Source organism: Mesoplodon bidens, assembly GCF_964165515.1.
Source record: "Mesoplodon bidens genome assembly, chromosome: 14".
In the NCBI taxonomy this organism is placed as follows: domain Eukaryota; kingdom Metazoa; phylum Chordata; class Mammalia; order Artiodactyla; family Ziphiidae; genus Mesoplodon; species Mesoplodon bidens.
In genome coordinates this window covers 57,293,883-57,365,971 of record NC_138170.1, presented here as the reverse complement: position 1 = coordinate 57,365,971, position 72,089 = coordinate 57,293,883, and the positions used below count along the sequence as shown (strand labels likewise).

General features: G+C 40.2%; 1 protein-coding gene across 4 annotated transcripts; it reads right to left on the bottom strand.

The window, feature by feature from the left end:
- Positions 1 to 14,239: 14,239 nt before the first annotated feature.
- THUMPD2 (THUMP domain 2 tRNA and snRNA guanosine methyltransferase) lies at positions 14,240 to 60,504 on the bottom strand. Of its 4 annotated transcripts, none has more exons than XM_081253512.1 (10): positions 60,264 to 60,504; positions 55,043 to 55,178; positions 53,266 to 53,672; positions 52,280 to 52,390; positions 49,489 to 49,541; positions 42,321 to 42,408; positions 35,356 to 35,427; positions 34,750 to 34,864; positions 22,341 to 22,449; positions 14,240 to 14,787 (listed from the first exon to the last, which is right to left on the bottom strand). In XM_081253512.1, the coding sequence occupies exons 1-10, from the start codon at positions 60,387 to 60,389 to the stop codon at positions 14,463 to 14,465; spliced, it is 1,542 nt and encodes a 513-aa protein (XP_081109638.1). In that variant the 5' UTR covers positions 60,390 to 60,504; the 3' UTR covers positions 14,240 to 14,462. The 4 variants fall into 4 exon arrangements, with proteins under 4 accessions (XP_081109638.1, XP_081109639.1, XP_081109640.1 ...); XM_081253513.1 differs by having other exon boundaries at positions 52,280 to 52,357; XM_081253514.1 differs by lacking the exon at positions 60,264 to 60,504 and having other exon boundaries at positions 55,053 to 55,136.
- Between the last annotated feature and the right edge of the window lie 11,585 nt (positions 60,505 to 72,089).

The following is a 72,089-nucleotide window of genomic DNA, read 5'->3' as shown; positions in this document are numbered from 1 at the left end:
TAAAAAGTACATTATTAACTTTTTTTGTGGTGGTGGGGGATGAGTTTGCCTCTTGAAGATTTCCCAGTTGAAACTGAAATCTGAGAACACAAAGGTGTACTGCACAAGTACGCCTCAGTCACCCGAGCTAAGGAACCTGGTTCCTAAGGTTACCTGAGCTAAGAATGAAGAGGGACCTGGGATCCTGGAGACTCAGGCCACAAGGTCAAGGTAACCTACCCACTGGAGGCCAGTGCGTGTGGGATGCTAATGCCGCCAGGTCTTTCTCAGGCTGTTTCCTCTGAGCTGGGACACCTGCTCTTACTCTTCCTGGCTCCTGCTGACTTTTCCTTGTGTCTCAGCTTCAACACAACACTCTTAGAAGCCAGGCTTGAGCATACTACCCTGCTCTAACCCCTTTCCTGCCCAGTTACACTCTGCATGCTAATCACCTGCTCACCCCTAACTGGATCATAGACTCTGGCAAGGTGTAAACTGTGTCTTGGTTGAGTTTTGTCTCCAGGGTTTAGTTCTGGAACCCAACAGGTGCTCATAAACTTTTGTGGAAGAAATGTGTGAATTCAGAGTCACAGAGACAAACTATCCGCTGCCCTGGACAGAACTGACTCCCTTACCACCAATTTTAGGGAACCCATGAAAAAATAAATGGTAGCATAACAGGCTAAATGGAATGAGAATCTAGCTTGGCAAGCAAGGAAGTCTCATTAGAATCATTAAAAGGACTATTAGCACACACTAACACAGATATAACTTGAAATGTGTTATGAACTAAATACTGTGGAACATTTATTTGATGGCTCAAACAGTATTGTGTTAGTAACCTCAATATTGTTCTACAATTTAAAGCTCTTCCATTTATGCGCCGATATGTCTCAAGTCTCTAATTGGAATTCTGAAAGGAGTGCTTCAAAAAGGATTTCCTTTGAAAGCAAATAGCTTTACTGACCAAGAACCCTTTTATTTTATTATTTTTAAAAATTAATTTATGTTTTAATTTTTGGCTGCATTGGGTCTTTGTTGCTACGCGTGGGCTTTAGTTGCAGTGAGCAGGGGCTGCTCTTCGTTTAGGTGTGTGTGCTTCTCTTGTTGCGGAGCACCTGCTCTAGGCATGCGGGCTTCAGTAGCTGTGGTGCACGGGCTCAGCAGTTGTGGCTCACGGGCTCTAGAGTGCAGACTCAGTAGTTGTAGCTCACGGTCTTAGTTGCTCCGTGGCATGTGGGGTCTTCCCGGACCAGGGCTCGAACCTGTGTCCCCTGCATTGGCAGGCGGATTCTTAACCACTGTGCCACCAGGGAAGTCCTAACCCTTTGAAATTGCATTATTTGAATTTCCCCAGGGCCCTGTCCTTTGACCGGAAGTTCTCCTTGCTGTAGGACAACCACAAATGCTTGAAGACAGGGCACCCCACTGCATACTGGGAACATGGCTATGCAACATATTTCCTCTTTGTATACAACCTATATTTTGCCATGCTTCAAAGCAAGATTCCTAATTGTTCTAAAACCTCATAGAACATGTCTTATAGCAACCTTAAGAGGAAAACAAATTGGTTGGCTAAAAAGTAAGATACTTTTCTGTCTTTATTTCCTATTTTATTCTCTTGTCAGCATGTACTGTAACATATTGCCTGCTATGTGTAAGACCTTGGGCTACACATGGACTTTTGTCAGGGCCTCTCTGCAGACAGGAAATGAGAGAAGCCATGGGCTGGAGTGGCAAAAGCCAAGGCGGGCAGTGGTGTAGGCAAGATTTCCAAGATAGCCAGAGCCTTGCTGGCCTCCATAAGGAGACTGGGTTTTATTCTGGCAATGGAAAGCAATGAGAGTCTTTAAAGAAGGACAACAGTGGGATCTGATTTCTACTTTAACGATGTCAGTGATGTCAGATTAGAAGAAGGCAAGACCGGAGGTGGAGAAGCCCGTTGAGGAGGGGGTTGTTGCTGGAGTTCAGGAGACGTGATGGTGGCCATGACTGTGGCGAGGAAGATAGAAGTGGGCGGATATATTTGAGAGATGGAATTGATGAGGTGTGCTGGTAAAGTGGACGGAGCGGGGAAAGAGGGGATATTATCAAGGATGACAACTAAATAATTTTGAGAGTTAGGTTATTTACTAAGGAAATTATGTCTCTTGTATCAAAAAGGGGATACCATAATTTGAAAAAAGAAAAAAACAAAGTTTTATGGCAAACCCAGTGTCACCTAGGATGGCACCTAGGTTAGGATAAATCCTTAACTGAGTGGAACCCAGGATTGAAAAGCCATAGTTGAGAATATGGTCCAGTGACCCCAATGTGCCTTTTCTCTAACTGATCCAATGGCCAGCCTCTTCCTCTTTGGTTTCTAGTTGTTCTCCAGAAGCTGCCTATACCAGGGTTGGCAAATAGGATTCCGTCTGAGTGTGAACTTGATCCATTAGTGGTGATTGGGAAGATTTCAGTCCAGCCACATAGGAAAGGATATAGTGATTGTGAGTGAACGGTAAGGCAGATGTCACGCCCTGGCCACCCCCAGGTTAAATCCTACCTCAGAGACTATTGGCCTGCTTTCGTTAAGTTTCCATCATGTCTTAGGGCTGGCATTACTGACATTCACCACAATCACAGACGGATGTCACGCTCAGGATGTTTAGTTCTTGAATTATAAAACACCATTTATTTATTTATTTACTTACTTACTTATTTTGGTACGCGGGCCTCTCACTGTTGTGGCCTCTCCCGTTGCGGAGCACAGGCTCCGGATGCCAGGCTCAGTGGCCATGGCCCACGGGCCCAGCCGCTCCGCGGCATGTGGGATCTTCCTGGACCGGGACACGAACCCATGTCCCCTGCACCGGCAGGCGGACTCTCAACCACTGTGCCAGCAGGGAAGCCCAACACCATTTATTTTTATCCTCCTGGCTTTGCCTGTCAATCAAGTTGACTGTGATGAGCACGTCAATACTTGCTTTAGGGATTTGGCCACACCAGAACTGAAATTCACCCAGCTGTGGCATCAGTGGGCTTCAAGCTCTTTCCCCACACGTGAAACACGTCACAGCTCATCACACTGATTGCAGCTGTTAAGCATAGGAGGACAAAAGGGACCCAGACACCTGCATAGATTGTTGAGGTTTCCTCCTCTCTCCCTAAGCCCTGGTTTCCATTTGTTAGTTCTGGACTCTCTCAGGTGCTCAAAAAACCACTTCCTACTTTCAAAGCACTTGATTCTAAGAGGCTGGTGCTGGAGTCCCGTTCCTATCAATTCCTAGGTCTCCTTCAGTCTTGTAAATGTTAGATATAAATGAGAAGTGGAAAAGAAAGCTCCGATTCTCAAGTCCTCTCCAGTCCTTTCTCTCAACATTGATGAGATGCTGAAGGGACGGACTGAGTTTCCTCAGGGACTGTTCCAGGCCATGTTCCTTACAAACCTTATCTTGGTTTTATAGCCTCTACTTTATAGATGGAGAAACTAAGGCTCCTAGAGGTTAAATCACCTTCCCTAAGTTACCAGGTAGCCGAGCCAAGGTTTGGATTCTGGCCTGTTCACTCCAAAGTCATTTCTCTTTCCACTTTTCCACATGACATCCACATCACCTACCCGAAACCCAGCACAAACACCTATAGTGCACTTTTAACCACATCTGAGCTTATTTTTCAAAATTTTATATGTCTAGATAAGTTCACCGGCCCCCACATTTTTCATGGTGCCCTTGGAAATTATTGCTCTGCAGTTTTTAATCAAGCTGCTGCATTTCTTTTTTTCTTTTTTTTTGGCGGTACGCAGGCCTCTCACTGTTGTGGCCTCTCCCGTTGTGGAGCACAGGCTCTGGATGCTCAGGCCCAGCGGCCATGGCTCACGGGACCAGCCGCTCCGCGGCATGTGGGATCTTCCCAGACCAGGGCACGAACCCATGTCCCCTGCATTGGCAGGCGGACTCTCAACCAGTACGCCACCAGGGAAGCCCTCAAGCTGCTGCATTTCTAAACCGGAGCACACACTGCCCTTTGTAATTCTGTAAAGAATGTCAGACTTCTATAAGCATGGAACCTCTCCTTACATGAGTGACCTTCAGCAGACCCTGTCCCCTGCAGTAGCCTAAAGGTATGACAGCAATTTTAATTACCTTCTTGGCACTCCCCCGACAGAACATTTTGAGAAATTCCCATATCAGGGTGGCTCAAGGATTAATATTTAAGTGGGCAGGTCCTCCTTCCTTTGTCCTGTGAAAGCATTCCTGATGGCTTTTTAAAAATTATTAAATAGGGCTTCCCTGGTGGTGCAGTGGTTGAGAGTCCTCATGCCAATGCAGGGGACACGGGTTCGTGCACCGGTCCGGGAAGATCCCACATGCCGCGGAGCGGCTGGGCCTGTGAGCCATGGCCGCTGAGCCTGCATGTCTGGAGCCTGTGCTCTGCAACGGGAGAGGCCACAACAGTGAGAGGCCCCCATACTGCAAAATAAATAAATAAATAAATAAATAAAAGCAACTACTCAAAAAGGAGGCTATATGGTTAGAGATAGTATAGGAACTCAGAGACTCTTGAACCTTAGTCCTTGTTTTGTGACTGTCTTCATGTGTGGTCCTGAAAGCCAGTCATCTCTACTGAACTTCTGGACACTTCCATGAGCTGATGTGATTTCCAGGGATGTTTTCAATAACCACGCTTTTGAGAAGCCCACGAAATACTTTGACTACCTCTATAAACTTTTACTTATCCAAGTTGAATGCGAACTGATGTTGAAAATAGGGCATGGAAATTACACAGACAATAAAGTGAAGCCATCTGATGTTGAGTCAAATGAGGATATCCTCCAAGTTTTTTATTATGAATCAAGGAGAGTACTTCATTTTATATTTTCTCTTGGAGAGGTTGGTCGCTGTATGGTGACTTCAAAACCAAACCAAACCAAACCTCAAGACAGCCTTGGGAGGTATATGGAGGCTCTGATTGTCATCCTGTTGACAGTAGAGGAAACTGAGACTCTGAGTATTAACCCTAGATCTCTCAGCCAGTCTCTGGTGAGGTGTCTAATCTTCCCCAGCAGATGAGCTAATGAGGTTTTGAGGTCGCCAAAGTAAGTATTTGTATTCCTGCAAACATGTCGATGGAGCATCAGCCTCTGCTTTATGTCTCTGCTGTGAATACAGTAAATCGCTATCATGCCAACATGTTTCTCAGATAAAGTGGACTCAGGAATGGAAACTAACCCAAGTGTGAAAGGTAATCTGGGGGAGATAACACAAGTGATTAATGCAGTATTGATTTGAAGGATGAGCCAGTTCTTAAACAAAGAATTTTCCAAACCAAGTAACAGCTTAAAGTATGTTCACAGGAGTGGGAAGTGGTTTTCAAGAGAACTGACGTGAAGGAGAGGGAAGAATGTGGGATGGGCTAAGGGGCTGAGAGTGTGCAGGGCGGGACAAGCGGACGCCCTCTGCTCACAACCTTGTCAAAACAAACAAACAAAACAACACATCAGATACTGCGGGGAGCCAGAGGAGTGAAAAATGTCATGGGTTAAGGTGAAATATAGTACAATTTCATTATTTTTAAAAGCAATCCGCCTGTGGGGCTGTGATACGCCTACATAATCAAGAAGGGTATCACAGAAAATGTCAGGCTTTTACCTAGTAACGATTGAGGAGCTTGTTCTGTGCTGCATGATTCCAGACATTCGAATGTCACAAAGGAAAAATGGGGAAAAAAATTTCCCCACAGGGAATAACAGTTGAACATTTCTTTCTTTTTTGGAGGGCATGGATTTGGTTAGAGTGAGGGGGAACTTGCTCTAGCATCCGGGGCCTTTCTGGCTCTGTTCGTCTGGTTGGCAGATGACTATGGAAGGGAATCTTCACGTGGGCCTTCATTTACCAAATCTATACTGAGTGCCTAGTACGTGTCAGAGACTGACTTCAGTACAGGGGATAAACTGTGAGCAAATCAAAGAGGCCACTGCCTTTATGGAGTGGCCATTGTAATGGCTGAGAGACAGCCAACAGGTAAGCATGTCAGCCACATGAAGAGAACTGGAGGAGTGGCTACGAGACTAGGCGTGAAGGGTGCCGTGGTGGCTGGCTTAGGTTGGGAGGCCAGCGGTGGCCATGCTCATAAGCGGGCATTTGAGCAGAGAGCCTGAGCAGTGTAGGCGTACGGGGAAATCTCCAGGGAGAGGGCCAGCAAGTCCAAAGGCCTGAAATGGGACAGAGCTTTGCAACATTCCAGCGTCAGCAAGGGGCCAGAATGAAAGGGGGTGTGTTAGAGATGAAGTTAGAGGGGTGCCAGGGGCCAGGTCAAGACTTTGGGTTTTATTCTGAGGAAAATGGAAAATCACTGGAGGGTTTTGAGCAAGAGAGTGATATCATCTGACTTACATAAAAACAAAACCAAAAAACCTCTGGCCCAGTGAATCATGTTAGTACCCAGAGGCCAGGACTGGGCATTTGGGGACCCCTGGCAGAATACGTGGTTAATATGTGCACTCTTCCAAGGTGTCCAACCTCAAATAGTGTAGACATATCAAGGGCAGGAGCCACAGAGGGCAGCTAGAAGGATGGCCACTCAATGGCAGGAAAAAATGTGTAAGAGGAGGAGGGTGGGCAGGGGTGGACCCGTTGTAATTGCTCTCATTTGTTACACAGTTGAGAAGGCAGTTACTTGCTGAAGGAACTTGATGAAAACTGACAATATGAAATGATTGTGGCATTCAGGTGGCAAAATGACACTTCAAATTCTTGATTTTCTTGAACAGGTTAAATTCATAGGATGTAACTAAAAGACAAAGCTAACCACACCTAGGCATGTTTTCAGTTTTTTTGTTTGTTTGTTTGTTTTTTTGCGATACGCGGGCCTCTCACTGTCGTGGCCTCTCCTGTTGCGGAGCACAGGCTCCGGACGCGCAGGCTCAGCGGCCATGGCTCACGGGCCCAGCTGCTCCGCGGCATGTGGGATCTTCCCGGACCGGGGCACGAACCCGCGTCCCCTGCATCGGCAGGCGGACTCTCAGCCACTGCGCCACCAGGGAAGCCCTTCATTTTTTTTTTTTTAACTCTCTACAAATCCATTCTTCTTCACTCTCAAATACTTTCCTGGACTCTGTTCATCTTTTTCTCCTTGTCGAGCTTTTTCAGAGAGTGCTTTCCTCCCTCTATTTCCAGAGGTCGGGGATAACCCTATCTGTCATACACTGGGACCTCTGGCAATCACTCTTCTGCTCGCTGCCTGCCTCTCTACCTAGAGGCACAGCAGCATTTCAGACAAGGCCACTGTACCATCGAGCATCCCCAGAGCCTGACATGCAGCAAGTTCCCAGAGATGCTTGGCAGTCGAATGAATGAAGGAGCAAATGAATGAGTGAAAGAATAAGAGAATTGAAAAGGCTATAAACACTCTGAAAATACGTAGTGTTTGTATAACATGCATGAAAATACTCAAGATTTATTACCAAGATTTTTCTGTGAAGACCTTGCATCTCACCTAATTTTTGCCCAAAAGCTTTCTTGCATAGCTCCTTGCAAATCATATTTACCTAATATCCAAGTGAGTGTTTCCTCTTGAAAAATCAATATATTTTGAATCTCTGATGAGGCTTCGTTTTCCAGGTTATGTAGAGAGTAGGTGTCTCCCCTGACAGCTGTCTGTCTCTCACATGGATTTCTGGGCGTCCCTTTGGTTCACTGTCCTCAGATCCACAGGCATCTATTTGTTATCTTCTAATAGGAGCCAGTTTAATTTAGTCCAAGAAATACTAACTGTTCTTGGTGGCCACACCCTGTGCCAAAGGGGAAAAAGTCCTGTAGAATACTCCAACTAGAAGATATCCTCAAACTTTGGAAAATTCTCAAAAAGCTTTATCGTCTTGTGCATTTGATATTAAAGCTATTTTAGCAGACACTGAAACCATGATTTAATTCTGCCAAGTACGCAAAGGTAATTAGAACCACCGCCTTTAATATGTCTACCAGTGTCATTCAAGTCCATGAAGAAACACATTTTCTACCTGCCATTTGCTGCATCTTGGTTACACACACAAAGATGTCCACCTTCACACGTTTTTTTCTCCTAAAGATTCAAGTAAGGCTTAGGCACAGAATGAAAAAGACTGTATTGTTCAACATCTTTGAGAGGCCAAAACATTAAAAGCAATTTTGGGTGGGAGGTGGCAAAGAATATAAAACAGACCTGGAAAATTCGGCAAAAGGATAAATGCAAAACAGATGTGAACATCCTACTGAGAATGAGATGGGCAGTGCCTGGAGGACAGGAGTGGGCTTTAGTAACCCAGGTGTGTGGGGCAGGGTCTCCAGCTGCGATCGACAGAATATACTCTAGGTAGTTTAGCAGAAAAGGAGTTCACTGAAAAAATATATTAAGGTGTTCAAGAGGGCAGGGAATTAGTCTAGGTGGCTACTCAACCAGGAACACCATCCAACTGACATGACAGGCCTGTTGTCGCAATGACCCACTGCAGCCTCTGCTGGGTACCCATAGCACAGCTTGTACCATTGCTTTTGGGCCCTGGATGCTGTGCTCTGTCCCTGCTGACTCCTGAGGCATCATGCTTCTGACACCCTTCCAGAAAGTAGATTCCATCATGGTGCCTGCTTCTTTAGAAGGGACATGGTAACAGGCGTCCCTCCCCCTTTCACCCCTTGGTCCCTTTTTTTCTGACTTTTGGAGAAAGATCGCCATCTACTGGTCGCTGGGTCATAGCACACACAGCATCCTGCAGGGAGGCGTCTCAGCCTCTCGAGGACATCTCTGCTGGCACAGTTAATTGAGTGTTGAGTAGCCCATTCCACCCTGCCCTCAGGCCTTACGTTTCAGGTGATGGGTAGATGTTATAAGACTAGAAATTCTGTGAGCCTAGGTCTATTGCCTCACACACACCACTGTAACTGAACTCTGGTGAAAAGCATTGTTGCCGGGAAACAAATGATAGTGAATTAAGGCAATTTGGGAAGTTCATGAAAGGTGTGTCTCGTCTGGAGAATCCAAGTCCAGAGTGAGCAGTTAGTCCAGTGAGGACAAATCACTGTCCTCTCTGCAAGGGAAGGGTCTCCACTCTAACCCCCCTCCTCGATGGGGTATTATAACAAGTCTCGGGGTTGGTCACTGCTGCTGAAAATTCATCAGCAGGGGCAGTAGGCAGTTAGCCTTGATGAGAAGCCCTTGTTGGGCCAACGCATTATCTCTGTCCCTGAAACCATGGCCACTTTGTCCGTGAGGCCTTTGAGCGAGGGTGGCTGAGGAAAGGGGCACAAGGCGCAGGGCAGGCCATCTGCTGCTTGAACACTTAGCACCTCATGCATGGTGGGAATTCTTGACTTTTCCAGTGGTTAAGACCCAAAGACTCTCCCACACTGGGGCCCGTTCTGAGATGTCCAGCCACATTCCTCTTCCCCAGACCTCCTTTCATGTCGCCGACCATCCTTTCGAAGCGGTAGCCACTGCCCATGACATGGTGGGTTATCTTCCTCCCAGGTCACCTCTCCTTCTAGGTAAAGTGTACAATGCAGACCACTCCAGGTTCTGGTCCCTGAGACCATCTCCTTTCCCCATTGTCCCTCGGCCCCAAGTGGGGCTGAAATGCCTCAGCAGGTGCCAGCAAAACTGGCAGAGCCATCTCCAAACCAGATTTGACTTTTTTCTCCTCTGGCAAACTGCTCATTGGGAATTCCCCACGGGACCATGGTTGTGAGGAAGGGGAGAGGCAGGCAGGAGGCGCCTCGCAGGATAAGGTCCCTGCAGCTCCCGGGCACCATCCGCCACATGGCCCCCAGTGCTGATATATACCACTCCCACCTGATGAGGGCGTGCTGCCGGGCTGGGCCCACTGAACTCTTGGCTTGGTGGATCAAATTGCAAGATGGGCAGTGTAGGTCACGTGGTCACCTAGTCTCCTGTGGTGAAGCCCTCCATAGCAAGAGTTATTTCTAAGAGGAAAATAATTACTGGCATAAGAAAGCCTGGCTTTGCTCCAAAAGCTAAGAGGCTGCAGCTGCCCTTTCCCTATTGGGATCTGCTGCTGGCTCCACGCAGCATCCAGGCCGGTCACAGACACTCTGAGCGTAATTAGATCTCCTGGGTCCTCCTGGCAAAATGCAGAGCTGCTTACAGTGTGCCTGGACCAGCTAGAGAGCCCTCCCCTGCTCAGGCCTCCATTAAAAGTAAATGAGTCAAAGCAGCAGACCCCAGGCTGACATAGCTTGCCTTCAGATGCCAAAGGACTCCACTGAGCATCTGTGCCTCTTTCTTCTTGGTGGCACTAAGAGCTGTGGTTCATACAAAGAGACAGTATTGCTTTTGTCTGTCCATTTTGGTAGGAAGGAGGAGCCTAGGGAGTATGTGACCTTGGTCCTCCAATAATAGACACCCTTGGCCCATGGTTCGGAAGCCATTGCGCGGATTCTTTCATTGCCGAGGGGAACCGTTCCAACTACAGGCTCAGGAACTGGGGAAATTACCACATACTTTTTCACTGACAAAATTAAAACAGTCAGAAGTGAACTTCCACAGTCTTCCACCACCACATCCGCCCACCTTCCAGCATCTGCTCCCACTTACAGTCTGTTCTACACTGCGTGTTTCTGTAATGGACATTAAATATTATTGCTAAGTAGGGGGATGATGTCACTGTAATGTGGAAATTGGGTTGGATCACAAGTGATTTTTTCCCCCACCACATTATTTTGTTCCACCAGATAAAAGCAGCCGAACGTGAAGGACACCAGTAGGATGAGCTGAATGGAGGAGCTGCAGAAGAATAAGGTACTTTACATAACGCGTGCTCACTGCTCCTTCCAGGTCTTGGTGGTTTGGCCACAGATTCTGTCTTGGAAGTGCTTGTTGTGTAACTCAGCAGCTTCTACCCTCCTACCAAATTCTAGCAAGCTGTCTTTGCCCTTTCCTTGGAAAGGTGGAATCCTTTATTTTCTGATGCATTTATTTGTTAGGTGTATAAAGTTTTTAAAAACTGTGTTGGTTGGTGCTTTTGCTAGTGTGCAGTTTGCAAAGTTGGATAGGTTTGGAATGGTCTGCCCCAATCCTATTTTTTCCATAAATTGTTATTTTTAGTGCATGAGTTTGGGAATGAAAAAATGTTCAGGGGCACATTTATCCTGTTATGGCAGAAATGCCTGCATGCTTCTTCCCACTTGTAACCATGGAGAAATTATTCACGTTGTTATCAAAAGCTAATTCCTCTTTCTGTGGACTCATCCCCTTTTTCAAGGACATGGCTCTGGCGTTTATCTCCCTTTTCCTAGCTCATCAGCTTTTTGCTTTTTCTGCAACATTCTCTTCAACATAAAAAAAACATGCTGCTACTTCTCCCATCTTAAAAAAAAGTCATTCCCTCGACTCCACGTCCCCTGCCACAATCTACTACCTCCCTTTTCAGCAAAACTAGTTGAAAGAGTTGCCTATACTCACTAGCTCTGGCTCTTTTCCCGTTTTCTCTGAAGCCCAACCCAGTGTGGTTTTGCTTCTTCTCTGCGCCATCAAAATTCCCTTTGTCAAGGTCACTCATGATCTCCTCATTGCTAAATCCAATGGTCAATTTCCAGTCCTTCTCTTACTAGGCTGGTTAGCAGCATTTAATAGTTGGTCACTCCCTCCACCATATTCTTTGTTCATTTGCCTCCCAGGCCACCGCTCTTGTTCTCTTCCTGCCTCACTGGTTGTTTCTTCTCAGTCTCCCTTGCAGATCCCTCTTCTGTTGGAGGAGCCTAGGGCTTGGCCCGGCTCCTCTTCCTTTCTTTCCTCCACTCCATCCTTTGGTGATCCCATCCAGTTTCATGGCACCTTTATGCTGCAAATTCCCAAATTCCTGTCTCCAGAACAGACGTCTGGCTTAAACTGCAGACTATATATTCAACTGCCTACTCAGCACCTCCACTTGGATGTTTAATGCCCATCTCAAAGCGAGCAAGTCTGAAGCTAAACTTCTGGTATTTCCCACCAAGCCTGGCCCTCCGGTAGTCTTTCCTTGATCAGTTGACTAGGAAACTCCACTGTTTCAGGTGCTCAGCCAAAAATCTTATAGTCATTCCCGCCTCTTCTCCACTGATCACGCCACACATGGAACACATCAGCAGATCCTGCTGGTTCTACTTGCAAAATATACCCAGAATCCAGCTGCCTCTTACCACCTCTACTGCTACTGCCCTGGGGCAAGATTATTGCAAAAAACTGGATTATTGCAAAACACTCCCAACTGGCCTCTCTGCTTCCCACCTTGCCTCCCTCCAATTGATTCACATCACAGTGGTCACAGTGATCCTGTAAAATGTATGTTAGATTGTGACTTGTTCAAAACTCTACAGTGGTTTTGAGTCAAAGCCTTCTAACAGTCTTCAAGGCCCTATGCGATCTAACCTGCCTCCCTTCCCCCCACCACTCACTTCCTCTTTAACCCCCTCTTTCTCCCCTCCACTCACTCTACTCCAGCCACTGGTGCTTCTCTGCTGTTCCTCGAACACATCAGCCACGCTCTTGCCACAGGGCCTTTGCAATGGCTGTTCCATATGCCTGGACACTCTTCCATGCCCTTCACATATTTCCTCAAATCTCACATTCTCTATTAAGAATGCAAGGGAGCTTCCCTGGTGGCGCAGTGGTTGAGAGTCTGCCTGCCGATGCAGGGGATGCGAGTTCGTGCCCTGGTCCGGGAGGATCCCACATGCGGAGTGGCTGGGCCCGTGAGCCATGGCTGCTGAGCCTGCGTGTCTGGAGCCTGTGCTCCGCAACGGAAGAGGCCACAACAGGGAGAGGCCCGCGTACCGCAAAAAAAAAAAAAAAAAAGAATGCAAAACACTTGTCCCCATCCTCCTGTGCAATCCTAATCACTGCACTGCGCCCCTAATCACTGCTCCCCCTGCAAGGCCCCTCATCTTTTTTTTTTTTTTTGCGGTACACAGCCCTCTCACTGTTGTGGCCTCTCCCATTGCGGAGCACAGGCTCCAGACAGGCAGGCTCAGCGGCCATGGCTCACAGGCCCAGCCGCTCCGTGGCATGTGGGATCTTCCTGGACCGGGGCACGAACCCGTGTCCCCTGCATCGGCAGGCGGACTCTCAACCACTGCACCACCAGGGAAGCCCAGGCCCCTCATCTTTTAACCTATCAAATAAATTACCTGTTATGTCTATCATTTCTTATCTGTCTCCCCCACTAGATTTAAGTCCTATGAGGGCAGGTATCTGTCTGGTTCACTGATATGCTCCAAGGGCCTAGAACAGTGCCTTGGCAGATAGTAGGTTTGCAATAAATATTTACTGTACAAATATGTGATAGGCTACAGTCCCACTGGGCCCACTGTGAGGTGCTCCCAGGTAAAAATTCCACGTATCACCTGTGCTGCACTCGCCCCACACTGACCAGTGGACCTTGACACTGGGCCTAGGTTACATGCCACACCCTAGCTGGAAAACAAGTGTTTGCTTCTATTTTGGGGAGGTGGGATTCACAAGGTGAGAATTTTCTCCAGTGTGGAAAGGTTGTTCAGATGGTACTAAAGCAGCCACAAACTAAGTCACTACATTGGGCTACTGAAAAAACCGAAATCATATTTTTCCTCAATTTCCTGTTTAAGTACTGAACACAAGGAATGCATTCACTTTAAATGAGAGGTGACAATTTATTAATACTTTCACCAAAAAAACAAAGTTTATCTTCCGTCATGTTGGAGGATATTGGCTTAATTCATATTATTATTCCCACTGATGTTTTACATAATATGGGACATATAAAATGTACTGCAAATAAAAGTTATTTTCATTCCAACAGAGAAGAAAATGACAGGTTCAAAAAATCAAGTTTAATATCAAAAGAAGTTGATATCAAAACATGAAAGTTTCTACATTTCAAAAAATGTGACAGTGAAAATATTACTAAACTTGTGATGAGATATATATGCTGAGCCTCTGAAACTTTTGCTTTGAAGTTGAATCTACTGCTCATAAACATGCAAGCAGAGCAGACCTTTTCATATTCTGACAGGAGGCGAAGTTTAAGAGTCCTTTAGGGCCTCCCTGGTGGCGCAGTGGTTGAGAGTCCGCCTGCCGATGCAGGGGATACGGGTTCGTGCCCCGGTCTGGGAGGATCCCATATGCCGCGGAGCGGCTGGGCCCGTGAGCCATGGCCGCTGGGCCTGCGCATCCGGAGCCTGTGCTCCGCAACGGGAGAGGCCACAACAGTGAGAGGCCCGCGTACCGCAAAAAAAAAAAAAAAAAAAGAAAGAAAAAAAAAAAAAAAAAGAGTCCTTTAGTTCAAATATCCATTAATTGTTATTTGTCAGAAACACTCTTTAGAGTGTAAAACAGAAGCTCTTATTAAGAACAGGTGTCCAGCAGCCACGGCCCTGTCTTAGGGGAGTCTGTTTACTTGGAAGCCTCTGGCACTGTCAAGATTCCAGAGACAACCATCTTCTACTCTGTACAGCTGACGTATAAGGACTTGAACCTGGCTTACAGTAGCAAGCCTGCTATTGCCCAGGGGAGTGCGACTTCTTATATTTGTATATGAGCGCATCTGTTTTTCCAAGGCTAACTCTGTAGCATTCCACTGGCACCAAAGAGCCGAACGGTGGCATTCCGTCCAAGCACTCCTGGTTACTGGCTGCAAATGAGGATGACGCTGGCTCTGATATGGCAGCTTTTTCTTCAGGATTCAAGCACTCCATGCTTCCAGGTTTATCTGTGCGGCTGCCCATGGAATTCAAAGGGACGCTGCTCTCTTCACAACCTTTAAGGCGCCTGTGGTGATCTTCGCTAAGCAACAACACAATGGTCCCGCCAGCACGAAGCACTCTGTGACAAAAAAAAATGGTAATTGGTAGGAGTATTTCCCCCTTTGTAGACAGCACACAATCCCACTTTGTTTAAAATACTTGGTGTTTTTGATCTGAAATTTAATTTTATCTATTTAAATGCGAGGATTTTGATAATTAGGTGGTATCTTCCATAATGCATATTCATTATAGTAATTATGAAATCACCAGTACAAATCTGCTTTAATTATCTATTTTTACTCTATTTAAAAGGCAAGCCTCAAAGTAATGTGTAGTCACAGTTTAACAAATGATGGTACAAAGGAAAAGGCAAATGAAAGAATCCCGAGGAATCGGCGTATGTGAAAGGCAGCAGGCTGATGGCAGGAGAGAGTCACCAGGAAGGAGTGAGGACATGAACAAAGAAAGGGCAAAAGGGAAGATCAGAAAAAGAAGGGAAGACCTTGAGATGTCAGCTTGTGGAGGAGAATTCATTTTCTCAATCATCTGACCGAAGTCTGCATGGCACTTCTGTGGAAAAAGTGATGAAGGACATACTATCCCCCGAGTTGCTGAAGAGAGGACTGAACAGTGGGAGAGAGAGGCAGGGGAAGAGTTGAAGAGTGAGGCGCTGTGGGAGCACCTTAGGTGGGGCCCACACCCAGCACTGAGAGTGGGGAAGAGCCCCAGGGGATGAGAATACCTGCAGCGGGTGTGAAGGACACCCAGGCGTGGGCCGGGCTGAGGGACAGGGCGGGACTAGAGCAAGGCAGGTGCTGGAGGCCGAGAAGGGAGCCAAGACGGGGAGCAGCGGAGAGCAGGAGGCCCTGGAAGTGCTTCAGCTCAAGGGCAGGTCAGAGGGGGGCGGGAGGAGGGGCAGGGCAAGAGCTCCGTTTGTGACGTGCCGAGCTTGGGGGCCGACGGACAGCTGGACGTCCAGCCTGCAGGGGATGAGAAAGACCAGCGCTCGAGGTGGAGATTTCACAGTTTCCAGTAGTAAATGGCAGATGGAGCCATAATGGGGCACGAGATCACCTGGGGTGCAGAACAGAGAGAGGAGAGACAAGGGGCCAAGGAACAGACTTAACATTCAAGGAAGGAGGAAGAGCCCATGAAACAGCCTCGGAGAAAGTCTGGACCACGGTGATGTCATGGAAGCCAGAAGAGTAGAGTTTCAGGAAAGGAATGAATAGTCTCAACAGCGTCAAATGCTACAGGACTAACAAGCGACACAGCAATCTTAGTCGAGGGCAGGAGCCAGTGCTGGTCTGCCGGAGTCAATGGGGGGCGGGAAGGTGAGGAAGCAGGGATGGCGAGTGTAGGCTTCTCTTTGAGGAAGCTTGGCTGCAGAGGTAAGGAAACCGGGCAGCAGCTAGAGGACCAAGACTTAAAGGGAACCCCCTGCCACGCCCAGCAAAGACGTCAGGACCTTAAGCAGCTTTCCCTTATCTAAACAGTCAGACCCTCTAGATGAGTCCGCCTCCAAACGACATCACAGATTCATCCACTTCAGCCTATGCTCGTGCTTCTCCGGCACTAGCGCCACCTGACAGGCCTGGTTCCCATTCCTGTCACCATCTCCCCACCTCCCCTTCCCGGTTTCCACACAGGACACAACTGCAAATCCCTGAGACCTCTCTCTCTTCCATTATACTTCCAAGAAACTCTCAACTCCCACTTGCTTGCTTTCCTTTGCCCACTCTGCTTTACACACACCACCCTCCCTTCTTGCCTCAGGACGTGCATCCCTGTTGTTCATGTGGCAATGACACCCACTCCTTTGTCCCAGAGGTCAAACACCATCTCCTTGGAGAGGCCTTTCCTGAGCATCTATCTAAGGTAGCCACTGCTTCTCTCTTAGTCACTCTCTGGCGAAAATGTCCTTTTTAGTTTCCTTCATGGTATCAATCATGATCTGAAATTATCCTGCTGATTTACTCATGATCTGTCTTCCCACGCTGGAGTGCCAGCCCCACGTGGGCAGAGGCTCTGTCCTGTTCACAGCCAAAGCCCCAGTCAGTGCCTAGTACAGCGGGTGGATATGCAAGGCCACAGAAGTGTCCTGGGAAGGGATGGCTGGATCTGGGAAGAACGAGATGAACAGGCTGAAGATAAGGATGAGAAGTGGGCAGAGAACGGTCCTTGAGGAGGTAGGAACTAAGGGGATAAACCCAGGCTACTGGGAGAGGAGGGGGCGAGATGAGGACAGATGTGGCCGTCCCAGGGTACAGACACAAAAACCATACAAGTATCTCTAAACACAGGAGAAAACATCATTAAGATAATAAATGAGATACAACTTTTTACCTACCACATTAACAAAAATAAAAAGACGACCATACGTAGGATGGCCAGATTTAGGAGAAAATGAGTACTTCCAAAGACAAAAACTCGTATAACTTTTTTGACAGTAGTTTAGCAATAATGTATCAAAAATATGGAATGTACATAACCTTTGACCCAGCAACCTCACTTCTAGGAAATTATTCTAAGATATTAGAAGCAGAAGCAGTAGTATAATAACAGTGACAATAATGGCAGCGACAGCTAATATTTATTGAGTACTTATTATGTGCCAGCCACTGTGTTAAATATTTTGTATTATATATCATTTAATCCTCAGAATTCAAGTATATTCTGTTAGCACAGCCATTTTGCAGATGAAGAAACTGAGGCACCGTGGTTTTAAGTAACTTCGTTATTACAGTAAGTTTGAAAAACTGTTTGGTGCAAAGATGTTCAGAGCGTTGTTCTTTATTAAAATGAAAAAGTGGGAGTCACCTAAATGCTCCTCCCTATTATGTATATAGGCTACATAATGGTGTATCAGGTACATTATAACAACTGATCAGAAAGGAGACTCATGACATATTTTTTGAGTGGAAAAAAAAAGGTTATATAGTGCAGTAAATTAAGGATGGTCCTATTTATGTATGGCTAGAATTGAAGACATGTTATCTATTTGTGTGTATGTCCATGGAACAGTGTCTCGCAGGACATTCACCAATTAATTTATTGTAAATTTTTTCACATAATGGAGAAAATAAGAAAGTAAAAATCACCTGAAATCCTGCCACTCAGAGATGAACATTTTTTTTTTTTGGTGGTATGCGGGCCTCTCACTCTTGTGGCCTCTCCCGTTGCGGAGCACAGGCTCCGGACGCTCAGGCTCAGTGGCCATGGCTCACGGGCCCAGCCGCTCTACGGCATGTGGGATCTTCCCGGACCGGGGCACGAACCCGTGTCCCCTGCATCGGCAGGCGGACTCTCAACCACTGCGTCACCAGGGAAGCCCAGAGATGAACATTTTTGATAAATGTTCTTCTAGGCAACTTTCCATGATCATATACACATAATTTCTTACTAAGAAAGCTATTCAGAAATTATAAAGCAACATTTCCCCAACTGTATTCCTCTGAACACTAGTATAGTATGAGAGATTATTTCTTGCTAAAAAAACCCAACAAGAGAGATTATTTCTTGCTAAAAAAACCCAACAAGAATTATGTGGTCAATAAGTTGGGGGAAACTCTGTATCAAACAACACAAAAGAGATTTCTCTTTTGCATGTGAACCTGCAAAACTAGGGGTAGGTGATACAAACACCCAAATTATTTGAACTTGGAAGGCATTAGGCTTTAACCTTCTACCACTAATCTCTGCTCCAAGCAGTCTGGTATATTCATTTTCTTTTTAAATGAGGTGTTTTTTTATAATCTTAATTTATTTATTTTTTGGCTGTGTTGGGTCTTCGTTGCTGCGCGCAGGCTTTCTCTAATTGCGGTGAGCAGGGGCTACTCTTCGTTGCGGTGTGCGGGCTTCTCATTGCGGTGGCTTCTCTTGTCGCGGAGCACGGGCTCTAGGTGCGCGGACTTCAGTAGTTGTGGCGGGCTCTAGAGCGCAGGCTCAGTAGTTGTGGCGCACAGGCTTAGTTGCTCCGTGGCATGTGGGATCTTCCCGGACCAGGGCTCAAACCTGTGTCCCCTGCATTGGCAGGGGGATTCTCAACCGGTGCGCCGCCAGGGAAGTCCTACTCACGGGTTTTTTTTTTTTTTTTGGCGGTACGCGGGCCGCTCACTGCTGTGGCCTCTCCCATTGTGGAGCACAGGCTCCGGACGCGCAGGCTCAGTGGCCATGGCTCACGGGCCCAGCCGCTCCGCGGCATGTAAGATTTTTCCCGGACTGGGGCACGAACCTGTGTCCCCTGCATCGGCAGGCGGACTCTCAACCACTGCGTCACCAGGGAAGCCCAGAGATGAACATTTTTGATAAATGTTCTTCTAGGCAACTTTCCATGATCATATACACATAATTTCTTACTAAGAAAGCTATTCAGAAATTATAAAGCAACATTTCCCCAACTGTATTCCTCTGAACACTAGTATAGTATGAGAGATTATTTCTTGCTAAAAAAACCCAACAAGAGAGATTATTTCTTGCTAAAAAAACCCAACAAGAATTATGTGGTCAATAAGTTGGGGGAAACTCTGTATCAAACAACACAAAAGAGATTTCTCTTTTGCATGTGAACCTGCAAAACTAGGGGTAGGTGATACAAACACCCAAATTATTTGAACTTGGAAGGCATTAGGCCTTAACCTTCTACCACTAATCTCTGCTCCAAGCAGTCTGGTATATTCATTTTCTTTTTAAATGAGGTGTTTTTTTATAATCTTAATTTATTTATTTTTTGGCTGTGTTGGGTCTTCGTTGCTGCGCGCAGGCTTTCTCTAATTGCGGTGAGCAGGGGCTACTCTTCGTTGCGGTGTGCGGGCTTCTCATTGCGGTGGCTTCTCTTGTCGCGGAGCACGGGCTCTAGGTGCGCGGACTTCAGTAGTTGTGGTGGGCTCTAGAGCGCAGGCTCAGTAGTTGTGGCGCACAGGCTTAGTTGCTCCGTGGCATGTGGGATCTTCCCGGACCAGGGCTCAAACCTGTGTCCCCTGCATTGGCAGGGGGATTCTCAACCGGTGCGCCGCCAGGGAAGTCCTACTCACGTTTTTTTTTTTTTTTTTTTTGGCGGTACGCGGGCCGCTCACTGCTGTGGCCTCTCCCATTGTGGAGCACAGGCTCCGGACGCGCAGGCTCAGTGGCCATGGCTCACGGGCCCAGCCGCTCCGCGGCATGTAAGATTTTTCCCGGACTGGGGCACGAACCTGTGTCCCCTGCATCGGCAGGCGGACTCTCAACCACTGCGCCACCAGGGAAGCCCATACTCACTGTTTTTTGAACACGCTTTTTGCTTCACTATTTACTCGAGAAATACTTGTTGAATATCTGTATGTATAAAACATGGTGTGGTCTCCGTTTTTATTCTTTGCAAATTTCTAAATTTCATTGAAATCATGTTTCTTCCATGAATCCACCTCAAGTCTTTTGGGGATGTAGTGACTTCTTCCTTCAAGCTTAGCAAGTTTAATTTCTAATTTTGCTCGTGTGTTTTACATGGTTGTATTTGAGAGGAAAGCGCAAATATTATACTTCTCTGAAGCACTTTACATACATGAAATTGTTATTGCTGAAGTAAATTGAAGGAGGAAATAATTGACCAGAGCAATTATCTGTCTGGAATTTAAAATTCTGATTGCATGTTCTTTCTTGAAGAATCCAGTGCTGTTTGACATTCAGGGCCAACTATTTCCATTGCCTATTGTAAACAGGTTTACTGACCTCTTGTATTTTTTCTTATTTTTTACTAACACAATTCCCCCTCCATTCCCTTCCATTTTTTATCTAGAGTCTTAAACTATTGGTAAACCAATGGGAAAAAAAGGTATGTGTACTTATATATATTTACATATATCCCCATCTACTTTCCCAAAGTATTGGAAGTGGTTTACACTAAAAAAGAGCTCACAGCACTTCTAGGTGCCTAGCACTGTTCTAAGAGCTTTAAATCCACTGACTCCTCAGGACAATGCTATGAAGTAGGTACTGTTATTTAAAGATGAGGCACAGGGTGGTTAAGCAACGTGCCTGTGACAGAAGAACTACTGAGTAATAGAGCCAAGATTACAGCCCAAGTGTTCTGGCTCCAAAGCCGGTGATCTTCACCACTACATTACACTACACGGCCTGTATAAAACCTCAAACCAGAAAAGTCAAAGGCCAAACGATAAAGGCTGAGGGCAGGTGGCAAGGAAGCTTGGTCACAGGAGCAGGGAAAGTTCCTTATGTACAAATACATAAACTTTGATTCTATGGAGGCACCTGAATTATGTGGGAAATCTTGAACGTCTTCCTGATTCTCAGGTAAAAATTTAAATTTCCTGAAACAATGTGAGGGCAGTCATATCTATTACTGCCTCATTTTCAGTTACCTAGAACAAAAACCAAAACTGGTCTAGAGAAAGTGAGGCTGGTCTAATTTTACTAAAGCTGAAGAGACTGTCTACTCCTAACACTGCCCTCCACTGACTTGTGGAAATGTTTAAAATACACAGCACTAGATCGTCAGGTAGGCTAAGCCACCATCTCTGGTGGAAAGTTCAGGTTAACTGCAAATTTCCGTATTAAGTGTAACATGCTCCCAGAGTAGTATCTCACAACGAGCTGGCTTCGTAGTATACCTGGTGAGTTACCTCGCCAGCAAAGGCTGTGGTTATTAACCCTGGTGGCACAACAGAATCACCTCGGGGGCCATTAAGAAATACCAACGCCCAGATTCTACCCCGGACCAGTTAAGTTAGCCTTGGTGGGGAGGAGTGGAGGATGGGCATCAGTATTTTTCAGAAGCTCCTGAAGTGATGTTAAAATGAAGTCAGAGTTACAAAATCTCGAGGGGAATGTGCTGTCAGGCACATATAAGGGGATATAGGAGCTCAGGAAATGTCTGAATTACAGGTGCTGAGATCCCAGGTGATGTCATGAGTTAGGTAACTGCGTAACAGGATTACATACAGGCTCTTGACCGTGTATGTTATCCTGCACCATCAAATGCTCAGTTGAGACAATTTAATATGAACTGACTCCTTATCCATGTCCTTTCTTTCCTCTGTGAAAGGTTCTCCCCTTTATCAACTGAAATGATCAGGAAAATACATATTCAGGCCTCACTGTTTGAACCTCTCCAAGAAATACTTTCCCTGAGGTTGACCTTAGAATCACTACATGAAGAGCACCTTTGCATTTTCATTTAACAATCAACAATGAAGGTGTCCATTCTATGTGACTGAATGTTCTGTATGTAAATTCTGTTCTGCTGCTTAGTAGTTCTGTGATCTTGAGAAAGATAATCTTTCTGGGTCCCAGCTTCTCTCCAGTAAAGTGTGGGGGATTAACACAAAGGAGGCAGGGTTTTGGGGAGAATTAGAAGTAAGTATGTAAATTAACTAGCTCAGAAACTGAAATATGTCATTGTTTTACATATTCAAATTTCAGGCAGTAATGAAAAATTAATATCTTTTCCTGAATAAACTTACAGTATGATGATATAGAATAACTATTTCAAATATAAAGTTCTGATTTGAAACCTTAGAAAATTAAGCTATAAAAATTGGGAAATTACTAAAATGCAATCAAATCTTAAGAGCTACGATACATTTTGGTTAAATGCCCAATAGCTCAAAAATTATGGAAATAAATTCAACAACTTACCTTTCCATTTCTTGTATAATGTGTTTGATGTCTTTTTCTAATTTAAACTTTTTCCCAAACGGAATATCGGAAATAATAATATCGACACTTTCTGAAGGCAATGGTAATTCTGAAACACAAAAATGAGAGAATCTTGTTACAGTAAGTTCAAACATTTGCAACCTAAATATGAGAAAACTGAAGTACACTGGATTATTTTTGCATATTAAATAAAATTTAGGGTTGCTAATATTGTTTCTAAGGAATTACAAGATCCTGAAAGGCTGTCATAATCACTAAAGATAGATGGCATAGTTGTTGTATTCTGTTCTTTGAAAAGTGTTTTTTTAGGTATTGTTGTAATAAAATATGACATAAGCAGAATTTTAAATTAACCAGAAAATTCAACTCTTTAAACATATTACATGAATAGATACTAGATCCAAGAAGAAATATATTAGGATGTCTAGAAAGACCTTTTACAAAATTACGTCCTATAACTTTCATTTTTCTTTTCATGATCATATATAAAATTTTGCATGATCTATTTGTTTTTAAGAGAGGTGGCCCATAGCTTTCATTGTGTTTTTAAAGGAGACTCAAAGGGTTAAGAACATCTACTTAAGTCCTAAGACTAGAGAAAAGGCTAAATAATCAATAATCAACAAAATGAATATCATCTCTAAAACAAAATACAGTGTTTGATTATCAAATCTAAATTTCCTTCTCAACTTTACATCTTATTCTCAGAAATTAGATTACCATAAGGTAATCTTACCTACACCCAATCTTAACTTCCACATTTTCTGAGTATACTTTTCACTTTCCAATTATTTTACTTCCACCACCATCTAAACTAAGTTAGATAATCATTTTTATTTTGGAAAGCATCTAATTCTATAGAAGCGCAATAGAATTTAAATAGTCTTTACTATCTGAATACAATACAAATTTTTGTTGGCAGGAAATTTAAAAACAAAATAAAAAATCCTGTTATCTGGGAAAATCTAATGAACACTTGCTAATCTTTCCTAGTTCTGACCTTACCTGAGATTAGAAGAGCAGGCTGTTAGAAAACAAGTAACGGGCTAATATTCTGTTCGGACTAGGCAGGAAATCTTTTCTCCAGGTCACGTTTTGACTTCATGCCTTTGGTTTTAGGTTACTGATATAGGACACATCCATTTGAACACTGTTAACTATACTTTTTGTGAAACTACTGAAGACAATGAACAGACATGGTTATCAAACGTTTCTACATGAGGAACCAGGCAGTAACTTACTCCTGAGATTAAGCCCAAGTCTTTTGTCTACTTAAACATACACTCATACATGAGTTGCCCATCTTCAGATTTGGTAACATTTTTTCCCCTTCTGGTTGGTGTCTATTTTTATTTGTAACTTTTCTACTCTGTATCATATAATTTGCTGAACTGCTTTAAATCATTTTAGAAGCTGAAGGAATAAACTTCACTGATATAGAAGAGAGTAACTTTTTTACAAAGTTCTAGAACTGAGTGGTGTCATCTTCCAATAGAACATAAAATAATCTGAACTTCTGTTGATGTGGCTTTTGTTGTGTAGTCTCTGGCATCAGACAGCTTGCATTTGGCCCTGCCACTTACTAGCTATGCGACTTTGGGAAATTATTGTTTCGGTTTTCTCATCTGTAAAATGGGATAAGACTACCCATCTCAGAAGTTAACAAGCGAGGAACTCACGGAAAGTATTTAAACCGGGCATGTAATGAGCACTCAGTAACTGTCAGCTATTGTCATTATTTACAATGTCCTCTCTGAGGTGTATAAGGAGATGACAGCCAGGTGGAGACCAGTGGGTCATCATCCTTCAGGGAAGCTCTGCAGAACTTCGCAATTCCTTGTCACAGCGCCTCAAAGGCCTAAGTGGGGCAACTACTTCCAGATGGGCCTCTTTCCAACTCACCTTCCCTTTAGCAGTGGTTCTTAAAGTGTGTCCCCAGAGAAGCAGCATCAGTATCACCTGGGAACTACAAATGCAAACTCTCGGGGCCCCCAGCCAAACCTATTTAGTGCATATCAGAATCGACTGAAGGGCTTTGGTGGAACACAGACTGTGGGCCCCGCCTCCAGAGTTTCTGATGCAGAAACTCCGAAAATCACGAGCACTTGACCCGTAAGATTAAACATGCAGTAAAATCTTTTAAATTATTAAATGTTTAAACTGCCTGTGAACAAAGAGTTCGTAATTAAGGAGATAAAATTCTGAAATAGAAACAACTCAAAACAAACAAGTAAAAAAATCATCTCTTTTTTACATCTCTGTAGGATGATTCAAGAACATGAAAAAAATTTTAAAAGGCTGGTATGTCTTGAACAAAAACTGTCCTATTTACTCCCTCCTTCTGGGAGAAAAATGAGTAAGAACTGCTTAAAACCAGGATTATGGCCCTAAGACGTTTTCTTCCAAAAGGTTTTAAGAGCCTTTAAGATATCTTTCCATGTGTCTACTTAGACAAGAGACAAGGTAAATTGAGCACTTTTATAAAATTGGGCACACCCTTCTTCTATTTTCTTTCATTGTACTTTCTGTTTGTTGTTCTTTGCATCGTCCAGGTTTGTAACAATCGCATTCTGTCTTGTAATTCTCAGTTGTTCAAAATTGGTTGTATATTTGATTCAATCCTCATGACCATTTTACTTTGGCTTTCTCTATTCCTCAGCTGGTTCATCTCTTAATATCTGGATTTTTTTAATATTTTCCCCCCTCAAAAGTGCTTATTAGTGAAATGTTGCCTGAACTTTTTTATATTTGAAAATATCTCTATACTAAAATGACATCTTGGTTGGGCGTGATATTTCTGGGTCCCACGTTGCCTCAGTAACCTTGTAAGTAGCCACTCCACTGGCTGTTGCTCTACCACTTTCTGTTTCTTTCCATCATGGCCAGATTTTGAAGTTTATTGCATTAGATTATGCGCTTTACTTATCTGGTTGCTGCTGGTGAAATTTTTCCCTTTTATTTATACTATTCTTTTTCTGATTTCATTAAATACAAGAGAATACAAATACTTCAATGAAGTTGAAGTTTCAGTCTGTCTTCTTAATCCATAATGAGTCCTGAATATGCAAAATGTAGTTTGGCATCTGGATCTGGTCACCATTTAATTTATAGTCCAAACAGAAATCTTTATTTATTTATTTATTTATTGAAGTATAGTTGATTTACAGTGATTCAGGTATACAGCACAGTGATTCAGTTTATATATATATAAAAGAATATATATATATATATATTCGTTTCCAGATTCTTTTCCATTATAGCAAACAGAAACATTTTTGAGAACAAAGAGGTTAGAAATAAAATTATATACTTTTTGAGATATTTATTGTCTAACAAATTGGTTTATTATTATGGTGAACCTAAAAAAATAACATATCTGGCATAGTGAAGTTTTTTTAAATTAATTTTTTTATTGGAGTATAGTTGATTTACAATGTTGTGTTAGTGAAGTTTTTTTTTTTTTTCTTTGCGGTACGCGGGCCTCTCACTGTTGTGGCCTCTCCCATTGCGGAGCACAGGCTCCAGACGCGCAGGCTCAGCGGCCATGGCTCATGGGCCCAGCTGCTCCGCGGCATGTGGGATCTTCCCGGACCGGGGCACAAACCCGCGTCCCCTGCATCGGCAGGCAGACTCTCAACCACTGCGCCACCAGGAAAGCCCTGAAGTTTTTTCTTTTAAATAAAACTTAAAATATTATTTAACATTAAAAATAAGTGAAATACTTATTTATGGTCTGTACTCAAATGCTGAGCAGTTTCTTAGATGCATCAGCTCTAATACCATGTCATCACTGGCATTTTTCAGAAGAAGGTAGTATTTTTTTTTAAATATGGACTTCTAATATTTTTTGTACAGTTGCTTGCAACATTCTTCAAAGTTTCATTTTTGTGGTTGATAGTATGGTAGAGCTCAGAGTAAATTTCACTAAATGGAGGAGACTCTCAATTCTATTTTTTTTCATAGGGAAAGTTTAAATATATCGGCCCTCTGGTTCACAGTCTCTCCATTCAGAGTGCCTTTGACAAATATTTTCACAACACAAAAAGCAAATAAGTTGTCTCTATTATTCTTTTAATTGTTATGCCAAATTTAGAGGCTATAAAATCTAAGCCTTCTCAATTTCATTCCATTCCATTCTAGAATATACATTTATCCAATTAAAATTAAGGAAGCCATTAGAAGATTCTTCCTATAATATACCCAAGGTGTATTTACAAATTTCAGAATAAATACTGTGCATAATTGAGCTCTCACTGTTTTAATTTGTTTATTTCTTCCTTGGTGTTTGTAGGGATAGATTTTAATGTCCAGTTGCCAGTTTTGTTTTTAATAACTGCGATTCATCAAAACTTTCAAAAACTTAAGGTTTTTGGCACTCCATTTGTTGAATCCTTTGATTACAGATTTCCAATGAATTTTGAAAAAAATGCAACTGCAATTAGGCAACTTGTTTATTTTATAAAGTTTATAGCACAATTATAAGATACCCTGGCTGATTTACAAAGTAATTCTTCAAAGGCTTCAACATTTTAAAAAACATTTAAGTATAGTTGATTTACAATATTGTGCCAATCTCACTGTACAGCAAAGTAACTCAGTTATACACATATATACATTCTTTTTTATGTTCTTTTCCATTATGGTTTATCCCAGGAGATTGGATATAGTTCCTCGTGCTATACAGTAGGACCTTGTTGTTTATCCATTCTAAATGTAATAGTTTGCATCTACCAACCCCAAACTCCCAGTCCATCCCGCTCCCTCTCCCCTCCCCCTTGGCAACTACAAGTCTGATCTCTATGTCTGTGAGTCTGTTTTGTAGATAGGTTCATTTGTGCCATATTTTAGAGTCCACATATAAGTGATATCATATGGTATTTGTCTTTTTTAAAAAATAAATTTATTTTACTTTTGGCTGCATTGGGTCTTTGTTGCTGAGCGTGGGCTTTCTCTAATTGCAGCAAGTGAGGGCTACTCTTCGTTGTGGTGCATGGGCTTCTCATTGTGGTGGCTTCTCTTGTTGTGGAGCACAGGCTCTAGGTGCGTGGGCTTCAGTAGTTGTGGCCTGTGGGCTCTAGAGCGCAGGCTCAGTAGTTGTGGTGCACAGGCTTAGTTGCTCCATGGCATGTGGGATCTTCCTGGACCAGGGCTTGAACCCATGTCCCCTGCATTGGCAGGCAGATTCTTAACCACTGCACCACCAGGGAAGTCCCTGTCTTTCTCTTTCTGACTTACTTTACTTAGTATGGTAATCTCTAGTTGCATCCATGTTGCTGCAAATGGCATTATTTCATTCTTTTACGGCTGAGTAATATTCCATTGTATATACATGTACCACATCTTTAGCCATTCATCTGTCGTTGGACATTTAGGTTGTCTTCATGTTTTGGCTATTGTGAATAGTGCTATGAACACAGGGATGCATGTATCTCTTTGAATTATACTTTTGTCCAAGTATATGTCCAGGAGTGGGATTGCTGGATCACATGGTAATTCTATTTTTAGTTTTCTGAGGACCCTCCATACTGTTTTCCATGGTTACTGCACCAACTTACATTCCCACCAACAGTGTAGGAGGGTTCCCTTTTCTCCACATCTTCTCCAGCACTTGTTGTTTGCAGACTTTTTTTTTTGGCGGTACGTGGGTCTCTCACAGTTGCGGCCTCTCCCATTGTGGAGCACAGGCTCCGGACGCGCAGGCTCAGTGGCCATGGCTCATGGGCCCAGCTGCTTCATGGCATGTGGGATCTTCCCAGACCGGGGCACGAACCCGTGTCCCCTGCATCGGCAGGCAGACTCTCAACCACTGGGCCACCAGGGAAGCCCTGCAGACTTTTTAATGATGGTCATTCTGACCAGTGTGGGGTGGTACCTCATTGTAGTTTTGATTTCCATTTCTCTAATAATTAGTGATGTTGGGCACCTTTTCATGTGCCTACTGGCCTTCTGTATGTCTTCTCTGGAGAAATGTCTATTAAGGTCTTCTGCCCACTTTTTTGATTGGGTTGTTTTTTTTTTTGTTGAGTTGTATGAGCTGTTTGTATATTTTGGAGATTAAGTCCTTGTCAGATGCATCATTTGCAAATATTTTCTCCCATTCCGTAGGTTGTCTTTTTGTCTTTTTTTTTTTTATGGTTTCCTTTGCTGTTCAAAAACTTGTAAGTTTGATTAGGTCCCATTTGTTATTGTTTTTATTTCTATTGCCTTGGGAGACTGACCTAAGAAAACACTGGTACAATTTATGTCAGGGAATGATTTGCCTATGCTCTCTTCTAGGAATTTTATAGTGTCGTGTCTTATGTTTAAGTCTTTAAGCCATTTTGAGTTTATTTTTGGGCATGCTCTGAGGGTGTGTTTTAACTTTATTGATTTACATGCAGCTGTCAAACTTTCCCAACACCACTTGCTGAAGAGACTGTCTTTTTCCCATTTTATATTCTTGAAAGGCTTAAACATTTTTAAACCTACCTAATGATGGGCAAGCAAATAAAGCATGTACTGTCATGCTGAATTACTTTTTGTGCATTCAACCATCTTTATCACAGATAGCCTGCAGTTCAGTTACTCTGCGTATATTAAAATTTTTTTAAAAGCCTGTTATTTTGATAACTTACGTTTCTATTTCAATTCAGGACATCACAGCTTGTTTGGAGGTAATTATGAATTATGTAGGTACCATGTCAAATTCCAAGTACATTTCTGCTTCACAGGTTACTTTATTTAATAAGAACATTAATTTTCACCATGATGCTGTGGTTCACCAAATAATGCATTAAACAGACACACATGCAGTGCTGAGCTGTATTTATAGTAGTATTCAAAATAATGAAAGATGTTTCATCTCTGACAGAAAAACTTCCTAAATTTCCAAGAATTGGGGGAAAAAAAAAGCTAAACCACTACTGGAATTGACTTAGCTGATCTTCTTTTTGAAGCATCTGATAACACTGATACAAAAATGGCAATATCTACCTTTCTGCAGAGGTCTTCTGCTAATGGAATCAACATATTAATAGCTATAGCTTCATTTTATTTATGTACATAAGAAAATTTGGAATTGAAAATGAGCAAAATTAATTTAGAAGAGTGGTCATTTGATCTAAATGAAAAGTCATGCTTCACAGAGTGATATTTAAATGCAGTTATTTCAGCTGCATGTGATAAATACTTAATTTTGGCTCAGTCTCCTTAAAATAATGACTAAGTTTTGAAGTAAATGCTAGATGCTTCTATGAACAGACTTGTTTCATTTGATTAGTGCTATCATCATGGCTCTCACAGTGGATGATAAATGGTAATAAACATTTTACTCAAGTCATCTGTTCATCAACAGATTTCTTGAGAAATATAAACTTTTTCATTAAATATGCACTTTTAAAACCTAACTACTGCTGAAAGAGTTTTACTTTTTCATTAAATATGCACTTTTAAAACCTAACTGCTGCTGAAAGAGTTTGTTACAGAATAGTAGCATTACCAAATGATAAAAAGGGATTTATACCATATGATAAACCATAAAGCCATTGTAGCAAAAACACTCAAACTCTGTGGTGAGCTTCTTACCCCCTATTTCCCACACATATTTCCCACACACCTAACCCATCACTTCCTACATTTCCCCCTGACTCCCCAAATGCCAGGGCATCCTGGCAGCTTCATGAATCTTGCAGGATATGGTGTGAGTCACAACACACCTGAATAGAATACCGAGGGCCAGGTGAGCAGGGGCAGGACTGGTATTAGAGGAAAACTAACACTAATAAGAAACAAAATGCAACCACCACATTATGGGGAGCTTATGGGTGTAGAAAAAAGCATGTCTTATATCTACAAGTGTAGAGACAAAGGCAGAGATGTGACTGAGAACAAAGCACAGTTATTACCAATAATATACACTCTTTCACTGAATGTGACAGGCTATAGAATGTCTAGTTAGAAGGAGTGAAAACATTCCCCTTTTTTCACCTGCCTATAATTTTGTCATTTTAGTTAATCATTCGTGTGTTTCTTTTGCTCAAATCTGTATATATATTATACTGAGAATGTAAGTATTTCTGTGGATTTAAAAAAAGCCTAATCAATGACTGATTATTTCCTAAGATAGCTTGCAACATAATATTCATTTGGTTCCAAATTTTCATGATGATTAAAACTTAGGAATAAACATGTACAAAATTTCTGCATGTTAAAGGATTATCTCATCTTATATTAGTAGAGGGTTATAAGATAAAGTGAATGTTACTAAAAAAGTAGAGAAAAATAAGGCCATTAATGCATACAGAGAATGAAGACAGTGATTCTGCAAAAGCACAAATCACAGTAGGAGTTTCACTGAATACTAATGTTCCTAGATGTATCCATGCTTACAGAAGTCTTTAATTCATGCTGTGTGTCAGACACTGGACTCCATGTAGTTACATGATAAATTCTCACTATGGCCCTATGAAGTAGGTACCAGCTTCTTATTATAGATGAGAAAATACAGAGAGGTCCAGTGTTTTGCTGAAGGCCCCATAGTGAAGAAATAACAGTGGATCCAGGATTTATACTCAGTTTGATTCTGAAGTTCATATGTACTCTCATTATAGTAAGAGGTGTGAGATCCTTGTGTAGAAATACAATTCTAAATTGTAGTTATGATTAGAGCTTTAAAAGGTAAAACCAAATTAATGAAGAAAATATACAAAGAATAAATGTGGAGAGGGTGTGGAGAAGAGGGAACCCTCTTGCACTGTTGGTAGGAATATAAATTGATACAGCCACTATGGAGAACAGTATGGAGGTTCCTTAAAGCACTAAAAATAGAATTAGCATACAACCCAGCAGTCCCACTACTGGGCATATACCCTGAGAAAACCATAATTCAAACAGACTCATGTACCACAATGTTCATTGCAGCACTATTTACAACAGCCAGGACATGGAAGCAACCCAAGTGTCCATCTACAGATGAATGGATAAAGAAGATGTGGCACATATATATAATGGAATATTACTCAGCCGTAAAAAGAAACAAAATTGAGTTATTTGTAATGAGGTGTATGGACCTAGAGTTATTTGTAATGAGGTGTATGGACCTAGAGTCTGTCATACAGAGTGAAGTAAGTCAGAAACATAAAAACAAATACCATATGCTAACACATATATATGGAATCTAAAAGAAAAAAAATGGTTCTGATGAACCTAGGGGCAGGACAGGAATAAAGATGCAGACGTAGAGAATGGACTTGAGGACACGGTGAGGGGGAAGGGTAAGCTGGGACGAAGTGAGAGAGTAGCATGGACATATATACACTACGAAATGTAAAGTAGATAGCTAGTGGGAAGCAGCCACATAGCACAGGGAGATCAGCTCGGTGCTTTGTGACCACCTAGAGGGGTGGGATAGGGAGGGTGGGAGGGAGACGCAAGAGGGAGGGGATATGGGGATATATGTATACATATAGCTGATTCACTTTGTTATACAGCAGAAACTAACACACCATTGTAAAGCATTATACTTGAATAAAGTTGTTAAAGAGAAAAGAAAGTAAACACTTGTATCTAGCTAGAATGTCCACCTCTAAAGTAGAGGCATGCAAAGAAGGGGTACTTATTAAATAGTTAATATTGGCCCCTATGTACACAAGATATATAATCCCCCCAGAATGACTTTTAATATTAAAAGGCTGTGATGTTAAAATAATTTAAAACAGATGTTTTATTCTTTCCACCAGAAAGTTATCTTGAAAACTAGTAATTCACAAAAGAAAAATCTACAAATGACATAAAGTGAAAAAGGTTTTATCTCACTAGTAATTAAAGGTAAATTTTACAAATTTTTACCAGATTTGTAAAGAGTTTAAAAAACCGTAATAGAACGATAATATCCGGCCTCAACAGAGGCTGAGGGAATGTGCACTATAATGGCCACACCTGGTCTGGTGTGACCTGTTACAACTTCCATCCTCATGCGCTCTGCCTTCCCGTCAGCAGGAGTGCCCGTCCCACCACTTGTGCACCGCGTCCCATCCTTTCTTGGGGGCTGTGAGTGTATCAGATGAGCGAGTCTCTTTCTCTTATGCTGTCGAGTTTCTCCTGTTTATCTGTTCATTCTCTTTAGCATAAGAACATGTTGTACTTTTTTAAAAAAGTGAATTCTATCTTCAAAAAAATCCCTGCTTGGTCCCTAATCTCCCCACTTTCTATTACTGCCCCATCTCTCTGCTCCCCTTACCTGTCAAACTGCCCAAAAGAATGACCAGGACCAGCCGTCTGCAGGTTACCTTCCCCCATTCTCTCCAGAACCCACTCAGGCGGGCAGGTCTATGTTCCTGCTGCTCTACGCAAACAGCCAGGCCATATTTTGCTTCAGCGCCCAGCAGCATCTGCCACAGCTGATGGTTCTTCCTCAGGTTCTCTCTTACCTTCTCATCACTGGTTGTTCCTTTACTAGATTCTCACCCTCCAGAACTCTAAGCATCTCATCCTCAGAGAAAGCCTCTGTTTTCTCTATTTGTACTTATTTCCTAGGTGATCTCATGGATTTAAATGTTATCTATACTAGTGATGTCCATCTTCTCCCCTCAACTCCAGGTCTGTATACTGACCTACTACACTGACATCTTCTCCATGTGGTGTCTAATCATCATGTGGAACTGAACAGGCCCTAAACTCTAACTTGTTCCGCCTGCAGTTTTCCCCAACTCAGTAAATGGCAACACCACCCTCTAGCTGCTCAAGCCAGAAAGCTCAGTCATCCTTGTTCTTTTGCTCATATTTAATCCACCAGCAAATCCTGTTGGTTCTACCTTCAGAAAATATATATACATATCTCTGACCTCTACTTAACACCTCCACCTATATCACTTTGCCCCAAGCCACCACCATTTCTTACCTGGATTATTGCAATAGTCTTGTAACTAGTCTCTTTGTTCCAATCCTTGCCCTACTATTGTCTCTTCTTAACACAGCAGTTAAGAGTGATCTTTTAAAAAAGTAGGATTTATTTGGCTATTTGGTGTCATAGAGAACTTTTTTCTTAAAAAAATTTTTTTAAATAAGAGTTGAGCACTTATACTTGATTTTAAAGTGAAATCTTATGGGAAATGCCCCAGACATGAGAACTGATGACAGTGGAGTTGGGAGCGCAGCAACGTTCTGATGGGCAAATCAGTACTTCCCTCCTCATGCTGTTAAGGCACTTTGGAGATTGTACAGGGTATGAAAAACCACTGCTCTGGAACAACTTATAGAGCTATTCCATTTTTCTTGAGGTCTCAAAAAAATAGCTTTCTTAAAGAAATTAGTGTATGAAAACCTGATTTCAGTCTAATCATCTCTTGGCTTCCTCTAGAAAATTGTGTCTTATGCACAGAGTCCCGTTAAAAACCTTGACAGAAAGGTTGAAAAGATAGTCATTGATAGCAAACAACTATGAGATCTCGATTATCAATAGTACAATTTCTTCTTTGACGCTGCTTTATTATGCATTTATATAAGTTATCCTAATATTTTCTTCTTGTTAATAACTCATCTCTACTACTTTTCTACTATAATAAAAATTTGTTTAAACAATATTCTGTTCCTCTAGATTACAGATTCAATACTGGGACTTACCTACCACCTATTCTCTCATTCTCATGTCAAGAGAATATGATTTTCTTAGCTGGGAATTAAATGTGGTCACTTTTAAGGGAGAAAGGTGCACTAAGGGAAAAAAAGAAGGAATGTGAGGCTTCTCTCAAACAGTCTAAATACCTTGGGCCTTAGGGAAATATTATTTTGGATTCCACAGACTTGATTCCTCATCATGTTTCTTGCTGCTGATTCTGCATCAGTAAATTGGGAGTAATGATTTCCCTCTACCTCACAGGGTGACCAATTGTCCTGGTTTGCCCCAGACTTTCCCAGTTTTAGCCCTGAAAGTAGTACTGGTTTAGCAATCTGGGATAGTTGGTCACCTCACTCCCTATATCACAGGAATACTGTCCAATGAGGCAAGGAGAAGGTAAGATAATTCAAAACATTTCATATACTTTATCTGAAAGAATCCACAGAGCTATTATTATTATCATTATTCTGTTTATTTTATGCCTATACTAAGTGATCCCTGGTTATGATGTGAGAAATGGTTCAGATGCAACAAACACATCTTAAGAAGGCATGCTTTTACTTACATGCTTAGGGAAACTACATAAATACCGTTCCTGATCATGAATCATTTGAAGAATTAAAAAGTTACAATTATCATATTGGAAGTAAACTGAGTATTGGCGCCACAGATATATTACAGGGTATAAACAATTCAACCTTTATATATGAAAAGTGAGTCTCGTTTTATATTATGATTCTAAATGTATTTGCAAATGTTCATTTAACCCAAATGTTTGCATTTTTAATATCTTACCTATCACAGAGACTTTAAGTAACTCAATTTTATCCTTAAGGCCTGCAGCTTTCAGATTGTCACATGCACCTAGTAACTGTGAGTCACTGACATCAGCACCCACGTAATACACATCCTATGAGGGAAGAAATTCATATTATAAGTATAAATAAACCCATATTTTATGTAGTTAAGAAAATCTACTTGCATTTTCAATGATGAAAATGAAATTAATATATTTGTTAATTCAGGTTAAAACAAATTTAGAATATTTCTTTAAAATGACATTCATGGGCAAAAAACTGATAAGTTTTTGTTAAAATTTTAAAAACTGTTAATAATATTTTACAATTACAAATGTCTAAGGAATTTAGGGATTTATATAATCTAGGTCATGACGAATTATTGTATTTCTATCATATTTTCCTAAATTTATCACAGTATTTAAAGAAATAACACAGCAATTTAATTAACCCTTCATAGTCTATTTTTATTACAGTTATATAGCAACTTGTATAATTAAAAAATAATCCCTAAATAGACAGTCTACCTGTAAATAATTGGTAAGTGAAGACACACACTGATTAACGTAAAACATTGCCTGGTTTACCAAACTTTAGAACTTACTGGCCATTCTTTAGCAGCTTCCAAAAGTATTGTTCCAAGTCCACACATTGGATCTAAAACAACTGCACCAGCCTATAGACAGAAATGTTGATTTGCTATCATTAAATCTATTATAATAGAAACCTAACACTTGAGGAATCAATATTTCAGAGTAAAGACTCCTTTCTACACTTTGTTAGGAATTTCAGGTAGTTAAAGCCCTAGTGCAGGTATGCTTGACACATTTAAAGATTAGGAAGGAGACCAGTGTGGCCACAGCACAGTGAGCGAGAGGGGAAAGGTGGTGATTACGTCAGAGAGGTGGCCAGACTACTCCACCAAGATGGGCTGCATAACACCATGTGCAGTCACAGCCACCAAGTCCTACAGGTTTAAAACACCGTGTAGCCCAGGCTCCAAGCCCACAGAATGACACTGGGGGCTTCTGCTCCTCATTCAGCAAGTCAAACAGTGAAGTGGTCGCCACCTGGAGCACGGCCACCGCTGTGGCAGAGGGAAAGAAAGCAAGACGAATCGGGCACTGGCTTTTAAAGGTGCCATCTGGAAGTGACATACATTATTTCCACCAACATTTAATTGGGGAAAGCGTGTCAGTCACATGACACACACAATGTGAAGGGGCCAGGAAAGTGTCATCCTATCTGTACCTGAGAGGAGAACAGGAAAAGTGGAGAAAAAACTAAGAACTCTTCCATCTGGGCAGGGGGGCTTGGGTGGGGTCGCACCACGTCAGATCTCGTAGGTGTTACAAGGGGTCTGGTTCTATGCTGAAGGGTGGGAAGCTGTCGGAGGGAAACTGAGCAGGAGTAACACGATGTTACATTTCAAAGGGATCATTCTGGCTGCTCTCTTGAGAATGGATCACAGAAGGGCAAGAGTGTTACAGGGAGGCTAGTTAGGGAATCCAGGCAGAGACAACGGTGGCTTGAATAAAGAGTGACGCTGGTGGGAGTGGGGAGAAGTAGTTGGATTCTGGGTATATTTTAAAGGTAGAACCAACAGGGTAGATTGCATGCGGCATGTTAAAGAATGACAACTGTCTGAAGTGACTGAAGTTTTTGACCTGAGCATCAGGAAGACGAGCTGCCTGTTACTGAGCTGGGAAGTGTTGGGGAGGAAAAGCTACAAAGGAGACAAGAGTATAGTCTGGACATGTTCATTTTGAGATGCCTCTTAGACCAAGCATGGATGTCAAGTGGACTTAAGCATCTGGAGTTCAGAGGAGAGGTTCAGGCCACAGATATAAATTTGGGAACCGTGGTTGTTAGTTTGTAAATGGTATTTAAAGCATCAAAACTGGATAAACCATCTAGGAAGCAAGAAAAGTTAGAAAAGAACAGTCTGTGGGCTGGACGCCAGTGACCTCCTAAGTACAGACATTTGGTAGATGGAGATTCAGCAGTGCACACTGATAGCAGCACATCCTGACGTAGAACCTAGAGTGGTCCTGAAACAAAGTGGAAACACCCATTTCAAGAAGGAGTGAGGACAGTGTCCACATGCTAGCAGATTAAGCAAGATGAGCTGTTTCAGTGGAGTGCTGGCGAAGAGAACCTGAGGGAAGTGGGCACAAGAGAGAGTGGGAAGAGAAGAAGCAGACACCAAATATGGACAACTAGTTTTAAGTTTTTCTGTAAAGGGAAGCAGAGAAGGGGGTGGTAGCTGAGGGAGCATGTGGGTTCAGGAGAGGGTTAATTCTTTTTTAAGTTGCAAGATATTACAGCATGTGTACATGCTGATGGGAATGACCTAGTAGAGAAAAAAGTCCTCAAGTAGGCAAGAGGGAATGGAATCCAGTACACAAGTAATGGAGTGAAACAAGGACAGTTCATTAATTATAATGATGACAAGGCAAAGTATGAGGGCGTAGCTTCCAATATGTCGGTAAACTTGGTGGGAAGAACATGTTACAGTTCTCTTCTGATTCCAATATTTAAGTCAATTAAGAAGTAAGAGAATTAAAAGTATGGTCAAGAAATGGCTGTAATGATAGAACATAAAATCCAAGCTGTGAAAGAGGGCTGAGGACAGGTGGTGAGTAGGGTCACCTACTAGAGGTCCCACGGAGTTAAAGAACTGCTTTAGGGCACAAGAGGAAGTGAAAGGGAAAAAGAAGGTTAACAGCAGGATTCTTGAAGCTGAGATTTTGGAAGGCATACCCTTCTGGGTATGATAAAGTCTAGGATATGACTAAGGCAGATCATTAGAGGTAGGGAAGCCAAGGGATCAGACTACAGAGTGGACACTGAGGTCATAAAGAATTATGACAGGAGTAATGGTCTATACCATTACAGAAAAGATAGGAAGAGATCTGTAGACACCGGGATAATCTGATGGCACGTGCTTCTAAGGCAGTGAGAGACCTGAGGCAGAAGGGGTGATGAGGCCAAGCAGGACACCTACCCCACCTCCAGGCCCAGCGGTCCCTTGGTCTGTCTACAGAGGAGGCAGAACGCTCAGAGGACAGCCAGGTTTCAGTCAGAGCCAGGGGGTACCTGATGGAAAGAAACAAAATGTCCTTCAAGAAAGAGACTTTCCCCTGGCACGAAATTACGGAGAGTAGCACATGGGTCCCCCATGAAGGGGCAGAGAGTGACAAAAAGAATAATGATTTAAATGGCAACTTTAATAGTGGTATGAGAACTAGCTTTTATGAAGATCTTAAAATGTGCCAAACATTGTGTTCTTTCTCCCCCATGGTCCCTGTTCAATGAGGTAGTTTGACCTTAAGCATCTTTCAATGTCTGTTTTACCATAGGACCTTTTCTATCCATGACATTTGGGTACACAGGCAGAAGCAGAGAAGTATTTCCATGTGCTTAAAAGAATAACTGAGATGTATAGAGCTTGGTTTTCCTTACTTGTTATGATATATAGGAAGAACAGCTTATAGGAAACATGAAAAATATCTCATGACCCCAGACTTAAGTTTCATTTTTCGTGGCACTGGCCTACCTGAGGTTGAGCTGCTTGTGCACTGCTCTGGGTACCAAGCTCCAAAGAGGGGCCTGGATCAACGCTGGATACTGGGATCACTTACATGGTGGGTCATCACTGCATTCCCCCCAAAAGAACCCTGCTGTGCTGTTTCTCACCTACTTTAACAGACCTTCTTTGTTGGTGGTCACATTAGAGAAACAATTTTTACTTTCGGTCCTAGCAGGACAAACTGACAAAAGGGAAAAATTTCATTGAGTATTATCTGTGGATATTTTCGATCATTTACTTTCTATATTTCTGAAAATTGTATGTTTGTATCAGATAAAGGTAACATTTCAAATTTGTAGGTGGTTATATAAATTTATATGTAAATATAAACTGTGGTGACATCACTGGAAGTTTGGGGAAAAATAAACTGTTACCATACCCCTCTCTCCTTACTAAAAGAAATTTAGGCTAAAGATCTAAATCAAATAAAAAAGAAAATCATGGATTCTGGGAACGTGGTAATATGGAAATAGCTCTCTCCTTTTTCTCTCAACTCTGAGCAACTTACTTCTGAGGCAAGTGAGGCTCAGAACTAGAGGCAACCGGCGCTAAGAGACACCCTGGGCTCTGCTGAGGTCCCGGGAGAAGGAACCAGTGTGAGGTCTCCTTGCCATGGGCTGGGTGGGTAATTAGAGACCAGCACTGGAACCCAGAGGGGAAATCACTGGAATCAGGGAAATACCTGGTCTTCAGAGATCTGTGGCCCTGCAGGGAGCCCGGTGCACAGAAAAGTTTTCACAGAGCGCTTCAGCATGGCTGACAGTCTCCTTACACTACCAAAGCCAGGGGTGCCAGAGATCCACTTGCCTTTTACCATTTACAGGATTCCAGCCATTTAAAATACTTTACTAACCACACTTGAGCCCCAGTGAGCCAACAAAGAAAAATAATGACACATCTAAGGGGAGGAGGTCCCTCAAAACCTAGAAAGAACATAGAGCAAACAGAACACACATCTAGTGAAATGAAACTTTTGGAGGGAACAGATGAATATGTGAAAGAAAGTAAGAGCTTCTAGAGATAGCAAATACAACACACACACACACACACACACACACACACACACACACACACACCATTTTCGAAAGCTAAAAAAGACCATGATTTTAAAGCTAAACATTTCAATAAATAAAGTAGAGCACATCTTTGTGACTCTCGTTATCGTTTCTAAGATAATATCCAAGAATAACTCAAAATGCAGAGCCAAAATATAAGGAGATGGAGAGCATGTGCGAAAGGAAGCTTAACATGCTTATCACAGGAATTGCAGAAGAAGAAAAAAGGAAGTAGTTTAAGGTTAAAGACACTAAAGCAAAATAATTGAGGAAATAATAATTAAGTAAATAATGCACGAAAGAGTACCTGAGGTGGAGGAAAAAAATGGTTTTTTTATAATTATACATTCCAAATAATAACTATTATAACTATGATTATTATTACTGTTGGGGTCCAGGGCAGGCCACCCCAAAATATGCTTCAATGGCATATTGATTATCTTGAATTAAAGTTACTTGAGAAACAGCCAGTAAAAAGAAATGATATTCACAAAGAAGGAAAGAAAGAAAAAGACACTCTGATCACCTCCTTTCCCCCTGAAAGCAGGAACTAAATCTCCCTTGTGAAGGTATAGAAAGCATCCTTATCACCAGAGTTAGGGAACTGAAGGCTAAGAAAGCTGTATAAACAAACTTTGTTAGTTCTTCATTTGTCTGCTACTACAAGCACACGCCCCTTGGTTTCATTAAATCTTCACAAATAATTGTTTCTTTGTCTAAAAATTATACATAAACAGCCTGCTTTGGTCACTTCAGGGGTCCCATTTCTATTAGACTTCCATGCATACAAATTAATTTTTTCCCCCTCCTATTAATCTGTCTTGTGTCAGTTTAATTATTAGACCAGCCAAAAGAACTCAAGAGGGGTAGGGGGGAAGTCTTCACCTCCCCGACATTACTATAGCAGAAGTCAACACTTACATACTTTCTATATGCTAGGCATTGTTCTAATCACTTGATAAATGCTAATTCACTTAGTCCTCACATGACCCTGTGAGATTATTTTCATCTTGCAAATGAGAAACTTAGGCACAGAGATGTTAAGTTATCTTACCTAAAGTTTCCCAGCCAGTAAGTGGTAGAGCCAGAATTAGAACTCAGACAGTCAGACTCACCGAGCTCTGGGTTGAATAGAAAAGACTCTTACATAAGTATTCACATCCTGGTGATATTACTGAACTTTAGAGGATTAAAGAGAAAACTCTCATAAGCTTGCAAGCAGAAAGGACAAGACAGGCATAATGGAAAAGAAAAATCACACCGGCGTGGACTGCTCACCTAGAACACCAGAAGTGAAAAGACAATGGAATAGCATCTACAGACCTCTGAGAGAAAAGGACTGCAACTCAAGAATCTTATACCTAGCCAGAGTGGCGATACCCAGGTTGACAGGAAGAAGTTTGAGGATATACAGAATCCAGACAGTATATTCCTCAATACTACATTTGAGGAAAGTAGCTAAGAAAAGACTAACCAAGCAACAAATAAACCTGAGCTGAGGCCTCAAAGTGAAGAACAAAGGCGAGGAGCACTGCACCTCACAATATACCTTTGTGTGTTTACACAGAAACGTGCATGTTACACACATTACATCTTAATGATTCAGGATAGACTGTGTAATATAAGTGCAGAATAAGAACTTTTGAAACAGAGGGTCATGCTTTAAGGGAAGGTCTGATACATAATAAATAATTTAGTTCAATCTAGTAGTTGGGAGTTGGGAGTGGAAGGGGGGGAAATGTTTCAAAGGTCTCATTGTAAAGGTCTCATTGTAGGGAGGAGTAATTCTGTGGGGCAGAAGAGAAAGAAGTACCCCGGAGGTCTCATCTTATGATAGGGAAGAGGGGACGGGGTGGGGGAAGATGAGAGTGTCTTGGTGGTGAAAACAGTGTCTTGGTGGTGAAAACAGTGTCTTGGCAAAGAAAAGAGTCGATGTCTTGTTGTAAAGTTAGAATCGAGTCCCATGTGTTTAATTACGAGAGCTGGGAGAGGGAGCCACTAATGGAATAAAACATAAAGTAAAATCCAACCTCAGGGAGAACAGTGAAATGATTAAGTTGCTTAAACTAGTAAAAATAAAGAGTAAACTGTAAGAAGTTACAAACAGAATAAAACAGGAGGAGTGCAATCAGGTGTATCTATCATAATACTGAATTCTCTCACAGAAAGACAGAGCCTATCAGAGTGGGATAAAAACAGAGTTCTGTGTTTATAAAAAAAAACACACTGAAAACAAAGTTGAAAATAAAGCAGTGTCAAAGAACTACTATAAAGGAAAATGCAAAGAGAAAGAAAACAGTGAAAATATTAATAAGACGGTGAAATTTTAATTTCCAAATCAAAATAATGAAAACTTTAATAACAAGAAAGAGGCACACTGCACAATGAAGCAGTAACATTCATAAAAGAGTATAAACCAAACTACACAGCAGTTGAATGAGGTAACAACTAATAATAATGCAAAATCTTAAAAAAATTAATAACCTAATAAATTTCAAAATACCTCTTTCAGAACTGAGCAGATAGTAAAACAGTAAGTAAAGATATTAAAGGCCATCTCTTGACTAGAAAATAAAATTATTTTCTTATGTCCATGGAATATTTACAAAAACTGATCAAGATCTTGGTTAAATTTTAAGAAGTAGAGGTTTTACAGGCCATGTGATTGTGACAAAAAATTAGGAATAATAAAATGTAGCTATCTTTTGACTCAGCTTTTTCATAGCCAAAATACTCTCAGAAGTTCAACAGTATATAAAAACACATCACTGCAGTTCGTAAGAGTAATGGCAAGAAAAGAAAAAGAAAAAAAAAGGTTAGAAGAACTAAAGAGAAAAGATGACTATCAATAAGAGATTGTGTAAGTTAATTATGGAAAGGACCTTGCTATTACATTAATAAGAATGAGAACAGTTTCCTTACCTTAATTTCTGCGAGAGAGGCCATTGCCCACGCTATGGTAGATCTCAGTCCTGCTGTCTTGATGTAAGCTCTGCTGGCTAAAGGAACCCTAAAAGAAAAGAACACCCAATATTACTGTATGTTAAAGAATATGATGTAAACAAAAATAATTAACCCATTCATATCTGTACCTCATTTTAACAAGTTCATACAACATGCACTAAAGTATTTCCTGTTAGAGAATACTTAACCTTATTACAAAATTACCTTCTCTAATTCGCATCTTGTCTAACCAGCCAGTGTGGTATTTCAGAAAGGTAAATTTTTTAGATAAGTGAAATTTAAACCCTTATGTGTTTAACTTATAAAGATTTAATCACATGAGAGAAATCTTCCTAAAGTGTTTATATACTTCCCTACTTTCCACACGGACTAGATCTTTCCTTGCTGATCTGGAGTCATCAAGAGGAACAGACTGCATTGTGATATAGATGTAGTATAGGAAGCAGGGCTGAATGGATGCTAACCCTTGAAATATGTTTTCTAAAAGGTCCCTTTTGTAAGTTTGCTTTTTGCTCATTTGCATCTTTCTCAAAAGATGGAATGAAGCATGACATTGCATTGCCTAAGATAATTTATCGAAAGAAGGGCTGAAGCAGACATCTCCCCAATGAGTTCACCGGTCTCCATTATGTATCACTTTATACTTTATCCTTTACCTAATCATTGCTACTATCAGTGTTTCCAGATTTGATACAAATTTTCAGAATATTATTTTTATGTTTCTAATGCAATGAACAAGCCTTTCCTTGGAAATATCAATGCACTTTTCTATTTCATGTATACAGTTTGTTGGTAAGACATTACGATGATTTCAAGAATCAGTGCCTGGTTGTTTAGGGGGTAGGCTTGTTCCAAAGCCACTAAGGGGCTCTTCTACTAACATTACACAAAGCCACAGTGTTTTCCAAACCCTATTTCCTTTCATCATTTTATTTCTGCTCTTTCTTTGACTTTAAGTTATCCTGTTTTGTGCATATTTACTGCAAGCCTCTTAAGATCTTAGAATGAAATGAGGTAATTATAAATACCTTATCAAATTAAACAGTATAATTGCATATTTACTATTATAATGAGGAAGCCCTGAATGGTAAACCCATGAGAGCTGTGTCTTTTTTCTCTTAAAAGGTTTATCAGGAAATAAAAATTTACATTGTAAATAGTATTATATCCATAGATTTGGAATCTGGGATATAAACTTTGCAGGTAGAAAGACTACAAAATATTTCGATCAATGAATCTTGCTTCTGCAGGCTAAGTGCAGCAATTATCTTGCTACAAAACACATTAGTTAAAACCAAAATGGAGAGATTATTTTCACTCTAGACACAAACACACACAAAGAGAGAGAGAGAGAGAATTGGTATGGAAAACTGTCTTTGCCCATATATATTACAAAGTGCTTTTCTAAGCATCAGAGATTTATGTAGAACCTTTTAAATTCTTAGCCATTAGGTGCATATTTTTACTAATAGAGGTTTTATTTTATGGAAGCCAATTCTATTAATATGTGAAAAAAGTGAACGCATTCTTATTTTGCTTAAACTTGGGCAAAACTAATCTATTACTTCAACAAAACGGCCTCATTATGTCAGTAAAGATAAAATTATTCAGGGGAAAGATGTGTTCAGAAATAAACTCCTTGAAAATAAAAATAATTCCCTACTTTCGTAAAATCCACTGATGTGTTTAATCAGAGTTTAGCTGACTTTTACCCTAGTACAAAAATAAAGGTGTTTTTTCCTCCAGAAAGTAGGCATAGAGGGAACTTACCTCAACATAATAAAGGCCATATATGACAAACCCACGGCCAACATTGTTCTCAATGGTGAAAAACAGAAACCATTTCCTCTAAGATCAGGAACAAGACAAGGTTGTCCACTCTCACCACTATTATTCAACATAGTTTTGGAAGTTTTAGCCACAGCAATGAGAGAAGAAAAAGAAATAAAAGGAATCCAAATCGGAAAAGAAGAAGTAAAACTGTCACTGTTTGCAGATGACATGAAACTATACATACAGAATCCTAAAGATGCTACCAGAAAACTACTAGAGCCAATCAATGAATTTGGTAAAGTAGCAGGATACAAAATTAATGCACAGAAATCTCTTGCATTCCTATACACTAATGATGAAAAATCTGAAAGAGAAATTAAGGAAATACCCCCATTTACCACTGCAACAAAAAGAATAAAATACCTAGGAATAAACCTATCTAAGGAGACAAAAGACCTGTATGCAGAAAACTATAAGACGATGAAAGAAATTAAAGATGATACAAACAGATGGAGAGATATACCATGTCCTTGGACTGGAAGACTCAACATTGTGAAAATGACTATACTACCCAAAGCAATCTACAGATTCAACACAATCCCTATCAAACTACCAATGGCATTTTTCACAGAACTAGAACAAAAAATTTCACAATTTGTATGGAAACACAAAAGACCCTGAATAGCCAAAGCAATCTTGAGAAAGAAAAACGGAGCTGGAGGAATCAGGCTTCCGGACTTCAGACTATACTACAAAGCTACAGTAATCAAGACAGTATGGTACTGACACAAAAACAGAAATATAGATCAATGGAACAGGATAGAAAGCCCAGAGATAAACCCACACACGCATGGTTACCTTATCTTTGATAAAGGAGGCAAGAATATACAATGGAGAAGAGACAGCCTCTTCAATAAGTGGTGCTGGAAAAATAGGACAGCTACATGTAAAGAATGAAATTAGAACACTCCCTAACACCATACACAAAAATAAACTCAAAATGAATTAAAGACCTAAATGTAAGGCCAGACACTATCAAACTGTTAGAGGAAACCATAGGCAGAACACTCTATGACATAAATCACAGCAAGATCCTTTCTGACCCACCTCCTAGAGAAATGGAAATAAAAACAAAAATAAACAAATGGGACCTAATGAAACTTAAAAGCTTTTGCACAGCAAAGGAAACCATAAACAAGACGAAAAGACAACCCTCAGAATGGGAGAAAATATTTGCAAACGAAGCAACTGACAAAGGATTAATCTCCAAAATTTACAAGCAGCTCATGCAACTCAATATCAAAAAAACAAACAACCCAATCCAAAAATGGGCAGAAGACCTAAATAGACATTTTTCCAAAGAAGACATACAGATTGCTAACAAACACATGAAAGGGTGCTCAACATCACTAATCATTAGAGAAATGCAAATCAAAACTACAGTGAGGTATCACCTCACACTGGTCAGAATGGCCATCATCAAAAAATCTACAAACAATAAATGCTGGAGAGGGTGTGGAGAAAAGGGAACCCTCTTGCACTGTTGGTGGGAATGTAAATTGATACAGCCACTATGGAGAATAGTGTGGAGGTTCCTTAAAAAACTAAAAATAGAACTACCATACGACCCAGCAATCCCACTACTGGGCATATACCCTGAGAAAACCATAATTCAAAAAGAGTCATGTACCACAATGTTCATTACAGCTCTATTTACAATAGTCAGGACATGGAAGCAACCCAAGTGTCCATCGACAGATGAATGGATAAAGAAGATGTGGCACATATATACAATGGAATATTACTCAGCCATAAAAAGAAATGAAATTGAGTTATTTGTAGTGAGGTGGATGGACTAGAGTCTGTCATACAGAGTGAAGTAAATCAGAAATTCTCACCTACATCTCTCTAGCCTAGATTTGTCCCCTGAATCCCAGATCTTTATCTTCAAAGGTGTGTTTGGACACCTTTTACCTGGAGGTTCTTTAACTACTGCAAAATTTACAGATATAAACTAAGTACACTCTCCTTTCCCTGTATTTACTATCTTGATATACGTCTTCATTTTCTTAGGCCACTTACCATCTATGTACTGGGTAATCTCATCTACACCTCCATTTGAGACTTGTCACCTGAACTCCAGAGCTGCAACTTTAAATATCTACTTGGACATGTTTCACTGAACACACAACTACTTCCTTTTCCCATATTTTATATCTCAGTGACTGACACCAGTGTCTCTTGGTTGCCAAAATCAGATATCTGGAAGTTATTCTAGACTCCCTAACATTTTCTTGAATGCATGACCTCCTTTTTATTACCCCCAACTTAGCCTTAGTTCATTTCTTCATCATTCATTGCCTGAACCAGTATAAGAGTTTAACCCCCCCGCCTTTTTATTTCCCTTCCACTTTAAAATATAATTTCCTTGGTAATTTTTTAAAAATCACAAACCTAATCACAACACTCTTCTGCTTCAAATTCTTACTGCTTTTAGAATAAAATTCAAGTTATTTAACCCAGCTTATAAGACACTTCGTGACTCGTTCCCAATCCTCAGTCTCCTTTTCTACCAGTCTCCCTATGCACTCCCTGTCCCATCTATACCGAAACTACCTGCTGTCCACCATGTACCTCAAGCCTCCTCACACCTCCATGCCTCTGCACATGCAGTTCCTTGCTTGTAAGATCCTTTCCTTCTCTTGTCCACATGAGATATCCTTGCTTATTATTCTCCATTTAAGTGATACACTGAGTGATACTCTTCTGTGTTCTTTTGCTCACCTGTACTCCATCCGTTAGGTCCTCTTTTCTAATTCCAATCAAGCACTGACCATATATCTGTTCTCCCACTAGAGTGAATTCCTTGTGTTTAATAACCATCTTACTCATCTTTGAACACTGGATATGTAGCACAATGCTTAGCACAGAGTAAGTACTCATTAGATAATTTCACTTGAAATTAATTGAATGAATTAAACTTACTCTGGCAAATGCTTCTCCCCTTCCCTCCCTAGTTGCTGATCTGTTTAAAGATAGAATAGTTGAAATTTATTCACCACTTACTGTATCATAAAAGCAGCTATCTCATTTTCATATGTGTTATCTCATTTAATCCCAACTATAAAGCTAGGAAGTAGATACCATCCTTTTCCTGATTTTATAGCAGAGGAATGTGATAATATGCCCCAACTCACAGAGTTATTTTGTGGAGAAGGGGGAACTGAAGTCCATGGTTCTTATCCACTATGTTTACTGTACCAGGTGATGTGCTACTAAGATACACATTTTTGTGTGTCCCTCAAACTCGATGGCTGCTCTGTCCTCTGTTGCATCACTTCTGACTTTCTTCTCGTCAGGGTGACCAGGTTACAGTTTCTGACCTCCACCATCACTTCTCTTGTCCACCGCTATCTGCTTTTCAGTTCTTCATATGCCTCCCTTGCCTCACACAATGGCGAACTGTTTTAATCAACACACTTCGTGATTGTTTCTTTCCTTTGCTGAGGTAGTGAAACAGACTAATCACAGAGCGTCTAATGCAATCTTATTTTCGGCCACTGCTCATTCAGGGTCTGAGCCTTAATTTTCAGATACATACCTTTTATTTGTCAACTTTTAGGTTAAATTACCAGTTATTACTTGAGATGCTATAAGCATGACTTCTTGAGGGTGTCTAGCAAGCATTAAATAAAATTGTACACCTTTTAAAAACACATATAAAAACTTATATATGTATATTTGTTAAGTTAATAATAAAAGAGCATGAAAGTTAGCATTTTTATATATGATTACAAATTAAAAATGAGTTCTTTTATTTGGTGCCAAAAATCTAAATACATTCATACTGCATCAGTCAGCCCTGCTGGGGATGAAATGTTCCTTATAAATCAATATTCTAGACACTTAAGCTCACCCTTTTACGGGCCAAAGTGTTAAAGAATATTTAGCTGCTTTATGAATCCTTCTAAAAATATATTTCATATTTTACTGTCTTACTAGTCTTCCTTACCCTTGTCTTGGTGACTATCAATAATTACACTAGGTTGAAATGTGGACATCTTTCAGTTTTTCCCACCTTTCCTGTTGACTATTATAAAATTTAAAAAACCCATGGTAGGCAAAATTGCTAAAAAAAAAAAAAAAGATTAACAAATATTCTGCAGGGGTTAGGGCCTGGGACTTCAGAAGGCACTGGAGTAGGGCAGCCTGGACACCTTGTAGGTGTAGCTATAAAATAGTGGGTTAGGTTTCGTCTGGGAGAGTTGGTAGGCTACTGGGGTAGGTGGGGGCCAAGGGAAAACAACAGAGCATTGAGGCATGTGATGACCTCGTGTGTGTTGAGTTGACAAGAAATATTATTTGGTGCATGATTTTTGTAATCTAGAGGCTAGTGGGGCCTACCCTATAACTAGCACACAGTGGAACTCAATCATTCAACACTTCTTGAACATCTACAGTGTTCTCAGCATTATGCTGATCAACTGCTATGGTGCACCATTTGATAAAAGCTATTACAGTGACCTTCAGCATTCCTATTTACATCCTGATTCAGGCTTACACATGCACAAATGTGAGCTTAGGGTAAGTGAGGTATTTCCATAGCACTTTTAGGATTTTAAAAACATTCCATGCCTAGAATCACCTAGAGAAAGGGTATCTAAATCACTTTATACTGTGTAAACAGGGCTTTGCATATAAAATGTTTTGAAGATGCCAACAATATTCACATGTTCTCAACAAACTGCAAATCCCTATTTCCATCATCCAACCAGCTCTTTCTTCCCAAAGCATCTAGAAAAAGGACCTGTCGTATGATAAGCGTTCAATAAGTATTTCTGAATAAGAAAAGGAATCAACTGCATTTATTATTACATAGTACCCAACATAACTAGGGAGAAAACCTGAAGAAGATTTTAAAAACTGGAATTACTCTCCCACAAAAAAAGAACTGCAATAAAATTTGAAGAACGTTTAAGGTGACTTTTAAGAACTGTGTTATATTTTCTACTTTAATAAAAAAATCCAAGAAGCCAACAGACTAAAAATTTTAGCTAAAATATGGGCCTGTGAAAATCATTTAATAATAGAAATAATTAGATATAATTTTCAGTATGAATCATGTAATCAGTGGGTTATTGTGATCAAATCTTTCACAGCTCTAGTCCGATCAGATCATATCTACTAAGCTCCGTGAAAACACTTTACTGGCTCAAGCAAAGAACTCAAATGCTTTGCCTTTAGCCCCCTCTGATATATCAATGTTTCTTTCATACTATAAATAAAAGCACAAAGTTCTTAATTTTACAAACTCTACTAAGGAACAAACCTGAAACTTAGAAACAATATCTACCTGAACACAGGAATTCCCACCACAGAGTAAATGTCACTTAGATGTATAAAGATCTGAAAGAACAAATACAGAAGTTAAAATGGAACAGGAAATGCATTACCAAATGATTGACAATTTGAAAACTTCCATTTTGAACCTATACAACCTATATTTTAATAAGAAATTCCAAGGCTTTGTCATATCCAGAAAAATGTTCCATAATATTTTTTACTGAGCAGAGGCAAAGTAAATTTTAAGTACATCTCATAGAAAAATTCTGAGGTCAAATTGTATACAAGTTATATTGAGAATCGTATTACAAAGAACACAAGGTCACCGTTCTTCCCAGCGATTCTTTGAATTACCTTAACTAAATTAGATTTTTCATCATTTTAGGTTACAGACAACTACCTAAATCTACCCTAATTCTAGCCTCAAATAAGACTTGATGCCATGGTTAACAGAAAACATTCTTTAAGCCAAATATACTGTAGCAAGGGTGACCTTTCCCCTCCCTACTATTTATAGGGGAGCTTCTTCCTTCTATTACCTTGTTATTTTTCCCCAGTTTTATTGAAACATAATTGGCATATATCACTCTATATGTTTAAGGCATATAGCATGAAGGTTTCATTCACGTATGCTGTGAAATGATTACCACAATAGGTCCAACTAACATCCATCTTCTCATATAGATGAAAGGAAAAGAAGGGGAAAAAGGAAAAACTTCTTCCTTGTCATAAGGACTCCTAGGATTTACTCTCTTAACTGCCTTCCTTTAAGTTGTATAGCAGTGTCAGCTGTAGTCGTCATGATAGGCCATGATGACGATTTAAATGTCTCAAGTTATAATTAGTAGCCCACATAGATTTTAAAGAACCCTCCTTCTGTAGCCTGATGAGCCTTATGGAATTCTCTAATTCTGCTGTTTGACCTCAAGAACATTTGATTCCTGATACTTTTACCCCAAAGGTATTTTAATATAGTTTAATCAGAATTATTCCAATATTGATAAACTTTTATTAAGAAAAGAATAATCTGGAGTGAACTCCGTTTAGTCAGTTTAATTCCTTGATTACTGAAGCTAAACTTTCCAATTTTTTATATTTTTCATTTAAGCAAAACTACTAATTGGGATTCTTTTCTATTTAAAAGTTATATTAAAGATAAGATATACTGATATTTTTATATATCAAATGTTATCAGGTATAGCTTTCCCCACTATGAAGGTTTTTCTATCAACTGTACAGAACAAAATTTGTTAAGATTTGATTCTTCTGTCAATTTTGGTCACGGATTTTACTATGTGTGATTCTATTGTTGTCAATTTTGTTTTGTGTTGATTATTTCTACCAATAGATATTATTATTATTATTATTTTTTAAAGGGCTTCAAATGCTTCGCTACCTATCTATCTATCTATTTATTTATTTATTTTTGGCTGTGTTGGGCCTTCATTTCTGTGCGAGGGCTTTCTCTAGTTGTGGCAAGCCGGGGCCACTCTTCATTGCGGTGTGCGGGCCTCTCACTATCGCGGCCTCTCTTGTTGCGGAGCACAGGCTCCAGACGCGCAGGCTCAGTAGTTGTGGCTCACAGGCCTAGATGCTCCGCGGCATGTGGGATCTTCCCAGACCAGGGCTCGAACCCGTATCCCCTGCATTAGCAGGCAGATTCTCAACCACTGCGCCACCAGGGAAGCCCCCAATAGCTATTATTAATTGCATTAAATGGATGATAGGAATTAAATTAGATATATTTAGTTATGAGCTAAACTATGAGAAAACTATAATTCTGAGACAGTGAGGTAGAGTCAGGGAGAGATGGAGAGGAGGAAACCAGGAGAGCAGAAGATAAGAAAAGTGGAAAGGGGCAGATGAAGGAAGACACCCTTGTGTCAAAACATTCTTGAGGTCAAAATATTTTGCATAACAGCAATAAAGAATATAAAAGAGGCACGACTTTTTAAAAGCAAAAAATATCAAATAACAAAACTGAAAAACAGCACAAAATCTTCTGATTTGGCCAGCCATTACTCCATTTAAAGCTATATAACAATAAATTTATGATTAACGAATCATAAAAGTGACTAAACTGGTCAAATTTATGAGATGGTTTTCAAAAAATAGTGAAGAATATTTTTTATAGCTAGAATTTGTTTTCCCATGTAAGTGTTTACTTTGTTCTAATTAAAAATTGTGTAACCTCCTTAAATTGATTTTGAAAATAGAGAAAAAGAAAAACAATCCCCAAACCCTAACAAAGCCACGATTAACACACTATTTAACTTTGTATTGGCCTTTTTGTTTTCCGATTTTTTTTTTACCATTAGCTAGAATTTCTTATTATACGGACTTGTTATTTATTATAGTGATTATAGACAGCATCTCTGCAACCTTATGTTAAATGTTCAGTTTAACTGTGACTAAACAATTCCATTCCAAAAGTCCTATTTGGATGAGACATTTTCACAGTGAAAACTGCTAGCAAAATTATCTGCAGTATTCTATTGCTAAAGAGGAGACAGACTGCTGGCTCCATGTAGACATGATTTTTAAAACTCTAAAGCAAAATTGAAAAGCACAATAAAAGTTGTTGACATTGCAATAATATTGTAATACCTGCATGGGGACAGATGTCTACTAGACTTATCATGGTGATTATTTTGTAATATATGCAAATGTCGAATCACTGTGTAGTTCACCTGAAACATACTATTTTATGTCAACTATATTTCAATTTAAAAAAAGAATAGTTGGCATCGTCTTTAAAGAATTAGGTTATAAGCATATAAAATAAAATGAACATTCATTACCTCTAAATTTGGATTCCTCAAATCTGCTTTCCATCCAAACTGTTTCATGAGAGCAATTCCAATTACTCTTCCTACCTCCTGGAAAAGCAGCAGGTTACAGAAAAGAATATACTAAAAATGAAAATTTTAAGTTTAAATGTAAGCAAAAACTAACAGAGTCTGCAGGAAAATCAATCAGACTATCTGATGGTAATTTAAGGTTACAATATTAAAATATCACACAAAAGCATTTTCTACTCAAGGCAAAAAGGGTACATTTTACCTCTTCCATCCCCAACACATCCTATGGCATTAACGTCTACTCGTATGTAATCTTTATTCTTGTAATTTTAGATACATAAAATAACCAGATCATGGCCTGATAAATATGGTCATTCTGGGTTTTAGGAAACAGATGCAAGCTGAAAGATTAACTATTTTAGCTATGGCGATCCTATATGTTTAAAAATTACCAGCAATAGCATTAGGCTCAAACTTAAGGGTCTGATTTTAAGACTGGCCAAAGGACCTAGGCTTATGCCCTTTATATTACTGAACTTTGTAGGGTCTGTTCGTGGTCTTTGCTCTCCTTTTACGTCCATCTGTGTATTTGCATCTGGGTCCTGGGACAATCCCACATGTAGGACCTGGTGCAGAGCAACAATTCAATAAACACAGAACCGAACTACAGAGAAAGCCAAAAAGCTTCAGACCATGATATTAGGATTTCCAAATGTAAAGGATATCTATTCGTTTAACAAAACTTTTAGGGAGAAAGTAAAAGGAGGTCTTTACAAAGAATGGCATACTATTCCTCTTAAGCATCTGAGGTACAGTTAAGAAGGAAAATGCATTTTTAGAAGAGATTTAGTTATATGAGATTAGGCCTAGTTATCTGTCTGGGCCTGGTTTATGTATTCTGAGAAAGGTTTTCACCTCTTTTTAGATCTAAAGAGTAATAAATTCTTTTAGAAAATGGTAACCCACTCTGGAGGGGGAAAGTGTACCTGTGCAGTAAAGGTCTTTGTAATGGCTCCACTACAGCGACAGGAAACTCTGAAAGTTAAGTCGTTCTGGTTATGAGTATCAACTGCTTCTGCTACATCGTTCTGAAGTTCTTCTTGAGATTTGTCTCTTTTAGTGGTAAAATTTCCTTGCTCCAGTGTTGCTTCTTCTATTTGTTTTTCCATTTGGCATTCCTTATTCTCTTGTATCTCTTGCATTTGATCTGTTTTCAATTTTTTAGCAATGATGTCATTTTCTCCTGCTTTTCTTTTTAGTGGGTTAGCGTTTTTTTGAGAAAGTTTTACCTTTTTTGCATCAAGTTCAAGAAGATTTTTCCAAATTGAAATGGCATTCAACCAACTTTCAGGATCATCATTTGTAAGTCTCTGCATTTCATTAAATATTTTTCCTAAATAAATAAAATCTTAGTTTACCCTTTATTGAAGCTATTCATCACCCCCAAATCCCATTACCTTTATTTCTTTAAAATAAGAAATTTTATTAAATTGCTACTTGAATAGTGACTTCCCTTTCATCTGGAATTTATATAATTTAACATAAGAATATTGTACAGAATAAAGTTCATTCATATATTCCATACTTAATGTCAAAACTGTTTTAAAATTCCTACAAAGTTATCATTTTCTTTAGCAAGATCATTTGTCCTACAATAGCATATGCATCTCTTCAGTATACTTATAGTCCTAGAGCATGTGTTGATCTTTAAAATAATGCTGATCTTGCCTACAAAAATTAAGTTTAAAAAAACAGAATAAATTGCAAAACACAGAGCTCAAAAACAGAGCAACTGAATCTTGGGACTATTTTAGACCATACAATATTAGCACAGATCGTAAAATGATTTTCCACAAAGTAACACTTCAGATATACAACCCATTCATAACTTAGGGACTGCCAGCCATACTCGATAAAATGTAACCTTTCCTTGATGAACAAGGGACATCAAAATGACCCAAGAATAATTACTGTAGTTCTCTAAAGATGAAAGCGTGTGGAACATTGGGATGAAATTTTATTCACCCCACAATAAAATACCTTAGGATTTGCTTTAAAACAATTTTTCTGCCCTGTCTTGGTTTCTTGCCATTTGTATCTTTCTTGACACATTTTATTATAGACTATATGATGACATGGTCTCTTGTGCACAAGCAGCAATCAAAATGAGGTTTAAGGCAATGTTTTATCCAGATGTATCTGATCCTTTTTTGTTGCTTTTATCAAGATCTTTACATTATTTCAGCAGCATATTTATAAAATTAGGGAGTGGACAAGAAATCTCTTAAGCCCTCTTTAACTCTAATGCTTTATAAATGGGTATAAGGTTTTTCAAAACATTTAAAGTTCCCCAAACAGGAAATTTTACTATGTAGTATTTTTCCAATTATATCACTCATCGGTTAAAATTTAGATGGTGACAGTTTTGGCCAATTAATTAAATCAATGCATTTTGGGTTATTACATGCTCCTAAATCTAAATAAATGCACTGACCATACAGAGCTCTAGACAAGGTGTCTGATCATAATTCTTAAGGAAGAAATGTGACTTAGGACACTAAAATCTCAGAAGACAGGCAGCAGATTACAAAGAGAAGAGACATAATTAGGTGATAATGTTCAGGAAATACAGAAAAATAACTAATTAATGATCCCACGGGTCTGAATCTTAAAAATGTGAAATGGCTACATATTAATTACCAAGCAGAAAACTGTGGAGTACAATATATCATGGGGGGTAAAAGCAATAGGTATACACTGTACCTTTACTTACAGAAGAAACCTTAAATGGAAGTTGCTTTTTAATCAGCAAAAATAACCTTTCTGCAGATTTTAATTTTTTCAGCATATTCAGGTCAGAACAGGTGGTGAAAAAAACTTTTCCTGAAATATATTCAACCTAGAGATAGAAAAAATAGATATTAATTAAAACATAGCACCTAGACTAACAATAATAAAAATGACCATTTCTGAAGTATCTACTATTTATCAGACACTGTACTAGGCACTCTGAATACATTTTTCTCCCCCTCATCCTTATAACAACCCTCTAAGGTAGATTTTATCATCCCCATTTTATAGATTAGGAAACTGAGGCTTAGAGAGGTTAAATAATTTGTATGAAGTCACATAGTCAGTGACCAAGATCATAATCTTTCTATGTTACCTTTTGGAAAGTGTGTGTGCACACACTACTAAAAAAATAGAACACAAAATACTCATTAATTATCAAATCTCACACAACTGTTAAGAGTGGGCAAAGGACAGGTATAATGGAGAGGACAAATGAGGTGTCTAGCCCAAGGTTAAAATAATCAGTAGGTATTTCTTAAACATCTACCTCGTGGTCTACAAGGAAGCATACAGTATAAATCTTAAAGATGAATAATAATGTAATAGGCATACACTGACATACAAATTAAAATGTAAAATTTATAAGACAACAACCTGCATTAAACCCAGAAGAAAACTAACAACTTAACATAATAAATGCACTGATAAGTAGTAGGTACAATAAGTAGCACCGACGACGGAAGCCATCGTTAGTAAAAGTCTCAGGGAGGAATCCTATAAGACTTAGGAAGAGGGATTCTAACAAAAGAAAAAAGGGCACGAACACACAGATGGGAGTGACAACCTGGCTGAAGTAAACTGTAAGTCAGCATGGCAACATTTGCTGTGTGATGCTGACTGATGGTGTCAGGTGGATGGATGGTGTAGCTCAGGCCGCCTTGATAACGGTCACGAAATTTCGAGAACTACAGATGCTAACGGTCAAGCATTATAAGCTTCTGATGAACACTATGACAGCACTAAATTAGCCGGCAGAAAAGATTACTGTGGAAGAGGCATAAAGGACTGAGTGCTGACTGTGATGCTGGAGGGAGAAGGAGATTACTGAGGAAGAAATAATGAACCACTTGGCTGTGGGAACTGGAAAATGGACAGAAGCAAGAAGTATGCATCAAACAGAAAGAGGTTTTGGAGACAGGATGCTATGTGGTCAAAGTCAGGGAAGAAAGGAGAATGAAGAGAGCACTGACTCACAGAGAGTGGAACGAGGTACAGAAAATGGTGCTTAATGTCAATGGAACCCTAAACCTTGTGGGTCATTCCAATGCCCTCAGGTTCAGGATGGATGTGGATAGTCCTAGCATTCTCCCTTTAGCAGTGGCCATGGGCTGACGGACATGGTTTTATGTCATTTCCTAGGACTGAGGCAACCATGGAATTTGGGGGATCCCATGTGTGTAGGTAGCTCCCATTCAATGGGAATTTGAGCTCCAAATGTTGTATGTTTGATCTGACCTGGTCTAATTAAGCTTTGGGGATGGTAATTTCTGAGGTTACCACTCTAGCTTGATGAAGAAGAATCTCCACTGGGGAAGTCCTAGGTTGATAACAATTAAAACCCCAAAACTTCCAGTTACAAGAGTAACAAGTTCTGGGGCTCTGACATATAGCATGGTGATTACAGCTAGTAATACTGTTATTATATAGCTGAAAGTTGCTAAGAGAGTCGATCTTAAATGTTTTCACCACAAAAAAGTAATGGTGCTTATATGACGGGATGGAGGTGTTAGCTAATGCTATGGTGGTCATCATTTTGCAATATATAAATGTATCAAATCACCTTAAACTTACATAATGTTGTTATGTCAATTATACCTCAATAGAGCTGGAAAAACAAATAAATTAAAAAAAAAACCCAAATAGCTTAGGTACCAGCAATGTAGCTAACTAAGAGAGATGGAGGAAGGAGGGAATGAGAAGAATGTTTAGGAATCAGTATTTAAGGGGATAATGAAGTAACTAAAATAAGAACTTCTGGTTTCTACAATTTACTTCTCATTACAAAGGTGACATTTTCCCTCTAAAGTCAAAACTAAATATATGCCTCAAAAGTGCTTAGAATTTGGAGAGACAGTTTTAAAAAGTAAATTTTTAGAAGTTTAGATTTTATGTTACTTGACCGAAAAATATAGCTGATGTTAAGCCATCACAAAACAGGTTAACAGACATGAAATACCTTGTCAAGATTCTGGGGGAGCTGAAATAAATATTTTACTGAAAATGTATGGTTTTAAGATCCAAGTCTTATAAACAAACTGATGTAAACATCTAGACCAGTGATTTTAACCTAAGTAGTCTAGACATTAAATTTGTTATTTAATTGTACAAAGATCTTATCTTTTCTCATTCACTTGAGTCTCAAGAGAAACAGTTTATATAGTGAACTTCCTCCAAAAATATATTTTTTTGAGGAGGGTGTGGAGAACAAAAAAACGTTGACTGAAAATAAAGTTAATTAAGAGGACCTAAAAGGTCATTTAATTTATTTGGGGTATCCAATCATAAGAATAATATGTGTTGAGGCACTAAATACATTCTCAAAACCAAAAGCAACATTATTCTCTTTATTTAAAAAATTAACATTAGGCCTACATTCCTTTTACAAGAAATGAACATGTAATCAGAAGTAGTTTACGAAGTTGTAAAACAGCCACTGTGAGAATCAGTCATATATATGAAAGCACTTTAACTGTTCACCCTTTGTAAAGACATTGTATCTCAAAGTAGTAGAGAAATGAATTTTGCTGTTTATGATTTCAAACACTGAAGCTACCGTTACTCGTTTTTTTTAGTTTGTAACTGATCATATTCAATTACAATAATTAGGGAGAACTGTGGCATTTTAGAATATTTTATCCCAGTATTTGTTACTTGAAAATTTATTTATATATCCAATCTGTTCTTTCCATTTGGAATTAAATCATTAAAAACTGCCTAAAACCAGCTGGTTTTATGTCTAACACTTCAGAAGATGAAATAACAGCCTTTATTAAAGAAAAAAATAGCTCTGTTATCGGCTAGCATTATCTAAGCAGTTAGCAGTTTTACCTTTCTTTTAAAATTCAGGGATTCAAGTCTGACACAAAGATGAAAAGCTTAAGCCTATGCAAAAAAGTCAGGTACAGTAATACAGGGAGATACCAAAGTTTTCCTAATTCTATAGATGCCATTTCATTTCAGAATTAATTTTTAAGTGCTAAGTGAAGGACTGAGGTGGGGTGTGAGCTTTTTTTGGATCATTTTAGAAGAGAGAATTTAAAATATATACTTTACTACATTAAATGAAAAACTATGAAACAACTCAACTATCTCCTTAGCTGTACCCCACTACCCTCTATCATCATGACCCCACTAAAAAAGTAAAAACAAAAAGACCTGGGTTAATTGTCTTTGCTATGTGGATTTATAAAGGCTGATTAATCAACTGACAGGGCCTCCTGGCCAGCTGGCATTGGAGACACCTCTACTACCTTCAAAATTACTGTTACTGCTTTTATTGTTATAATAAATAACAGTATTTAACACATTAAACATTATTACAAAGTAAAGCTTAATTTTACCCAACACATTTCTTTAAAGTACTCTACACACTACATACTATAGTATATATTTATATGCTATAAACTAAATATTTAAAAATACACAGGAACCTATAGAGAGGCTTGCCCCACCACCAGGAGAAAAAAAAAATCAAACCTGAATATGACCAAGTGCTAGCTATAACTTACAGGACTCCGATTTACAGGAAACATAGAGGATAGAAGAACATATGAAACCACACCATGGAGAAGCAAATGGCAAAGACTGAGAACAAGCAGAGACCATCTTTTTTCTAATAACGCAGCATATGCAGTCTGGGTCAAGCCATCTGTTTTTCATACCAAGAACTCTACGTTAACATTTTAAAAAATCAGTGCAGCAAGACGTCATGGCCACACAGTGTTTAAGGAACTGGACCCAGGTCCCAGCCTGCCTAGGTTGAACATGATAACATGCTCATGCTTGATTTCACAGACAGCTTGGGTGTGAATCCCAGCTCTGCTATTTTCTGGTTCCACGACTTGAATATTTTATTGGACTTTACCTGTGCTTCATTTTCCGTTTCTGTTAAATGTGGAGCCTACCTCATAACACAGGGCAGTTGTGAAAATTGTCTGACACATATTAAATGCTTAATCCATGTCAGCAGTTGCTATTGTTGCTTTTTTACATTAGCTACATTCAATACTCTATGACATTCTGTGACCAAAACCACAAATGGCAGGTAGTCTGATAAAGATTGATGCCATTCTTCATGACCCCTCTATACTCCTCCCCCCAACCCCTCATCACTGAAAACTCCTTTTGTAGACCTTCAACACTGCATGAGTCCTGGGAGTGGAGTGGTCAATTTCTTTCAATAAGCTTTCATTTTCCAAAAACACATCATTCACGCTGTCATATATATCCCAAGATACTGGAGCACTTTTCTATTACATCCTTTTCCTGTTTTCAAGAACCAGGCTCAGCTTGTCCTAGAACCTAAACTGATGTTTAAAACCTTCTTCGTTTCATTGAAATTAACAGCGTATAAATGCCAGCAACTGTTAACTTCCTCCTCTGAGGCTTCCAAGAGAATTTTTCTAGCTACTATTTACTGCGTGTTTAAGGTGTACTTTACACACCCTTTATCATTTAATCCTCCCAAAAGTCCTATGAGATAAACATAATCATTGTCGGGAAACTGACAAAAACAGCTGAACCTGAAGATTGTATTTGCATTTAAAGGATGGAGAAAGGATTCTGACAGGTCTAATTCTAATTATAGGCACTATCAAACACTTTTCTTTTAAAGAATCCATGAAGTAACTTGCGTCAACCTCTCTTTTTAACAAAACTTCACGCGTGACAGATACGCGGTAACAGATGTGCAGGGAAAAACGGCTGGCGGGTCTTTCCGGCAGTAATTAGAGAACCTGCCAGCAGAACTCCGAGGGCCAGGACGTCGCCTCCGTGGGTTCGCGGGCCGAGAGCGCGGGGCTCACGTCGCTTTCCCGGGTCTGGGACGGACCCCGGCGGAGAGGCACAACGGCCAGGGGCGGGGACTGGGCCGCCCTGCTTCCCGCCCGGGCGCGCGACCAGGCCGACTCACCTGCGTGGCCGCCAGCCGCGACCGCACCTCCCGCATCAGGAAGGGCTCCAGGCCGCGGCCCGCGGTGCAGAAGAAGCGGGCGCCCGCTGCAGGCCCGGAGCAGAGACCGCCCGTCACCGCCGCCATGGCGGCTCGGGGTCATGTGGCCTCGCGTGCGCGCGCCGCGGCGCAGCGGCCCCGGAGGCGGCGCTCACTGGGTGAAGGGCCTGGTGTTGCCAAAGGCGAGCCGGGCAGGGAGGTCCCGGGAGGGTGCGATCGGCTGGGAAGGACCCTGTGGGTCTCCTAGGTTAACTGCTTGGAACCCCCTTGATTAGGCATCTGGAATTATTTACAATCACAGGTGGAAGGGATATGATTGGGATCTATAATGCGGATGTATAAAAGGGATATGATTGGGATATATAAAAAGGAGATATATATATATACACACACATAGAGGGTGGCAGAGTTTATTTCAGAGAGAATAAAGCCTGCCATCGATCTGTTAGATCTTTAGCAGATGATATCATGACACATCTTTGCCTCTGATACTCATGGCCTCGCGGTGCTAAAGAAATGAATGATGATTATAGGGAAGCAACGTAAAATGTGAAAGACTATAGGGACTAACTGATGTGTTGCTTGAAATATCTATTAGATTTCAACCCAATTCTCTTCCCGAAGTAGGATAGTGGATAAGATTACTGGTTTGTGCTAGTAGCGAGATGTGTGAATGAGAAATCCTATTCCAACTGATAAATTGTTGGTGAATAAAGCAGATGAGTAACTTGTTAAAAATATTTTCAAATCAAATATTTTTTTAAGATGGGAAAATAAAGCCTTAAAAAATGATTTCTCTGTAACATCTGTAACTGCTACGCTTTAAATGTCTATAACAAAGGAAGCTAATAGGTCCTTCTCTTGTACCTCGGAGAAGACGGTTCATCAGAAGTCCGTTGGAACTTAGATAAGAAGGCAAATAAGAGTACAGCAACGTGTACTCTTATTTTTAATCTTTGACTATAAGCATAATAAAAATAGGCAATAAAAATCAAGCATGATATGCATTAGCATAGTTTTAAAACAAATTTTATCTCTGACATAACTTTTAAAAATAAAGGCGTGAAATTTTTTTTTAGAAAGGAGATATCATATCATCTCATCCATCTGCCTTGTTTTTCAGATTGAGGAAGTTGATGCCTAGAGAGGCCAAGGGACAGTGAGTTAGTGGTGCAGCTGAGGCTGGAACCTAGCCGGCTTGGCATCTACTATACTGAGCTCTGTTCCATTCCTCCCAACTCCCTCCCCTCCTCCCCATCTCTCCCCACTACTCTTCTCATGTAAGGAGCCCGGTTCTGTCTTCACCAAGCATTGGGCTCAAACTGGGAATTCCTAGGCCCAAGAGCAGAACTTCCCATGCTCCCACAAGATGTCTTTATGTTCATGAAACAGGTCACATTTCTTGCACTAAGTTAATCATCAAGGTAATGAATACACCAGCCAGTTTGGCCCACCTGATTTGATTGACTCAACAGTATTTGAAGGGATTTGTTTTTAAACTATGAATTAAATTAACAATGAATATATTACTTGAGAAGCATAGAAGCCTTATTATAGTATGAACAGCATTAAATTAGCTCTGTAGTTCTATGAATCAGATATATAGGAACTATTAAATGTGTATCTGTCTAGCCAGTACGTCTCACGCGCTTCACAATGTGACACCAAGGTGAATAATGGACTTCCCTTCCCTCTGTCCCACCCCCTCCCCAGCTCATGGTCCACTAGGACAGTATTATGAAAAAAATTTAAAATTATCTATTTGTTTATTTATTTTGGCTGTGTTGGGACTTCGTTGTTATGCGTGGGCTTTCTCTAGTTGCGGTGAGTGGGGGCTACTCTTCGTTGTGGTGCGTGGGCTTCTCATTGCGGTGGCTTCTCTTGTTGCAGAGCATGGGCTCTAGGCGCACAGGCTTTAGTAGTTGCAGCATGTGGGCTCAGTAGTTGTGGCGCATGGGCTTAGTTGCTCTGCAGCATGTGGAATTTTCCCGGAACAGGGATTGAACCTGTGTTCCCTGCATTGGCAGGTGGATTCTTAACCACTGCGCCACCAGGGAAGTCCATGAAAATTGTTATGGAGTCAGGTAACGTGGGCTTTTCAAAGCTTCAGTCCTAAAACTTCTTCTCAGACCCATGCATTTTGGTGAAATCTTTTTTTTTCCCTCCAGACTTATGTTCTTGTTCTCTTGGCAGTTGCCATAGCTATTCCAACTCCTCTATACTTTGAGGCTGCTGACTCTCAAGTCTGTCTGGGGAAACCCACGAAACCTCCACAGTACTTCCTACATTCTGGACCCAAGATGGTAAGCACCCAGACATACGGTATCCCATTCAGTTCAACACGTACCAGACCCACTCCCTACCAGATGCCACACTAAGTCTTGAGGATACAAAGATGAGTAAGTAAGGGTCTGGACTTCAAGGGGCTCAGAGGATGGTGAGATTGATTTAGTGAGGACTACCCAGGATGCTGCGGCAGCACAAACAGGCAGCAGGGAGAGCTTCCTGGAGAAAGTCACTTCTACGCCAAGCCATGAAGGTTGTGTAAGAGTTAAATGACTCACTGGGGATGGGGGAGAGGGTGAGGGGTTGTAATAGTTGTGTAGAGTTTTGGGTAGAAGGAGAAGCAGATGCGAGTGTGTGTGTGTGTGTGTCTGTGTGTGTGTGAGAGAGTGAGTGACAGAAGGCCACAACGGCAGTTAGGTATTATCAGAGCATAAATTGTATGAGTTGAGGTCGATAGAGGTAGAGGTAGAAAGGTTGGTAGGGACCAGGTCACAGCAGTGCTGCCCAAGGCAGAAGAAGAAATAACTTCTCCAGCCTCAGGCTGGCCAGCAATATGCTCTCCTGGACAAAACCATGCCTGCACAGCCCATCTTCCTCTTATCTACCCCGCTTTCCCCTTCTTCTGTTGTCTTTGCCTCTCCAGGAGCCTTTGGTCAGCAAGGTCAGGGGCTACTCTTGTTCCAGTTGGGGGGTCAAGTGCATTTACACACCCTTGGACCCTGCTGCAGCACAGCCCTTCCAACAAGGCCTTTCACACAATGCTTGAGATGAGATGAAACAGATGGAGAGCTGCCTCTTTAGGGAGAAAACAATTGGTTTTTTGAGAGGAGACTTGCCTGGAATTCTTTCCCTATTATGCAAATGATTTTCCTCCATCATTTCTGTTTCTCATTCAAAAATGTCTCTACTGAAGAAGAACCACTGATCCCTATAGATGTTTAGCTTAGCCAGCTGTTTTGTGGATTGAATATTGCATATTTAACATATAGGAAGTTGGCAGTTGACACGAGCAATTTTAGAACAGATACACTTTTAATTGGGGGTATTTTAGGAATTTAGGGCAAGGTTATTTGCTTCAAGATCTCTCCCTATTTTGGTGCGATTGGCAGTTCCTTTAGTTCTTAAAAGCATTTGATGTATGAACTTAGATATTAAAATGCAAATGCTTTAGACTGTGAGATCCTTGAGGATGGGATGACATCATTCATCTGGGCATCCGAGGAGAGTATGCTGGCTTGTGTATGGTGGGCTCTTGGTCAATGAATGCTGAATTGGATGAAATCGTGACTACATGGAAGGCCACTCACTAAAGAAATCCCCCTCAGCTGGAAGGGATTGCTATCACCACCATATCAGTGGGGGCCTTTGTGGGTGAGACATGGGGATAAGAGTAGAGTACTGAGACCACTGAAGGGAATTCAGGGGACAGGAGGACCCCAAAGATAAACTTCTTTGCAACTTTGCCTGCTACTTCTCCCTGCCTATCATTTCTCTAGCCTCCCCCCTACACTTTACAAATAACGTTTCCTTACCAGAAATCCTCCTCAGAATGACTTGGGGAGTCATTTCAATATGTCGGGCTTGCCCTCCTGCTCTCCCCTGTATTCTGGTACAGTTGAGTGGTGTTGGTGACAAGCCAGGGCCCCTCTCCCCAGGAAGGAACCATTGCTGTATACCAACCAATTCAGCTGCTGACTTCCCCCAAATGCCTGCTCTTTCCCCACTCCCAGGCCTTCGCTTATACTGTTCCCTTTGTTTAGAACCCTCTTCTCTTCCCTTTCTTCTCTTTAAGGCTAAGCTAGAATGCCGCATCTTCCATGAAGCTCTTTCCCTGCCTTTACAACATAACATTTTATACGTTTACCATTTATTTATTCATTCATAAATATTTATTGAGTCCATGGCAATGTATCAGTTGATATGACAAGGTCCCAACCTTTGAGAATCTTTCAGTTTAATGGGAGGTCATGTGATGGTGCTGGTTTGCCCAGAGAGACATATAAATGATGACAATACAGTGTGATATATGGGAAGGAAATGAGAGCAATTGGGCCTGGCATATAGTAAGCACTTTATAAACAAGATTGAACAAATGAATTTATTCTGAAGTTCAGTGAACCCTTGTCACATCTGTGGCTTCTCAGCTCACTTTGAACATCTTTGCCAAGTCAGGACATTCTCTGCCTTCAGAAACCCACCTCCCCAAGGTGGATATGTAGTTAGTAAGCCCCATGGAGGTATGATGAACTCTGTTCACATAGCCCAGCATAGTAATTTAAAAAGAGTAGGATTTTATAAATTTTTTAGAATTCAATTGAATTGTAGCATTGTGGTAAAACCTTAGATACAGACGCAGAAGTCTGTTGCACACACACATTCCAACCAAGTCCATGCAGGCTGTGAAAGAATCAATATATTTGTATGTCTGGAATGGCAAAAGCAGTTTGGGGAAAAGCTCTTGGTCACATACTGATCATTTAAACCACTTACATGCACACAGTAATCATCATGAAGGGTGCTTCTTTGAACGTACAGTCAAAAAAGAAAATTTAGCAGAAAATTATTGCATTGTGTGTGTAAATACTACTTTAAAGCATTATTTATTCATTAGTGTTCATACTACTGTAGTTTTAATTGTAGCATCAAAATTCAAAAGATGCAACTGCCATGCTTTGATCTAGAGAGACAATTCTTTTATAGATATTATCTTCCTTTAGTTATGCAGTGCATGAAATTATTTTGATGTACAAATAAAACCTAGTATATTCAGTGCTTTTTCAGAAAAGCGTGCTGAGTGTTTAATGCATATTTCAAGACACTAGGGTATTTGATGTGATTTTATTTGTTTAAATGTATTTTGAGCCCATAAAACTGGATTTATATCTGATAGACTTTTATAATGTCCCAGTTAGAAGAGAGTATGAAAATTATTTCTTGGATATATTTGCTGACTGAACGAATGACTGAATCTACAATTTTCTTCAATTTGCTTGAGTGAACTATATTGCCTAAATAAAATAAAGCCATTTTCTTCTTGCAGTTATATTCACCTTACTCCGACTGCTGTTTTAATATTCCTTTTCTTGTACTGCATTTATGTGTATGTTTCCTATGAATTATTTTCCTTGAGAGGTTTGCTATTACCTACCTTTCTATTTCCTAGTCCAAAGAAAGCCCAGAAATGTCCCAAACTACCATATTTTGATATTTTCCCCCTTTCATTTTCTTGTAAGTCTTACTGCTTTCTAGTAGACGGTAGCTTTATTTTGCCTGTTTATCAGTGGTCACTGAAGAAAAAAATCACCTTAAAACTCAAGCAGCTGTGATCTGCACATAAATAAAAACAACCAGATTTTATTTCCTCGAAAATACAGAAAGAACGCCCTGTTTTACTGTGAATGGTATTTGGCAGAACAGAATCTGGAGATTTTATTAGAATGTTAGCTTGATTCAGTCAATTTTCTCCCATTGCTGGCATGAAGAGTTGAGAGTGGATTGTGGCACAAGCAGACTTACTTTATTATGTATTCATATCTTTCTATTTTTTTTGTTGTTGAAGGGTGATAATACTTTGCTGTCCATGGACATTTTGTGCTGCTTTGAAAAATAGCTTCTTTAGCACTCTTGGAAAATTCTTTCTGATCTATATCCACACATAATCAGGTTTGTCTCCCAACAATTTAAAAAAAATTTTTTTAGATTTAATAATGAAGGATATTCTATTTCCATTTAATGCTATAATTTTTAAAATAAATTTATTTCATTATTTTATTTTATTTGTTTATTTTGGCTGTGTTGGGTCTTTGCTGCTTTGTGCGGGCTTTTCTCTGGTTGCGGCGAGTGGGGGCTATACTCTTTGTTGCGGTGCACGGGCTTCTCATTGTGGTGGCTTCTCTTGTTGCGGAGCACGGGCTCTAGGCGCACCGGCTTCAGTAGTTGTGGCTTGTGGGCTCAGTAGTTGTGGCACACAGGCTTAGTTGCTCCGCGGCATATGGGATCTTCCCAGACCAGGGATTGAACCCATGTCCCCTGCATTGGCAGGTGGATTCTTAACCACTGAGCCACCAGGGAAGTCCCTATAATTTTTAATAATGGTATTAATTACTTGGCTTAACAGAAGAACAATATAGATACAAAATGAAAGATGAAATCTGTAGCACCAGCTTAGGCAATCATTTGGGTCTTTCATAAAATACCTTCAGAATAGGACATAATGCTGCAATTATTTGGTACTGGGTGAGCTTCTAGATCCCAGACAGATAATAATATTTGTGTCATTAATCACTATATGTATCTTGCTTTATTGCCCTGTCACTCTGATCAACTTAGATGTCACAGGTCTTCTGCACTAGCACATGGATTAATCACAATAATCAGAACTGCTCAAATTTGTTATCTGGACATTGTATGTGGTGTGTACTGGATGTTGTATCAGCTTTCTACATTGGATGTAGATCATAGTGCAGATTTTCCAGACTTTTTAGACTTTTGGGGTACATATACTCTTTAAATTGGAAGCACTTTTCTTAACTGTGGCAGTGGACTTGGATTCTTTAAAAAACAAATTCTTGAAGTTGTGAAAGACTGCGTGTTAGGGAGAGGGGGGGAAATGCAGCTATTGAATGCATATTGAGGCTCTTCGTGGGGTGAGAATAGCAGTCACAGTTTTGAGAGTTGGATTTCCTTGAAGGCAACTTTGATACTGAGCACCCAGTGAGGGCAGCTGGAAGACATAGGCTCTGGAAACCACTGTTAATCCAAACAATTCCAGATAAACTTGACACCCATATGTTTTAAATGTATGGCCCAGATGTGGTAAGTAATAGTATTTGTTATTTCAAAATGGGTATACATAGAATTTAAAACATTCACATATATAACTTGTTGAAAACAGTGTTAGGTGGTAACTTGATTTGGAAATTCCTTGCTCTTCTTTGAATTACAGTTGGCTCTCTACCCAGATTCTGTCAAAGAGATGTTCAAAAACTTGAAAACAAAATCTCAATAATAAGATAAATCTGATGGGGGCAAATGCAAGGAAAAAATTGGGAAGGACTGGCTAGACACAAGTTTAATCCAAATTTAGCTGTTATAAGCCTAAATACTAAAAGTGGACCTCAAACTGACCACAAACTGCATATTTGTTAACAATTACTTAATATAGTATTTTAGGGCATTTATTAGAATAATTTTACTTTTGACATGGATATGAAAGCAGAGAAGGTTAGGGAAAAAAATAACTGAGGAAAGTAAATCTTACATGGAAAGTTAGAAGGAGTTGAAATTGTTTAGCTTGCTGAAATGAAGGAAGGTTAAGAAAAAGCCTTAAATATCTTCAAATACATGAATGGGATCATTAGTGGGATACTGGTCTGTTATAAAGAAAACTGAAAAAAAAAATGCATGGGTTCAACTCTTAAAGCCCTTTGGGACTTCAAGTCCCAGAGTCTGAAGTTCTGGCTTTCTGACCTGCTGGTCCCTTTCCCATTAAGGTGTCTTCTTGGTGGCCCAGAGTATAGCCTTTGCTCTTTACCATTTGTTGATCACAATCTAAGCAAGGTAGGTGTCCCGAGATCAGGTCATAAAGGGTGAAATTGATGCATAGAGACAGATGGTTACTGAAGAGGCTAGTTGGGTAATTATTCACTTCCAAAGACTTTGATAAGTGAAAAAAAAATTCTTTGTTCTCCCATAAGCTCTTTAGTCTTATTCCTCTATTAGGATTTACCATATTGTTTTTTGTTTTGTTTTGCTTTTGTTTTTTAAATTGTGGTAGAAAGCACATAGCATAAAATTTACCATCTTAACCATTTTTAAGTATACAGTTCAGTAGTAACTATATTCACATTGTTGTGCAAGTGATCTCTAGAACTTTTTATCTTATAAAACTGAACAAACCCCTCCCCCACCCCGCCCCCGTCTCTCCCTCTCCCCAGCCCCTGGCATATTGGATTTTGATGGATTTTTTTTCCTACATGTTTATCTCCCTCATTAGTTTCTAAGTTAAGAACTTATTCATCTTTTGTCCTCAGCGCCTTACACTTAGAGGGTACTTAATAAATGTCTTCTGACTGAATGCAAGAATGAACAGCAGAGTGAGTCTCTTTAAAGGTATTGAGCTCGGGCCCCCTGCATTGGGAGCCAGGAGTCTTAGCCACTGGACCACCAGGGAAGTCCCACCTGTTTTGCTTTTAAAAATACAGATTCCCATTTGAAAAAGAATAGATACATGTATATGTATAACTGAATCACTTTGCTGTACACCTGAAACAAACACAACATTGTTAATCAACTATAATATAAAATTAAAAATTAAAAAAAGACAGAATTGGACAGAATGGCATGAAAAAAAAAGAAAAAAAATTCTTAAAAAAAAATACAGATTCCTGCTCCCCCTCCACAATTCTGATTTAATTGGTTTGAAGTGGGGCATTAGCATTTTAAAAAATCTCTCACTAGGGTAGAGAACCGTTGTCCGGTAATCCTGTTCTTTGCCAGATCTTTGCTTTTCCTGGCTTTTTAATCTCTGGGGTTGGCCACGTGACCTAGTTCTGGCCAATGAATCTCTGCTGTGTCTTCTGGCACTCCTTTTGCTTTCCTGATGAAAGAGACAGATACCAGAGAACTTAATGCTATGGCATCTTCCTCTTTTTTTCTGTTTTGAACGCAGATGTGATGCCATATGCTATGGTAGCCATCTTGCAACCATGAGGCAACAAGCATTAAGATTAAAAAACCCAACAAGTTAATGGGGAAGCAGAAAGTTGGAAAGAACCTGGGTCTTTAATAACATTGTTGAACTATGGGACTGCCTACTTTTTCTTGTTTAGTAAACAATAAGTGTCCTTATGGTTTAATCCTCCTAACAGTGGTTCTTCTCTCATTACCTGCTTACAAAAGCATTCTGAGCTGAAACAAAGCGTATCATAGACCAAACTCAAACTGGATGCAGATAAATCCCATGATGAAACGTTTTTCAGAAAAACTGGCTAAAACTCTAAAACTATTTGCCTACATGTATAACTGCTATGACAAATGTTTGTGATATTTCCTGTAAAACACTCCCTGATGTGACTATCAAAAACAGACCAAAGTTGTGTATAATTTTTACTCAGTTTTGCACTTATGTTTTTATATTTCCAGTAATAAGTGTCAGCATGGTAGAATGGCTTACCTAATGAAAAATTACATTTATTCATTGAACAAATATTTATTGAACATCAGCTCTGTGCCAGACATGAGTTTAGTTAGCTAAGCATATGGGAACATTAGTGAACAAAGCAAATAACTCTGTCTTTAAAAATACCCCTGTGGCACTGATACTCTAGTTGGGGGCTACAGGAGGCAAGCAAAGAAGCCATCATGATAATAAATAAGATGTGGGGTGTGTTAGAATGTCAAAAGTGCTATTGAGAAATAGAACAGGTTAAGGAGGGCTAGGAGCACAGGACAGAGCAAGACTCACAGTTTTAAATCAGGTAGAGGAGGCAGACCTCACTGATTTTACTTTTGACATGATATGTCTTTAAATACTCAGGTAAAAGGATCATTATGGAGAATGAAGTTAAGTTTAAGTACTAGATTCATTTTCTGAATATGTATTGTAACCAAAGTGTGCTACCCAAAGGGCTGGTAAAGTTTATACCTGCTAGCCACAGATTAGGGGAAAAGAATTGATCCTCCATTTTGTGGAGATTGTGTGTCCTCCTGCCTATCATATATTCTTATTAGACATCTTATGGTGGATAATTTTTGGAATCCAAAAGCTGGTGTTACTTTCTGAAGTTTGAATGTACAGAATTAAAAACAGTGGTTCTCAAAAATCATAATGATGCCTGTTCTAGATGCTGGGAATATGGTCGTGAACCAGTCTGAAAAGGTCTGAGCTCATGGACCTCACTTTCTAAAACAGGGAGAAAGTTCCTCTGTCTGTTCATAAGCATGTGATTTCCCCATGCCCTTTGGGTTCTGGTTTATTTTAGTAAGATTGGACATAGAAGGACATTATGATGGTGACATGTTGCTCTATTTGAGAATAGGGAAGGGATACAACCAGTAGTGGGCATTCCTTTCTTACTTGTGACAGGTACCGCTCTTGTCACTCTCCGCTGCCCAGCTCCCTTTGGTTGATTTAATAGCAGTTTTGTGAGTTCCCAGGGACACCCCACCAATCAGGAATGCAAGGAGGGGGAAAGAGACAGCTATAAGAATTACTCTCCTAAGGATCTTCCTCAGATTTTACCTCAATTAATTGCTTGAGATATTGATAAAAGTCATATACATAAATTATTACATTTTATGTAAGCTTTTGGAAAGGTTTTTAAAAATTACTTTTGAGACAATGGTAGAAAATTAGTCATTAAAAAATTTTGCTGAAATATAGTTAATTTACAATGTTGTATCTAATTTCTGCTGTATAGCAAAGTGACTCAGTTATACATTTATATATTCTTTTCATATTCTTTTACATTATGGTTTATCCCAGGATATTGAATATAGTTCCCTGTGCTATACAGTAGGACCTTGTCGTTTATCCATCCTATATATAATAGTTTGCATCTGCTCATCCCAATCTCCCAGTGCTTCCCTCCCCCACTCCCCCTTGGCAACCACAAGTCTGTTCTCTATGTCTGTAAGTCTGTTTTTGTTTTGTAGATATGCTCATTTGTGTTGTATTTTAGATTCCACATATAAGTGACATCATATGGTATTTGTCTTTCTCTTTCTGATTTATTTTGATTAGTATGATAATCCGTGTTGCTGCGAATGACATTATTTCATTCTTTTTTATGGCTGAGTAATATTCCATTATATATATATACCACATCTTCTTTATCCATTCATCTGTTGATGCACATTTAGGTTGCTATTGTAAATAGCATGTCTTGGCTCTTGTAAATAGTGCTGCTATGAACGTAGAGGTGCATGTTTATTTTCAAATTATAGTTTTGTCTGGGTATATGCACAGGAGTGGGATTGCTGGATCATATGGCAACTCTATTTTTAGAAAACTAGTTATTTAAAGAAATACCAAGATCTCTATAGACCAGGGCTTGAATATTATTGATATTTAATACTTATCAACTAAATATAAGGGTTATTATAGGGAGCCCAGCAGGGAAAATTCTTCACTAACTAACCCTTGGCTTATATTTCTAAAGGAAAGTCTTTTTAAATGTACTTGGGTGGGGTGTGGGAGGTGGTGCACGTCTAAGGAATGGAGAAAACACTGAAAATCAAGGAGAAGGCTGTTCTTTTGTAAAAATATCCATGAAAAGGGACACAGCTTCACCTTTAGCCAAACTACAGCAATGTATGGGGATTCTCATGGTCTCTTTTAAGGCAACTGATAATCATAAGATTTTGCATATTAAAATTTTTTCACAGAGCAAACAGAAGTCTCTGGAGGTCAGGGCCTTTGAGAGAGGTGATCTAGGGCTGGCTGATGTTTTATGGCTGCGTGGTTTTAGCCCAGTTTGGTTTTATGAAGTGAGAGGAGAA

Excerpts from the sequence above, each read along its gene's own strand:
- THUMPD2 (XM_081253512.1), bottom strand. The coding sequence starts at position 60,389 with ATGGCGGCGGTGACGGGCGGTCTCTGCTCCGGGCCTGCAGCGGGCGCC. Across the intron at positions 42,409-49,488 it reads GTGGGAATTCCTGTGTTCAG|GGTTCCTTTAGCCAGCAGAG; the intron begins GTAGATATTGTT and ends CTTTTCTTTTAG. Across the intron at positions 22,450-34,749 it reads ACTTAAAGTCTCTGTGATAG|AATTACCATTGCCTTCAGAA; the intron begins GTAAGATATTAA and ends TTTGTGTTTCAG.